This window comes from Rhinoderma darwinii, chromosome 1, assembly GCF_050947455.1.
Source record: "Rhinoderma darwinii isolate aRhiDar2 chromosome 1, aRhiDar2.hap1, whole genome shotgun sequence".
NCBI classification, from domain to species: Eukaryota; Metazoa; Chordata; class Amphibia; order Anura; family Rhinodermatidae; genus Rhinoderma; species Rhinoderma darwinii.
The window spans coordinates 195,383,452-195,455,540 of NC_134687.1; the positions used below are offsets into that span (position 1 = coordinate 195,383,452).

General features: G+C 43.4%; 1 long non-coding RNA gene across 1 annotated transcript; it reads right to left on the reverse strand.

Moving 5' to 3' along the window:
• Window positions 1-4,226: 4,226 nt before the first annotated feature.
• On the reverse strand, window positions 4,227-51,363 carry LOC142738814 (uncharacterized). Its single transcript, XR_012880599.1, has 4 exons — window positions 51,113-51,363; window positions 47,770-47,911; window positions 46,166-46,261; window positions 4,227-5,622 (listed from the first exon to the last, which is right to left on the reverse strand). It is a non-coding gene; the product is annotated as an uncharacterized LOC142738814 (long non-coding RNA).
• Between the last annotated feature and the right edge of the window lie 20,726 nt (window positions 51,364-72,089).

A 72,089-nucleotide genomic window follows, 5' to 3' on the forward strand; every position in this document is an offset into this window, starting at 1 on the left:
AAGTTCAATGTGTTCCATTAAACCATGCATTTGATGGAGGACGGGCCCTGGTCTTGTATTGATTGGAATTTGGGTGAAAGGCTATATTAGTGGCGTCCTGACTTGACTCCCTGTCACAGTGGACCGGTTGTCTATCCTTCGCATGTGTCTGTTGTTATTTCATCGACTCTGCGCTCTTTTTTAGCAAGGTGAACATTGTCCAGGGGTTTAATTATTGCGGTTGCTGAGCATGTGACCAGGACTAAAAGGGTAAGGTGGCTCACCTTCTTCAGGCCCACGGGCCCCATGCGGGCACTGCTTAGGTTACGATGGTGGAGCAGAGAACAATTCGCTCCCTGCCCCACCACTAACTCTTGTAATCCACAGGCTGTTTTAGATCTATGGCCTACTAGAGGTTAATGAGGACACTGAGGACGTCAGTCAGACTGCATTGCACCACCTGCGCGGGTTAGCAGGCCGCATACACAGCAGCTTGTTGTGGTAATAGGGTCAGGTAAGTTTACATTGCATCTATTTTTATGGGCGCAAAAGTGGGCACTATTAATAAAGGAGGGGCCTAACTACCATATGGGGTCACCTATCACCTACTATATCGGGGCCATAACTACCTAACTTATATATGGGGCCCCTATTTACTACATTGGGACACCTATCTAATATATGGGTGCACCTATCTAATATATGGGGGCACCTTTCTACTATATGGGGGAGCCTAACTACTATACTGGGGTCACCTATCTACTATATGGGGCACCTAACTACTATATTAGGGTCATCTATCTCCCAATATGAGGGGCCTAACTACTATATGGAGGCCAATCTACTATATATGTGCCTAAATACTATAAGGGTGCATCTATGTACCAAATGGGAAGTGTAATATATGGGGGCACCTAACTACTATATGGGGCACAAAAGAGGAGAACTACTATATGAGGGCACAAAAGAGGAGAACTACTATATGGGGACACAAAAGAGGACTTCTACTGTGTGGAGGGCCCAAAGCGGGGCATCATGTTTGCTGGCACTATTACTGTTTTTAAGGGCACTATTACTGTGTGGTGCACTAAGAGGAGCACCATTACAGTGCAGGGCCCAAAGGAAGGACTATTAATATTTGAGAATAGGTAGGGAAGGTTCTGGAAAATCATTGAGCCAGAGATATATGTGCTGTCAATTCTGCGCAGACTAGTCTTGGCTGGAAGATGTCGTCTTGGCGGTCTGAGCCAGATGAAGAAAAAAAGGGAAAGTGAACCGAATCTAATCTCTAATTAAGCTAAACAGCAGTATTTAATGTCAAGCAGCAGCTGCAAAAGCAAATAGGATTTTAGGGTTCATAAAAAGAGAGATAAAAATCTGTGATTTAAATGTAATATTACCCCTCTATAAATCCCTGGTAAGGCCACATCTTGAATATGGAATTCAGTTTTGGAAACTGAACATTGTAAGAACAGGAGAGGGTTCAAAGGCGGCCAATGAGATTACTAAATGGGATCGGAGGTGTCCCTTACAATGAAAGGCTAGAGAAATTTGGCTTGTTCAGCTTGGAAAAAAAATGCCTTATTAACATGTATAAGTATATGTGCGGTCAATACAAAGAACTAGCACATAATCTGTCCTTTCCATGAACTCTACAAAAGACCAGGGGACATTCACTATGTGTGGAAGAAAGACGTTTCAGACATCAATATAGGAAAGGGTTCTTTACAATTTGAGTAGTCAAACTATGGAATGCCCTATCCCAAGAGGTAGTAATGGCAGATACTATGTCAGCAAAAGTGCTAGATGTTTATTTTCTGATGAATGCCATCGAGGCTTATGATTAATCAAAAAAATGAATGACGTGTAATAGATTGAGAAAGGTTGAACTTGATAGACCTGTGTCTTTTTTCAACCTATGTAACTATTTATTCTGCGAATACGTCACCTGTAAGTTACTGAATGTAACTGTATTATAGTCACTAATATGGTCTGCAGAGTGCCTGAATAGGACTGGTATTTACCACTATATGGTCACTATGTGGCGGTAATATTGGTCTTTGTATAGTGGATTTTATTCACTAACAGTATGGTAGTATTATTCAGTCACTATATGGTGGTAATATGTGGTCATGTTGTAGAGATATTATTCGGTAACAGTATGGTAGTATTAATCAGTCACTATGTGGTGGCAATATGTGGTTATGGTGTGGCTGTATTATTTAGTAACAGTATGCTGGTATTATTACATCACTATGTGGTGGTAATATGTGGCTTTTGTGCAGAGAAATGATTCCGTAACAGTATGGTGTTATTATTGAGTCAGTATGTAGCGGTAATATGTGGTCATGATCTGGAGGTATTATTCAGTAACAGTATGGTGGTACTATTCATTTACTACATGGTAGTAATATGTAGTCATCATATGGCGGTATTGTTTGTCCTTTGTATAGTGGTATAATTGTTAATATTCGCCATGGTATACTGGATTTTGCTTAGTCACAGTATGGTGATATATGTTCCTTGGATAGTCGTATTATGTGGTAATGTTATGGCTGTATAATTTAGAGGTTTATTATCATACATACAAAATTGCCTTATAGCATTGTTGTCTTTGAGACTCGCAACGCCACAGGGCATCAGGGAAACAAGCGGGAGGGGGCCAGATGCAAAATTTGCCCTGGGGCCCAATGGACTCCAAACCGTAATTGCCATATACTTTTCAATTGGATCAGATGGCCCGACTGTTAGCTGTATAATGTGAGTAGGCATAATCCTAGTCTACATCTCTCTGATTAAATTCCTAAACTAGGATGAAATGCGTCAACCAATAAGAAGCCATGCGGCGGCTGTAATTGACGTCATCATGCCGAGTGTGACACAATTCCACGCTGTAAGTTTTTTTACTCTGGTATACATTCGGGATACTTCCTGCATGGACCCAGGGTAATTAGGACATTAGAACTCGGGTGACCGATCAAGGCTAGAAGTATGGGCCCCTTGAAGAAATCCTTGATGGCTGTAACTAAGATAAGTAATAGCTATATGACTCCCATTCCAAAGAGGCCATCTATTCATATAATTTTCATATAATAGCGATTGCTGCAATTATCCATGCACAAACTTTTCTTGCAGTACATATACATGAAAGCACCATCAAACTTTGTATAGTGGAAAGATTATAAGATGGATGACTGACATTTAGTCCAATAAGTTGGTGTGAGTATGTTCCTTTTAGCTACTTCTGAGTGAATTTGACACAAGCATTACCCTTGGGAGCATTTTAGAATACATTTAAGCTATTTGTAACATGTATTTTTGATCACACCTGGCCAGGATAATTTGATTGTGGGTTTTATACTAATGTATTTTCGTAATGCAGTATTTTTTTTACTACAAAAAGGGCAATTGCCTGCATTTGTTAGTTTTTAAAGTAACTAATTAATAAATGTACTGTTATCCTTAACAAGTGCTGTTTATTTCCTGGAAGCCTTCTCTCTTTTTCAAGTCATGAGTATTTTTTAATGGCACCATTTTTGGGTACATATCATTTATTGAGTAACTTTTGTTAATTAGTTTTTTTGGCGGGACAGCAATTTCTCCATTGTATTTTGGGATTTTCATGATGCTGTTCATCTTGTGGAATGAATAACATGCTAACTTTATTCTAAGAGTTATAACTGGACCGATACCAAATAAATATATATATTTATGTTTCACTACTTTTCCACAATATAAAGCACTTTTTACGAGAAAAAACTTTTTTGCCACAGTCATAGAGCCATTATTATTTTATTTTACCTTTGACCAGGCCTTCAAAGCCGTTCTGAGATAAGATGCCAAGTTTACTGGAGAGAGACATGATATTCTAGAAAATATAAAGCTTGTAAATAGAATGATTTGTTATGTGGCCAGTAACTTGTAAGCCGGTTCCTTGATGGCAGTAAGCCAGAAAAGACCTTTAAAAGGTCTTTTTTAAAAAGCCAATCTTTAGCTCTTCTGTCTAACTCTTGCAAGAATCTCCACAGCCATGTCTTTCTTATTATTAACTTCTCTCTCTCAAAATTGTTATTGTAACTTTACTTCTTAATAAAAAAAACAGTACTATTTCCCTAAATGCTATACAATACACACAATTCATCAATGTAGCAAAAAGGATAAATATTTTATTAATTTTACACAAATATTTGTACAAACCATTTTAAAAACACCCGAATAAAACACATTGTGCAAAAAATTTCACACAAAACAGGACAGTTTGTTAACATAAGTCAGGACAAAAATGGTGGTGATATCATAGTATCTAGATACAAAAAATAAATTATGCTAAGTGTCAATTATAATATCTGTACTGTATACCAAAATACGTAATTATATCTAGACAGAAGCAAATCCTTATCTGAGCCATATTAACTGCCTTCACACTGACCAGCACCCCAATGCGCGTTTCACACCTGGCTTTGTCAGGGGGTGCTGAAGCAATGTGTGGTAGGAGTTTAAATAGTGGTAATGCATCTGTATCCCTAATTACAAAGTATAATCTCATCTCTGGTTCTATTATGGTGCATGTGTCAGGCCGGTCGGTACCCCAGTAACGACACTTCTGTCGTTCGGAAGTTGGTACTGCGCAAAAGCGCAACACCCTGTCCCATAATGCGCCAGGAGCAACATCACGGAAGACTGCCTGCTATGTTCATGAGCACAAAGCACATGAGCTGGCCGTAGCCATATTTGATATTGGCAATTATATTGATAAGACATCTCTGGCATGATAAAGGACATCTCTATATATATTTTAAACAAAAACATCATAAGACCTGTATTAAGAATCCTTAAATTGAAATAATACAGAAAGGATAAAGCAAAAAACAATGACTTATTCTGAATACATATTAAGCATTGGGATAGTTCCATGTATAGCGGCACTTGCTGTTGAAAAAAAAAATGTCACAAAAACAAGGTTATCAAATAGTGTAATCACTTTATCACTCAAAAATGAGTTTATAAACAATCATAAAAATACCACTGATGGTCAACACCCAAAATATACAAAATACAAAACATATGCTGGATATGTACAGGCTATACACAGATGCATGCCTATACATACCACATGTACATAGACAACATCCCCCACTTATACTGAACACACATACAATAGTGTAAAAACGTGCAAGTGTTTACACACCTAAAAATTATGTCTGTAACGTGAAAAAATGGTGTTATATGAAAAATCAATAGTATTCCCCATGGATATGAATACAGTTATGAGAGTATGTGACAAGTGAAGGAGGCCGTGAAAATTACATCCATTATGGATCACGACCAAAGCCAAAAAGTGAAATTGTTAATCAGTGAAAAAGATGGGAAAAACCCAAACAACTAAAATCTGGAGATATGCACATCCCTAGTGCTGATAGTATCTCACAGCACAAAGTAAACCAGACCTACATCCGCTATACTTCTATACCTATACTATTAAATATTCTCAAAACTATTAATTTACTCTAAATAAAAAATATTTTAGAAAAAAACGATAAAAATGTCCATCCATATGTCCAACATCCACAAAGACCACATCCATATTCTCTATGGCCGAAGATGTATTCATGGTGATCTAGAGAAGAAGGACTGTAATTCACTCTGAAAATATAGAAGTAACAACAAATCAAAATCCATTACGACTACTACACACACAAGGATCCTACACATTAGAGATTGGCACATATTTGTTATTTTATATTTGTTATTTTAAAACGGAGCAAAACTTACCATTTCACCTCTACTTCCAAGTGAGACTTTGACAATACACCTAAATTTGAGGAGCCTCCAATTACCTTGATGATGTTATTTAACCCCTTCCTGCCGCAGCCATTTTTCAGATTTTCTGTTTAGTTTTCTCCTCCCTACCTTTCAAAAGCCATAACTTTTTATTTTTCCGTCAAAATAGTACTTTGAGGGTTTGATTTTTGCGGGACGAGTTGTCGTTTTTCGTAGCACCATTTATTTTGTCATATAATGTACTAGGAAACGGCAAAAAAAATATTTGTTGGGTAGAAAATAAAAAAACAGCGATTCCTCCATTGTTTTTTGCGCTTCATTGTTACGGAATTCACTGTACAATTAAAACAACATGTTAACTTTATTCTGTGGGTCAATTCAATTACGGCGATACCAAATATATATAGATTTTTCTATATTTTACTACTTTTACAAGTAAAAACCTAAGTGTGAAAAATAAAATGTATTTTGTGTCGCCAAATTCTGAGAGCCATAAGTTTTTTATTTTTCTGTCGATTAAGTGGTATGAGTGCTTATGTTTTGCGAGATAAGCTGTAGTTTTTAATTATACCATTTTGGGGTACATGCGATGTTTTGATCACTTTTTACTTCATTTTTTGCGGGAGATGAGGTGACCAAAAAATAGAGATTCTGGCATTTACAATTTTTTTTTTTACGGCGTTCACTGAGCGGTTTAAATAATGATATATTATAATAGTTCAGACTTTTATGGATGCAGCGATACCAATTATGTTTATTTATTAATTTTTTTACTGTGGGAAAAGTTTTTTTTTTTTAACTTTTCATTTTTATTTTTTTTACATAAAAAAAACCACTTTATTTTACTAATTTTTACTTTTTTTATTAGTCCTCCTAGGGGACTTCAACCAGCAATCGTTAGATCGCTTGCACTATATACTGCAATACTAATGTATTGCAGTATGTCGTGATTTTGACAGGCTTCTACTAAGCCCTGCCAGGGCTTAATAGGAGCACAAAGATGGCGGACCTGGGGGCCTTCATTAGGCCCCTAGGCAGCCATAGCAACCATTGCCACCTCGCAATTGCATTGCGGGGGGCACGATGAGCTTTTAGAGGGGATCGCCCCCTCTTTCTAACGGTTTAAATGCTGTGGTCGCTATTGACCGCGGCATTTAATGAGTTAAATGAGCAGGATCGCGCTCAAGCGCGATCTCGCTCGTTACTCTGAAGTGTCGGCTGTAACATACAGCCAACACCGACATCGTATGGAGGGGGTTCACTCCATGAGCCCGTTCCATACTTCTCCTACCCAACTTTGGCATATAGATACGTCAAATGTCGTGAAGGGTTTAAAAGGACGAGTCATCAATGTGAGTTTCATTGGTTTTTCTGGGTCATCTGTCTTCATAACTCCTTTTTTGTCCCTCACATGTTCCAAGATTCTTACACGCAATTCTCTCGATGTAAGGCCCACATATATCAGTCGGCAAGGGCATACCTCATAACAGATCACAGCAGTTGATCGACAAGTGATGTGATAATATATCTTATATTCTTTTGAACCTGAGGAGTGAATCAAATTTTGAGATCTTAACATTAAGGACCAGGCTCCACAATCTCCACTTTGGATTAAAGCTATATCCTGAGGTAGGGGCTACATAATGGCTCTTCACCAACATGTCTCTGAGGTTCTGTGATCTATGTGGCATGATAGATGGAAATTCTGATAGAACAGGACTTATATCTATATCAGTATGTAGAATTGGCCAGAACCTATTGAAAATGGTCTTCATTTCCCGCCATTGTGCATGATCATTCCTTGGGGTACTTTTCACTCTTTTATAGCCCTGCTCAATATATCTTGGTTTATAAACTCTGGCATGAAATCTCCTTGTTAGATCAAGTGCTTGATTTTCAAAAGTGGGCTCAGTAGAGCAGATCCAGCGTGCCCTCAAAAATTGCCCTGTTTGGACCTCTCTCAGTATCTGTGGAGGATGAGATGATTTGACATTGAGGAGAGAGTTGACAGATGTCTCTTTTCTAAAATTGTCAGTACCAATTAACCCGTCTGAGGCTTTTACAAATCTGATGTCCGGAAACTCAATATCTGTTCAACTAACTTTAGAAGTCAAGTGGATATTGAGCTGATTGACATTCAGATCTGCAAGAAAAAAAAATCCTAATTTGCTAATTCTCCATGCCACAAGAACAAGATATCATCTATGAAGCGCATCCAAACCAGGATGCCGCCATCATCTGATTCAGAGAACTGTAAGTTCTGTTCCCAAAAGACCAAACACAGGTTGACACATGAGGTTGCACAAGTTGCCCCCATTGCCACACCTCTCTTCTGCAAGAAATAATGATCCTTGAATAGGAAGAGATTATGATGTAACACAAATTCTAATGAAAGAATCAGTAGTTGAATCAAATCAGGTTCCAGGTTTGTTCCATTTAAATAGAACCGAGTTGCTCAATACCATGCCTGTGTCCTATTGCAGTATAAAGTGACTCCACGTCATATGTCACAAAGGAGTCGTCTTGTCCCATGGAAATTCGCTCCAATCTATTGAGAACTTCCGTTAGGTCACGAATATAAGAAGGAAGTTCGACCACTAGTGGTTTTAAGTAGAAATCGATAAATTGGCAAACTGGCTCACACAAACTCCATTTCCCCAAAACTATAAGTCTTCCTAGGGGATCTGCCATATTTTTTAAATTTGGGAAGCAAGTATAGTGTTGATATTACTGACTTCTCCACCACCAGACCTTCTAGTGTAGATTTTGGAATAATATTTAATTCAAATACTCCCCACAAAATCCTATCTAGCTGTATTTTAAGATTCATAAGGGGAAAACTATCCAGTTTCTGACAGCATAACCTATAGTTTAACTGTCGGAACACTTCCTGCTCATATTTGTCTGTAGGCCATGCCACCACATTACCACCTCTGTCTGCTGGCTTAATCACTACCATTTTAAAGAGACTCTGTCACCACATTATAAGTGCCATATCTCCTACATAAGGAGATTGGCGCTATAATGTAGGTGACAGCAGTGCTTTTTATTTAATAAAACGATATATTTTCACCACTTTATTAGCGATTTTAGATTTATGCTAATGAGTTGCTTAATGCCTAAGTGGGCGTATTTTTACTTTAGACCAAGTGGGCGTTGTACAGAGGAGTGTATGACGCTGACCAGTCAGCGTCATGCACTCCTCTCCATTCATTTAGGCAGCGCATAGGGATGCTTTTAGATCGCTATGTGCTGTCTTATACTTACACATTAACAATACTGAAGTGTTTAGACAGTGAATAGACATTCCACGGGATGTCTATTCACAATCTCTGCACTTCGTTACTGTTTTTGTGGTAGTTACAGCAGAACAAAGCGTAATCCCACGAGATTACGCGGTAAATGACAGGTTACAGCGAGATTACGCTTTGCTCTGCTGTAACTACCACAAAAACAGTAACGAAGTGCACTGATTATGAATAGACATCCCGTGGATTGTCTATTCATTGGCTAAACACTTCAGTATCGTTAATGTGTTAGTATAATACAGCACATAGCGATCTAAAAGGATCCCTATGCGCTGCCTAAATGAATGGAGAGGAATGCATGACGCTGATTGGTCAGCGTCATACACTCCTCTGTACAACACACACTTGGTCTAAAGAAAAATACGCCCACTTGGGCATTAAGCAACTCATTAGCATAAATCTAAAATCGCTAATAAAGTAGTGAAAGCAGATCGTTTTATTAAATAAAAAGCACTGCTGTCACCTACATTATAGCGCCGATCTCCTTATGTAGGAGATACGGCACTTATAATGTGGTGACAGAGCCTCTTTAAGATCACATAAATCCTGTAAAGCCTCTCTTTGCACCTTATTCAGATTATCATGGGTGCGATATGATGGTACTTTCCTCAATTCATTCGTAACCAGTGTCACAAAAGTGTCCACTGCAGGACACAAAGACAAAGGTGGAAACATGGTGGAACGTCTTTTGATGTCAGAAGGGAACTTTTGTTCACCAGTCTGTTTCTTTTTCAAATATTGCTTCCTTTGTAAATTGTAATCTCAATTCATGTTGTAGTGGTTCAATTTCTCTCTCTAATTCCTCCAAAATCTGTTTATTGAACCCAATGTGTAAATAAACCATTGTTTTGGAACAAATCTTACAAGCTTCTTCCCATCTCTGTCTGAATACTTCATCCTCTACAGGGAATGAGGGGGCAATCCGTACCCTCAAACCTCTGAGGATAATGTCTTTATTCAGATAGTGTTCAAGAGATGCTTTATTCCACCATGTCCTGGTCTGTTTTTGTAACAAAACTTTAATATGTACTTGAATATCTGTACTCTGATTTGAGGAGGTGCCAACTTCTGAATATGTATCATTTTTAAAAACATCGGACAACTTAGTGACCGAATTCTGGTCACGACTGCGGTGATCAATAACTGGACCTGTATTCACCAAAACACAAAAGACATTATTGAACCAAAACCAAGAACACTATAAATATTTAATGAGGTCTATCAAATCGATCATAATCCTTGCATATGGGAACGAAAACCATACAAAAAAAACTATACTATTTCCCTAAATGCTATACAATAAGCAAAATTAATCAATGTAGCAAAAAAGATAAATATTTTATTAATCTTTCACAAATAGTGTTTACGTAAGGCAGGACAAAAATGGTGATGATATCATAGTATCTAAATACAATAAATAAATTATGCAAATCCCTATCTGAGTTTTTACCATAAAAGTTAACCTCACCCACCAGATGCCATATTAACTGTCTTCATACTGACCAGCACCCCAACGCGCATTTCGCACTTGGATTCGTCAGGGGGTGCCTCATCAATGTGCGGTAGAAGTTTAAATAGTGGTAATGCAGATGTATCCCTAATTACAAAGTATAATCTTGCCTCCGGTTCTATTATGGCGCATGCGAGAGGCTGGTCGGTTTATTACTTCTTAATAAAACTTTTATTTAATTTGACTCTGAGACAAGAGAGTTTGCTCAAGATTTCCTTATCACAAACAACTTATTGATTGGTTTTTATTCAGCTTTTTGGGGGGAGAATGGATAAAAACCAACAATTCTGCTTTTTTTAATTATTATTTTTTACGCCGTTCACTGTGTAGTATAAATAATTTGCTATCCTTTTTCTACATGTCATTATTATTGTGACCATGTGTAGTTTTGTTCTTTACTTTTTCTATATACTTTTGCCTAAAAAAGCACTTAAAGAGGCTCTGTCACCAGATTATAAGTGGCCTATCTTCTACATAATGTGATCGGCGCAGTAATATAGATTACAGCAGTTTTTTTTATTTAGAAAAACTATCAATTTTGACTGAGTTATGACTTATTTTACATTTATGCTAATGACTTTCTTAATAGACAACTGGGCGTGTTTTTACTTTTTGACCAGGAGGGCATTGTGAAGAGAAGTGTATGACGCTGACCAAACAGCGTCATACACTTCCCTCCATTCATTTACTCAGCACATAGTGATCCTGCATTGTTCACTATGTGCAGTCACATACTCAAACATTAACATTACTGAAGTGCCTTGAGAGTTAATAGACATTACCTCCAGCCAGGATGCGATGTCTATTCACAATCCCGACACTTCGGTAACGTTTGTGTGGGAGGTAATGACAGCAAGCGTGATTTACAGCGTGATCTCGCGAGATCAGACTTGCTGTCATTAACTCCCACACAAACGTTACCGAAGTGTCGGGATTGTGAATAGACATCACATCCGGGCTGGAAGCGATGTCTATTAATTCTCAAGACACTTCAGTAACGTTAATGTGTGTGTATGTGACTACACATAGTGAACAACACAGGATCACTATGTATTTCTAAATAAAAAACACTGCTGTATTCTACATTACAGCGCCAATCATATTATGTAGAAGATAGGCCACTTATAATGTGGTGACAGAGCCTCTTTAAATAAGGTTTTATAGGGAAAAAAATTTTATATTTTTTATTTTGCACAAATTTTCTTTAAAATCACACTTTAGGACAATATTACAATGTTTGATCACTAATATGATACACTGTATACCTCCCAAGTTTCACAAAGAGAGACAACCCTGCGGCACGTGTAGTGCGTCGCGGCAATTTTATATTTTAAGCCACGCCTCTAATGTTCCTGTAGCTTCCCACATACAGTAAAATGTCCGCACAGCTGCCCCATATAGTATAACTCGTATATAAAACACGTTACATGGGTTTGATAGCAAAAGGAATAAGTATTTATAATTGTGCTCTTTGAGAACCATGTTGTTCATTACAGGCTTGTCTTAATTCAGGGTTTTGCCTTCTTAACACCTTGTTTTGGGAATTGGTTTCTTGTTGTTCCTGGAGTTCCTCTGCACTCATAGTTGCTCTTCTTAGTCTCTGAGCCAAATATATATATGATGATTATCAGCATTGTCCCTTTTATAAGTGAGCGTGATCACACGTAGCAGCTAAGGGAGAATCTGGATAATCAATATAGATTATTGGATAACTATGCCTGCAATTCTCTTATGTAAAAGAAATGTGGTTTGGTATTTTTTGGAGATAATTGAATTGCATGCACAGTAATTCGTTAATTATTCCTAAAAATAAGAAAATCGTGAATCAAATAAAAAATCGTCCTTTGGGTTGAGAAAAATCTAGATTTTTTTTTTTTACAAAATCACCCAGCCCTACACACAGTGATAACTCGGAGTACAGATAACGTAGTAGTGTTACCTGCAGTCCTATGTAACACCACAGATAAGACGAAGTTATAACTCTCTGAGTACAGATAATGTAGTTATGTTACCAGCAGTCCTATATAACACCACAGATAACACAGTGATAACTCTCTGAGTACAGATAATGTAGACGTTACCTGCAGTCCTATGTAATACCACAGATAACACAGTGATAACTCTTCTGAGTACAGATACTGTAGTAGATATTACCTGCAGTCCTATGTAACACCACAGATAACACAGTGATAACTCTGAGTACAGATAATGTAGTAGTGTTGCCTGCAGTCCAATGTAACACCACAGATAACACAGTGATAATGCTCTTAGTACATATAATGTAGATGGTACCTGCAGTCCTAAGTAACACCACAGATAACACACAATGATAACTCTGAGTACAGATAATGTAGTAGATGAACACACAGAACTATATACACACAGATACAGTGGCGTAGCTAAAGGCTCATGGGCCCTGGAGCAAGAATTCAGCTTGGGCAGCACCAGACCCCTGTGCACGCCTATGCCCAGCCGCCTTGCCTGACAGACCCCATGAATGCCTCCACAGTATAATACTCCCCATAGCTGACCCACAGTATAATGCCCCATAGCTGCCCACACACAGTATAATGCCCCCAATTGCTGCCCACACACAGTATAATGCCCCCCATAGCTGCCCAAATGGTATAATGCCCCTATAGATGCCCCCACGTTGTATAATGCCCCCATAGCTGCCCCCACAGTATATTGCCACCCATAGCTGCCCCATATAGTATAATGCCCCATATAGTATAATGCACTCCATACAATATAATGCCCCATACTGTGCCCCTATAGCTGCCACATACAGTATAATTCCCCCCATAGCTGCACCATGCACTATAATGTCCCATACAGTATAATGCCCCCATAGCTGCCCCATACTGTATAATGCCCCCCATACAGTATAATGCCCCCCATAGCTTCCCCATACACTATAATGTCCTATACAGTATAATGTCCCCCATAGCTGCCACATACAGTATCTGATAACTCTCTGAGTACAGATAATGTAGATGTTACCTGCAGTCCCATGTAATACCACAGATAACACAGTGAGAACTCTCTGAGTACAGATAATGTAATAGATGTTACCTTCAGTCCTATGTAACACCATAGATAACACAGTGAGAACTCTCTGAGTACAGATAATGTAGTAGTGTTGCCTGCAGTCCTTAGTAACACCACAGATAACACACAGTGATAACTCTGAGTACAGATAATGTAGTAGATGTACACACAGAAATATATACACATACAGATACAGGGGCGTAGCTAAAGGCTCATGGGCCCCGGTACAAGAATTCAGCTTAGGCCGACCTACCCCTTCCCAACAGCACCAGACTCCTGCGCATGCCTATGCCCAACAGACCCCATGAATGCCTCCACAGTATAATTCTCCCCATAGCTGACCCACAGTATAATGCTCCATAGCTGCCCACACACAGTATAATGCCCCTCATAGCTGCCCACACACATCACACAGTATAATGCCCCCCACAGCTGCCCACACAGTATAATGCCCCTATAATATAGTATAATGCTCCCTCAGCAGCTACCATATGAGCTCTCCCTCCCATACCAAGTACAATGCCCCCATATGTATGTACCTAATAGAAAAATAATAACATAATTACTTATCTATCCCCGTTCCCACAATGGGTGGAGAATCCTTCTCCTCCGGTCTGTGCTGTGAGTGACTCGGCATAGACAGGCGCAATGACGTCACTGCATCACGCCTGCCTGCGCCGAGCTGCTCACGGCACAGTGAATGCTAGAGCAAGTCTCCAGCATTGCACTGAACTGTATTTGAGGATGCAAATACAGTTGGAAGCGCGGTCAGCGCTGTGTGGCCTGGGGGACCTGGTCGCAACTGCGACTGTTGTGACCCCTGTAGCTACGCCACTGTAAAGATACATATATAGGCACTTAGACACACAAGTACACACAAACAAAGACACACATACTGGAACTTATGCACACACAGAGACACACGCACAAACAACAGACAGACTGAGCACTCACATCTCCTTCCTCACAGGATTCTTGCAGGTCGGGCTGTGGACGGAGCTAACTGTGCCTCGGACACCATGTCCTTACTAAATATATATATGATGCCCCTATAGCTTCCCCCATACAGTATAATGATGCCCCAATAGCTACCCCTAGACATTATAATGCCCCCTTAGCTGCCCCTAGTGCCAGGGCCCACATACAAAGTGCCAGTGCCCTTGTAGATAGTGCCACAGTACCCATGTAGATATTGCCCATATAGATAGCGCCACAGTGTCCCCAGTAAATAGTGCTCCTATATAATGCCACAGTGTCCATGTAAATAGTGCCACAACCCCCCCCAAAGGTAGTGCCACCCCCCCCCCCCCCCTGTAGACAGCACCATTGGGACTCCCAGAGCATAGGCCAGGGATTCCGCTCACTGCTTCAGCATTGGGTTTAACTGTATCTGTGTCCTGAGGACAAAGATGCAGTTGACAGTGGAACATACCCCCGACCGCCTCGGGACAGCGGGACACTGCCCCGGGGCAGCGGGACACCGCCCCGGGACAGCGGGACACTGCCCAGAATCCGGGACTGTCCCGCTGAATCCGAGAAGTTTGGGAGGTATGACATTGTAATACTTGTATTGTAATACAATGTATTATGCATGTCAGTGTTACATTGACAAGGGGCCTAATACGCATGTAGCCATGGCAAGCCTGTATTTGTTAGGATCCCTCTCTCTCTGTCTAACCACTCAGATACCATAGTCGCTAGTTACTGTATATTACAACTGACAATCGCTGCTGATGGCATAGACACAACTCTTGTGCCCACACCATACCTGCATTGTACATTTGCGGCATGGTGCGGGAAGTACTTCTCACCTATGCTGTAAATGTACGGCATGGTGCGGGAAGGGGTTAAAATACTGAAATATCAGTTATAAAAACAGTAGAAAAAAAGGAAAGTCTAACTAAAGTTTAAAACAATATTTTGGGTGCTGATGTATTTGTCATGTTATATAGACATTATTGCACCATGCACATATATCCATATATCCACAGTATGAGCAATGCATTTTTTATGAATATATTTGTTTTATTTTGGTTGCTAGCATGGTGGAAAGTTAAAATCACACATTAAAAAGTATGACATAAATTACAAAAACAATTTGTTTGACAGACAGCCTTTTAAATCATAGATCAGATTTGAAAGTATCTAACATAGAAAGAAACATGTTAACAGTATTTCAAGAAATATCACCTTTAATTACTTTTATTATACATCTCATACACACCTGCAAATATGGTACCGCTTACTAATTGGGCTCTAAAGTAAAAACACAATCACAGAGCAGACTACTTCTGGTAAATGTCTATTCTACATCACACAAAAATTATTTTGAACTTCTTAAAAACTAATTTCAGCTTAATTAATTTGATTAAAAATGGTTGAGATGAAAACTTCACATATGAATGTTATATTAATGCCCTGCTATAAATGGCTTCCTTGACCGTTTATGAAACAAAGAGCCTCATCACTGCATGAAGAATCTGAATTGGACGTACACCCATAATTGTAGCAAGATTGTGAATGCATCATTTAATTGCATAGAAAATTACCATAACTAAGGCAAAGACTCAAACCGAATGAAAATCTCAACATATTTAAGGCTAAAAATGCAAATGCAGAATCTATTGTAAAATATTTCCATGTATTTTTTTAAATTAAATCAATGTTCCTCTTCTCTGTACAGCATACATATAATATTTGTTACATAAATATTTTCCACCATAAACATTTCTGGCATATTTAACCCCTTTGGGACAAATCCATTTTTTGCTTTTTCGTTTTTTACTCCCCACATTCCAAGAGCCATAATTTTTTTTATTTTTCCTTCAATGGAGCGGTGTAAGGGCTTATTTTTTTGCGGGAGGAGTTGTAGTTTTGTAGCGTTCATGGCCGCGGGCCATCGGGTTTACTCACCTCCTGACACCCGCAGCCATGGATCAGTGAGCACTGGCTCGCATCTTCTTCATAGGAGACGCCAACTACACATTATTTCCTGAACTATAAGAAGGACCCTGCCTTTCTGATCCTTGCCTGAGCGTTGTTAGTGTATCCCATGTCTGTCTTGCAAATGGTCCCTTAGTGTTTTCCTGTTCCAGTTGTTACCCGTGCCCTGTTACCTGTTCCTGTATCCCGTGCTGTGTTCTTGTTCCTGTGCCTACCAGTGTTGGAGTCGTGTCTACTGCACCTGCTGTCATTTGCCACATCCTGTATCATCTGCCACGTTCTGTGTCATCTGCCACGACCAGTGCCATCTTCCACGTCCAGTGTGATCCGCCACGTCTGGCGCAACGTGCTGCACCTGCTGTCATCTGCCACGTCTGGCGTAACCTGCTGCCCCCACCTCCATCCGTGCCAAAGCCTCGGCCACTGTCTGGACTATTCAGGTAGCCTAGTGCGAGAGTTTGTATTGCTGGGGTCCTCTGTTGTTTGGCCAGCTGCCTCCCCGCTACGGCGGTGCGGCCTAGTGGGTCCACATGCCCACAGACCGTGACAGTAACATATTATGTACTGGGAAACTCGAAACAAATTCTTTGTGGGGTGGAATTGGAAAAAGCTGAAATTTCTTCATTTTTTGGGGCTTTTGTTTTTATGGATTTCACCGTGCGATAAAAACAACAACTTAACTTTATTCTGCGGCTCAATATGTTTACGGTGATACCTAATTTATATATATATATTTTTTTTTAAATGTACTACTTTTACAACAAAAAAGTATTTGTTAAAAATGTATTTGTTTTGTTTCACCATAAAGAGAGACATATTTTTTTTATTTTTTTTGTCGATATGGGCAGTGTGAGGGCTTATTTCTTTGTGGGCTGAGGTACAGTTTTTATTGGTACCATTTATGGGGTAAATACAACTTTTAAATCACTTTTTTTTTTTAAATTGCGGCGCTAAGGTCACTAGAGTTATGCCTAGTTCCCCTACATTTTTCCTTGTATAACGCTATCTATTTGCCTTGCTACTAAGTGTGTGTGTGTGTGTGTGTGTGTGTGCGTGTGTGTGTGTGTGTGTGTGTGTGCGCGGTAATTTTACGACACAAGTGTATATTACAGATAGGTTTACTACCAACACAAATCATGCTCAGTTATTAAACACGAAATACACAACACAGTAAATATATATATATATATATATATTCACGGTATAGTATCAGTATACCTCAATACACATAATAACTTAACATGTATTAAGTATACTAATACTACATGTGGCACAGTATTAGTACAATATATTACAAAACTATCCTAATACCCACCCACGTACCTAAACATACATATACAATACTATGCACTCACGCTTGCGTCTATGTTCCACCCCCACCTGACTCTAACTGTACCTGTAACTAAGGGGTTAATATTATACACAAAAAGGGGTGTAAGGAAAGAGAGTTGTAGCTGTATGGCAGTGAAAGGGTTACAGTAGGGAGGTTTTGGTAGTGTAGGGTTAATACAGCTGCTGCTGTATTTGTGTGTAATGTGCAGAGCTAGGGGAGGTTTAAGGGTTAAATCAATGTGCAGGTAGTGTAGGTTTAATTTGCAGGGCTATGGGAGGTAAATATGATACCAGGGGTTAAATGTATGGGGAGCAGGGTCAAATAATGACCAGGGGAAATACTCGTATAAGGGGAGAGAAAGAGTTAAGTGCTGCTGCACATGGAGAGGGGGAGGATAATTAGCGTGATCTGGAGGGAGCAGGAGGTCCTTCATAGGTGGTGGTAGGGAAGCAATAGAGAAAGAAGTGTAGTACTCTGGATCATTTAAACCCTCCGATGCCCTTCTATATGACATCACATACTCATGCACGTTCAGGGGGGGGCAGGCCATGGGAACCTTCTGTGTCAAGGGATACAATACAGGATGTGTCCACTGTTCATGGCTTCCCCCTCCCCCGGAGGGTAGGAGGCAAGAGAAACAAAGGAAATATTTTGCTCCTCCCAGATTGTAAACAATACAATGCAGCCAGCTGGAGCCGACCGTCATATCTCATTACCTGGGGAATTATCCCATGGACATATGTGTGAATACACACCTATGTCTGGAGGGATTATATATATATAATCATGTCCTATCTTTTCACGCATCACTCCATAGACTCAACTGTGGTGGATGCGTGACATCGCGTCCCGCAGCGCTGAGCACGGATGCACCTCGGACGTGAAAAACTGTACTTTTTCACGTCCGAGATGCGCAGCGTTCGTGTGAATAAGGCCTTAATGTGACCCATAATCTGTACAATTCCATTGAAAAATAAACTAAAATCTTTTAGGGTAGAAGAATAAAGGTAAAAAACAAAAATAATGTTGTTGCATTAATATGCACACCCTTAAACTAATATTTTGTTGAATTACACTTTGACGTTATTACAGAATTCAGTCTTTTTGGGTAGAAGTCTATAAGCATGTCACATCTTGACTTGGCAATTGTTGCCCACTCTTCTTGCAAAAGCCTCCAAATCTGTCAGATTGCGAGGGCATCTCCTGTGTAGGGGCCCTCTTCAGGTCCTGACACAGATTTTCAATGGGATTGAGGTCTGGGCTCTGGATGGGCCATTCCAAAATTTGATCTTCTTCTGGTGAAGCCATTCTTTTGTTAATTTTGAGGTATGCATTGGGTCGTGTCGTGCTGAAAGTTGAAATTCCTCTACTAGTTGTACTTCCTATTTATACTTGGCACTGTGTGTAGTAATTAGTAGTTTGAGAAAGGTTCTGTGACGAACCGAAACGTCGCTCACTTGAGGTGAATAAATCCACCCTGTTTCAACTACTCTGTAGTCCTGGTGCCATCACTTTGCTCTATGGTATGGCATATATATATATATATATATATATATATATATATATATATATATATATATATACACTACCGTTCAAAAGTTTAGGGTCACTTAGAAATTTCCTTATTTTTGCAAGAAAACCACAGTTTTTTTCAATGAAGATAACATTAAATTAATCAGAAATACACTCTATATATTGTTAATGTGCTAAATAACTATTCTAGCTGCAAACGTCTGGTTTTTAATGCAATATCTACATAGATGTATATTCCAGCAACCATCACTCCAGTGTTCTAATGGTACATTGTGTTTGCTAACTGTGTTAGAAGGCTAATGGATGATTAGAAAACACTTGAAAACCCTTGTGCAATTATGTTAGCACCGCTGTAAACAGTTTTGCTGTTTAGAGGAGCTATAAAACTGACCTTCCTTTGAGCTAGTTGAGAATCTGGAGCATTACATTTGTGGGTTCGATTAAACTCTCAAAATGGCTAGAAAAAGAGAGCTTTCATGTGAAACTCGACAGTCTATTCTTGTTCTTAGAAATGAAGGCTATTCCATGCGAGAAATTGCCAAGAAACTGAAGATTTCCTATAACGGTGTGTACTACTCCCTTCAGAGGACAGCACAAACAGGCTCTAACCAGAGTAGAAAGAGAAGTGGGAGGCCCCGCTGCACAACTGAGCAACAAGACAAGTACATTAGAGTCTCTAGTTTGAGAAATAGACTCCTCACAGGTCCTCAACTGGCAGCTTCATTAAATAGTACCCACAAAACGCCAGTGTCAACGTCTACAGTGCAGAGGCGACTCCAGGATGCTGGCCTTCAGGGCAGAGTGGCAAAAAAAAAGCCATATCTGTGACTGACTAATAAAAGGAAAAGATTAATATGGGCAAAAGCACTCAGACATTGGACAGAGGAAGATTGGAAAAAAGTGTTATGGACAGACGAATCGAAGTTTGAGGTATTTGAATCACACAGAAGAACATTTGTGAGACGCAGAACAACTGAAAAGATGCTGGAAGAGTGCCTGACGCCATCTGTCAAGCATGGTGGAGGTAATGTGATGGTCTGGGGTTGCTTTGGTGCTGGTAAAGTGGGAGATTTGTACAAGGTAAAAGGGATTTTGAATAAGGAAGGCTATCACTCCATTTTGCAACGCCATGCCATACCCTGTGGACAGCACTTGATTGGAGCCAATTTCATCCTACAACAGGACAATGACCTATAGCACACCTCCAAATTATGCAAGAACTATTTAGGGAAGAAGCAGGCAGCTGGTATTCTATCTGTAATGGAGTGGCCAGCGCAGTCACCAGAACTCAACCCCATAGAACTGTTGTGGGAGCAGCTTGACCGTATGGTACACAAGAAGTGCCCATCAAGCCAATCCAACTTGTGGGAGGGCCTTGGGGTGAAGCATGGGGTGAAATTTCTCCCGATTACATCAGCAAATTAACAGCTTGAATGCCAAAGGTCTGCAATGCTGTAATTGCAAATGGAGCATTCTTTGACGAAAGCAAAGTTTGAAGGAGAAAATTATTATTTCAAATAAAAATCATTATTTCTAACCTTGTCAATGTCTTGACTATATTTTCTAGTCATTTTGCAACTCGTTTGATAAATATAAGTGTGAGTTTTCATGGAAAACACAAAATTGTCTGGGTGACCCCAAACTTTTGAACGGTAGTGTATATATATATATATATATATATATATATAAAACACTTTCCTTTACAGTTAACCCCTTCCCGCTCCTGGACGTACTATTAGGTCATGGTAGCTATATAGTTCGCGCTCCATGACCTAATAGTACGTCTCGGGAGTAACGGCCATTTTGGCCGTCCTCCCGACACATACAGGAGCTGTGACAGCTGCTCCTATAGAGGGGACCGATCGCGGTGTCCCCGCTGATTAACCCCTTAAAAGCCGCGTTCAATAGAGATCGCAGCTTTTTAGGGGTTAAGCTACCATCGCCGGCGCCCACTACACGATAGCGGCCGGCGATGGTGACTATGGCAACCGGACACCAAACAATGGCATCCGGCTATGCCATCGACGGAAGCCTAGTGGGTCCTGACATAGTCAGGATCCACTATGCTTGCTGTCAGTGAGTATCTGACAGCTCTAATACACTGCACTACGCATGTAGTGCAGTGTATTAGAATAGCGATCAGGGCCTCCTGCCCTCAAGTCCCCTAGTGGGACAAAGTAATAAAGTTAAAAAAAGATGTGTAAAAATAAGAAAATAAAAGTTTTAAAAGTAATAAAAGTAAAAATCCCCCTTTTTCCCTTATCAGTCCTTTATTTTTAATAAAAAACGATAAATAAACAAATAAACTATACATAATTGATATCACCGCGTCCGTAACGACCTGAACTACAAAATTATTTTGTTATTTATCCCGCACGGTAAACACCGTAAAAGAAAATAATAATAAACCGTACCACAATTACAATTGTTTGGTCACTTCACCTCCCAAAAAATGGAATAAAAAGAGATCAAAAAGTCGCATGTACCTAAAAATGTTAATGATTCAAACTAAAGTTTGTTACGCAAAAAAATAAGTCCTCGCACGGCTTGATTGATGGAAAAATAAAAAAGTTCTAGCTCTTTGAATATGGTAACACAAAAAGTGAATTATTTTTTACAAAACTTATTTTATTGTGCAAACGCCATAAGACATAAAAAAAACTATAAGTATCTGGTATCGCCGTAATCGTATCGCCCCGCAGAATAAAGTGAATACGTCATTTATAGCGCACGTGAACGCTGTAAAAAAATAGAATAAAAAAACAATAGTAGAATTGCTGTTTTTTAGTCACCACGCCACCTAAAAATATAATATAAACTGATCAAAAAGCCGCATGCACCCCAAGAAAACTACAATGAATTCCTCAAGAGGTCTAGTTTCTAAATTGGGGTCAGTTTTAGGGGGTTTCCAGTGTTTTGGCACCACAAGACCTCTTCAAACCGGACATGGTGCCTAATAAAAAGGAGGCCTCAAAATCCACGAGGTGCTCCTTTGCTTCGGAGGCCGGTGCTTCAGTCCATTAGCGCACTAGGGCCACTTGTGGGATATTTCTCAAAACTGCAGAATCTGGGCAATAAGTATTGAGTTGCGTTTCTCTGGTAAAACCTTTTGAGAGAATTTATACCCCCACAAGTGTTTTGCAGATATTAATACGCAGTGGATGATGCAAAGTGATAATTGCAATTTTCCCACTGACATGCCGTTTTACCGCAGAATATGTTATGCCCAGCTTGTGCCACTGGAGAATCTTACCCCATAAATTGTTAAGTGGGTTCTCCCGGGTATGGCGATGCCATATACATGGAAGTAATCTGCAGTTTTGGCAGACTATAGGCATTAGAAAGGAAGGAGCGCCATTTGGAGCGTGGATTTTGCTTGGTAGTAGTTTTGTGTGAGTATTACAGGTATTTCAGTTTATAATGTGGGGGCATATGTAATCTGTGTGGAGTACTTCAGGGTATAATAAGAGGGTATAATAATGGGGTAAATAATAAAACTATCCATAGATGTGTGGTACGCTGGGAAGCAATCCGTTATTCACAGGCCAGTGTCGCACTGATAAATGGTGTCCTTCCTTATCCTACTTTTGTAACGCTCTGCACTTTTTGGGGACTTTTGCTCCTTTGTAGTTTTGGAAATTTTCCTGGGAAAGTGGTGCCCTGGTATAATCTGGGCGCCCTTCCTTCCAGCAGATGTGCTATGTCCCTTCCCTTCCTAGTTCCTAAATACTAGGGCCCTGAAACTGAAGGAATGTTCCCCTCCGGCCTGCACATAGGGATCTTTTTTCATCACTGCATTACCAGTGCTATAACTTTTTTATTTTTCAGTTGATGGACCTGTGTGAGGGCTTGGTTTTTTGAGAGACAACCGGTAGATTTTATTGGTACCGTTTCACTTTTTGATCACTTTTTATTTCATATTTTGGAAGAAGAAATGACCAAAACAAGCAACTTTGGAATTGTTTTTTATTGGGTTTTTTTGGGCATTCACCGTTCACCATAAATTACATGTTAACTTTATTCTGCGGGTTGATACGATTATGGCGATACCAAATTAATATATATTTTTTACAGCTTTTGCACAATAACATCACTTTTGAAAAAAAACATTTGTTTTCTGTGTTGCCATATTCTAAGACCCATAACTGTTTTATTTTTGCGTGGACAAAGCTGTGTCAGGGATTATTTTTTGCGGAGCAGGCTGTCATTTTTATTGGTACCATTTTGGAGTAAATGTGACTTTTTGATCACTTTTTATTCCATTTCTTGGGAGGAGATATGACCTAAAAACAGCGGTTCTGGCGTTGTTTTTCTTATTTTTTTTACGGCGTTCAACGTGCAGGAAAAATTACATAATAGTTTTATAGTTTGGGTCGTTACTAACACAGCGATACCAATTATGTATAGCTTTTTTCAATAATAAAAGACTTAATATGGGAAAAAAAGATATTCGTTTTTTTTTTAACTTGTAAGTTTTATTTTTTTGACAACATTTTTATTAACTTTTTTTTTGTCCCACTAGGGGACTTAAAGGGCCGAAGCCCTGATTGCTATTCTAATAGACTGTACTACATACGAGACCATTATTAGGCCTTCGTTTGCCATACCAACCATCGTCGCCCCAGCGACTGGCTGGTCCTCGTAGACTTACTGTCAGTGTCACTGTGACGTCACACTGACAGTTGGAATACATTACACTACCTAGGTAGTGTAATGTATTCTAGCAGCGATCAGAGCTGCAGGTAATAAAAATAAAGTGTAAAAAGTAAAAAAAAAGTTAATAAACAAAAAAATAAAGTGTGAAAAGTAAAAAAAAGTTTATAAAAATGTTTCATAAAAGTGTAAAAATAAGTTTTTGTTTTCCTATAATAAGTCATTTATTGTAGGAAAAAAATGAAACCGTTAAAAAAAAGTACATATATTTGGTATCACCGTGTTTGTAACGACCCTAACTATGAAACTATAATGTTATTTTTTCCGAACGGTGAACGCCGCAAACAAAATAAACGGAAAACTATGTCAGCATCGCTATTTTTTGGTCACCAACCCTCCCAAGATATAGAATAAAAAGTGATCAAAAAGTCGCATTTACCCCAAAAAAGTACCAATAAAATCTACAACCCGTCTCGCAAAAAACAAGACCTCCCACAGCTTTTTTGATGAAAAAATTAAAAAGTTACGGCTCAGAATAGGATGTCTAAGAAAATAAATTATTTTATAGAAACATAATTTTACTGTGCAAACGCTGCACAACTTAAAAAAAACTATACACATATGGTATCGCCGTAATCGTACCGACCCACAAAACTTATTTCATTGCGCACGGTGAACGCTGTAAGAAATAAAGAATTTAAAGCGCCAAAATCGCTGTTTTTTGGTCACAATGCTCACTATACCCCTAGAAAAATTCCTAGAGGGGTGTAGTTTCCAAAATAGGGTCACTTTTGGGGGGTTTCCACTGTTTTGGTCCCTCCGAGGCGTTGCAAACCCGACATGGCACTGAAAACCAATCCAGTAAAACCTGCACTCCAAAATCCAAAAGGCGCTCCTTCCCTCCTGAGCCCTGCTGTGGGTCCAAACATCAGTTTATGACCACATATGGGGTATTTCCGTAATCGGGAGAAATTGCTTTACAGATGTTGGGGTGCTTTTTCTCCTTTATGCCTTGTAAAAATGAAAAAATTCTATGTTTCCACAGAAAAATAGGTGATTTTCATCTTCACAGACTAATTCCACTAAATTCTGCAAAAAAACTGTGGGCTCAAAATGCTAACTATACCCCTAGAAAAATTCCTTGAGGGGTGTAGTTTCCAAAATGTGGTCACTTTTGGGGGGTTTCGACTGTTTAGGTACCACAAGACCTCTTCAAACCTGACATGGTGCCTAAAATATATTCCTAAAAAAAGGAGGCCCCAAAATCCACTAGGTGCTCCTTTGCTTCTGAGACCTGTGTTTCAGTCCATTAGGACACTAAGGCCACATGTGGGATATTTCTAAAAACTGCAGAATCTGGGCAATAAATATTGAGTTGCATTTCTCTGGAAAAACCTTCTGTGTTACAGATTTTTTTTTTATTACAAATGAATTTCGGCAAAAAAAATGAAATTTGTACATTTCACCTCTATTTTGCCTTAATTCGTGTGAAACGCCTAAATACTTTCTGAATGTGGATTTGAATACCTTGAGGGAAGCAGTTTTCAAAATGGGGTGATTTATGGGGACTTTCTAATATAGAAGGCCCTCAAAAGCCACTTCAGAACTGAACTGGTCCCTGAAAAAATGGCTTATTGAAATTTTCTTGAAAATATGAGAAATTGCTGCTAAAGTTCTAAGCCTTGTAACGTCCTCGAAAAATAAAAGGATGTGAAAAAAAACGATGCAAACATAAAGTAGACATATGGGGGATGTTAACTAGTAACTATTTCGTGTAGTATTACTATCTGTTTTACAAGCAAATACATTTAAATTTAGAAAAATGCAAATATTTGCTAAAATTTGAAGTTTTTCACAAATAAATATTGAATTTATGGACCAAATTTTTTCACTAACATAAAGTACAATATGTCACCAGAAAACAATCTCAGAATCGCTTGGATAGGCAAAAGCATTCCGGAGTTATTACCACTTAAAGTGACACATGTCAGATTTGAAAAAATTATCTGTGTCCACAAGGCCAAAACAGGCTGTGTCCTAAAGGGGTTAACAAAAAAAGTAAACAAATTTACGGTAAACTGCAGCTAATAACCGCTATTAAAACAGCGAAATCAGCAAAAAAAAGGATTATGAAGATCACAGGTAATTACCGGTAATCTAGGGTGATTACGTATAATCTAGGGGTGATGTAAAGGATCTGCCAGGCACAGCTTCTGGGTTAACTTCCATAGGTAATCAGTCTTCACCTGAGTCTATTTCTCTGAGACTGACTCCAGCTTCCACCACTCAGGCTGGCAGGCTTAGGAGTGGGAGAGCCTATCGCAGCCTGGCCAGACTCAGCTAGCTCCCGCCCTCTGTCTATTTATACCTGCCTTTCCTGTTCCTCCTTGCTTGTGATTCTTTCCGTGTGGTTTCCTGGCCCAGCTACAGCTCCTGACAATTTGATCCTGCTCCATTCTGACCCTGGCTTTCTGACTACTCTTCTGCTCTGCGTTTGGTACCTCGTGCTCTCCTGGTTTGACTTGGCTCGTTCACCACTCTGTTGCTCACGGTGTTTCCGTGGGCAACTGCCCCTTTCCCTTTGCTTTATATTCCCTTGTATGTTTGTCTCGTGCGCTTACTGAGCGTAGGGACCGCCGCCCAGTTGTACCCCGTCGCCTTGGGTGGGTCGTTGCAGGCGGGCAGGGACAGAGTGGCGGGTAGATTAGGGCTCACTTGTCCGTTTCCCTACCCCTATCATTACATAATCATAAGCCCATATACCTAGTCTACCCTGGTCCCTGACACTACTATGGACCCCCTTGAGACCCTGGCTCAGCAAATGCAGGGTCTCTCCCTACAGGTCCAGGCCCTGGCTCAGAAGGTCAACCAGCCTGATGCTACCTTGGTAGTTCCCCTCACCTCAACTCCTGAACCCCACCTCAAGTTGCCCGACCGGTTCTCAGGGGACCGGAGGGCTTTTCTCTCCTTTCGGGAGAGTTGCAGGCTTTACTTTCGCTTAAAGCCCCACTCCTCAGGTTCTGAGAGCCAGCGAGTGGGTATAATTATGTCCCGGCTCCAGGACGGGCCCCAAGAATGGGACTTCTCCTTGGCTCCTGACGCCCCTGAACATTCCTCCGTTGATCTTTTCTTTTCTGCTCTCGGACTCATTTATGACGAGACTGACAAGACTGCCTTTGCCGAGAGTCAGCTGGTGACCTTACGTCAGGGTAAGAGACCTGTTGAGGAGTATTGTTCTGACTTTAGGAAGTGGTGCGTAGCTTCTCGGTGGAATAACCCTGCCTTAAGGTGCCAGTTTAGGTTGGGCCTGTCGAATGCCCTGAAAGACCTGCTAGTTAGCTTTCCCTCTTCTGACTCCCTAGACCAGGTTATGGCTTTAGCGATACGACTTGACCGACGTCTCAGGGAACGACAACGCGAACGTTTATGTGTTTTCTCCTCCGACTACCCCATGATGCCTCCCGAGGTTCCGTTGCTTAGTTCTTCCCCGGAAGACTCAGAGGTACCTATGCAACTCGGGGCCTTCGTGTCCCCCCAACAACGTAGAGATTTCCGTAGGAAGAATGGTCTCTGCTTCTACTGTGGGGATGACAAGCATCAAGTGAACAACTGTCCTAAGCGTAAGAATGCAGCCGGAGAACTTCCGCGCCTAAGTGATCATCGGGGAGGTCACTTGGGCGCACAGGTATTTCCCGTAAATATGAAACGTAATAAGATCTTGCTTCCCTTTCAGGTCTCTTTTGGTGGTAGGTCTGCTACCGGCAGTGCCTTCGTGGATTCAGGGTCCTCTGCTAATATCATGTCTGTGGAATTTGCTATGTCTCTTGCTATGCCTTTGATTGATTTGCCTAAACCTGTCCCGGTAGTGGGTATCGACTCCACTCCTCTTGCTAATGGTTATTTTACACAGCATACCCCTGTTTTTTAACTCCTTGTTGGTTCCATGCATTTGGAGCAGTGCTCTGTACTGTTGATGCAGGGATTATCGTCCGATTTGGTTTTAGGCCTTCCCTGGTTGCAGTTGCATAATCCCACGTTTGACTGCAATACTGGGGAGCTAACCAAATGGGGTAATGAATGTTTGACGTCATGTTTTTCTGTTAATTCTATTTCTCCCCCTGAGGAGGTGAACACGCTACCTGAGTTTGTTCAGGACTTCGCTGATGTTTTCTCTAAGGAGGCCTCCGAAGTGTTACCTCCTCATAGAGAATACGATTGCGCTATCGAATTGGTACCAGGAGCTAAGCTTCCTAAGGGTAGGATATTTAATCTTTCTTGTCCCGAACGTGAAGCCATGAGAGAGTATATCCAGGAATGCCTGGCCAAGGGTTACATTCGCCCCTCTACTTCTCCGGTAGGTGCTGGCTTCTTCTTCGTAGGGAAGAAGGATGGTGGTCTTAGGCCATGCATTGACTACCCTAACCTGAATAAGGTCACTGTAAGGAACGAGTATCCCCTTCCTTTGATTCCTGATCTCTTTAATCAGGTTCAGGGGGCCCAATGGTTCTCTAAGCTTGATCAACGGGGGGCGTATAACCTTATCCGTATCAAAGAGGGGGATGAGTGGAAGACTGAGTTTAACACGCCCGAAGGTCATTTTGAATACCTCGTCATGCCCTTTGGGTTGTGTAATGCGCCGGCGGTCTTCCAGAATTTCATAAATGAGATTTTGAGAGATTACCTGGGGATATTTCTTGTAGTGTACCTTGATGACATACTGGTGTTTTCCAAGGACTGGCCCTCCCACATTGAGCATGTCAGGAAGGTGCTCCAGGTCCTTCGGGAAAACAAACTGTTTGCAAAAACCGAAAAATGTGTGTTTGGGGTCCAGGAGATACCATTTTTGGGTCAAATCCTCACTCCTCATGAATTCTGCATGGACCCCGCCAAGGTTCAGGCTGTGGTGGAATGGGTCCAACCTGCCTCCCTGAAGGCGTTACAGTGTTTTTTGGGGTTCGCTAATTATTACAGGAGATTCATTGCTAACTTCTTGGTCATCGCTAAGCCTCTTACGGACCTCACTCGCAAAGGTGCTGATCTCCTCCACTGGTCTCCAGAGGCTGTCCAGGCTTTTGAGGTCCTTAAGAAGTGCTTTATCTCAGCCCCGGTGCTGGTTCAGCCCAACCAAATGGAGCCATTTATCGTGGAAGTTGACGCATCCGAGGTGGGAGTGGGGGCTGTCTTGTCCCAGGGTACCAGGTCCCTCACCCATCTCCGCCCCTGTGCCTACTTCTCCAGGAAGTTTTCGCCCACTGAGAGTAAATATGATATTAGCAACTGCGAACTCTTAGCCATTAAATGGGCATTTGAAGAGTGGCGCCACTTCCTGGAGGGGGCTAGGCACCAGGTAACGGTCCTTACCGACCACAAGAATCTGGTTTTCCTAGAATCTGCCCGGAGGCTAAACCCGAGAAAAGCTCGATGGGCGCTATTTTTAACAGATTCAACTTTTTGGTTACCTATAGGGCTGGGTCTAAAAATAAGGCCGATGCACTGTCGCGTAGCTTCATGGCCAGCCCTCCTTCGGAGGAAGATCCTGCTTGTATTTTGCCTCCCGGTATAATCATTTCTTCTATTGATTCTGATTTAGTCTCTGAAATTGCAGCTGATCAAGGTTCAGCTCCCGGGAACCTTCCTGAGGGCAAACTGTTTGTTCCCTTGCAATACCGGCTAAGGGTACTTAGGGAAAATCATGACTCCGCACTATCTGGTCATCCAGGCATCCTGGGTACCAAACACCTCATTGCCAGAAACTATTGGTGGCCTGGGTTGCCTAAAGACGTTAAGGCCTACGTCGCCGCTTGTGAGGTTTGTGCTAGGTCCAAGACTCCCAGGTCCCGACCAGCAGGCTTACTACGTTCGTTGCCCATTCCCCAGAGACCTTGGACACATATCTCCATGGATTTTATCACCGATTTGCCTCCATCCCAAGGCAAGTCGGTGGTGTGGGTGGTAGTAGACCGCTTCAGCAAGATGTGCCACTTTGTGCCCCTCAAGAAACTACCCAACGCCAAGACGTTAGCTACCTTGTTTGTCAAACACATCCTGCGTCTCCATGGGGTCCCTGTCAATATTGTTTCGGACAGAGGGGTACAATTTGTTTCTTTGTTTTGGAGAGCCTTCTGTAAGAAGTTGGAGATTGATCTGTCCTTCTCCTCTGCTTTCCATCCTGAAACCAATGGCCAAACTGAGAGGACTAATCAATCTCTAGAACAATATTTAAGGTGTTTTATCTCTGACTGTCAATATGATTGGGTCTCATTCATTACCCTCGCTGAATTTTCCCTTAATAACCGGGTCAGTAACTCGTCAGGGGTCTCCCCCTTTTTCTGTAATTTTGAGTTTAATCCACGGTTCTCCTCCGTTTCACCTGGTAGTTCCAACAATCCCGAGGTAGAGATCGTTCATCGGGAACTGTGCACAGTCTGGGCCCAGGTTCAGAAGAACCTAGAGGCGTCCCAGAGCGTACAAAAAACTCAGGCTGATAGAAAACGTTCTGCTAACCCCTTGTTTATGGTCGGGGATCTGGTGTGGTTATCATCTAGGAACTTGCGTCTTAAGGTCCCGTCCAAGAAGTTTGCTCCCCGGTTTATTGGGCCATATAAGGTCATTGAAGTCCTCAATCCTGTCTCCTTCCGGCTGGAGTTACCCCCATCTTTTCGTATACACGACGTGTTTCATGCCTCCCTCCTTAAACGCTGCTCCCCGTCCTTGGCTCCCTCGAGGAAACCTCCTGTTCCCGTTCTCACCCCTGAGGGGGTGGAATTCGAGGTGGCCAAGATTGTGAACAGCAAGATGGTCCAAGGCTCCCTCCAGTACCTGGTCCATTGGAGAGGATACGGGCCTGAGGAGAGGACTTGGGTACCCGCCCGGGATGTTCACGCTGGGGTATTGGTCAGGAAGTTCCACCTTCGTTTCCCCAGTAAACCAGGTCCACTTAGAAAGGGTCCGGTGGCCCCTCATAAAAGGGGGGGTACTGTAAAGGATCTGCCAGGCACAGCTTCGGGGTTAACTTCCATAGGTAATCAGTCTTCACCTGAGTCTATTTCTCTGAGACTGACTCCAGCTTCCACCACTCAGGCTGGCAGGCTTAGGAGTGGGAGAGCCTATCGCAGCCTGGCCAGACTCAGCTAGCTCCCGCCCTCTGTCTATTTATACCTGCCTTTCCTGTTCCTCCTTGCTTGTGATTCTTTCCGTGTGGTTTCCTGGCCCAGCTACAGCTCCTGACAATTTGATCCTGCTCCATTCTGACCCTGGCTTTCTGACTACTCTTCTGCTCTGCGTTTGGTACCTCGTGCTCTCCTGGTTTGACTTGGCTCGTTCACCACTCTGTTGCTCACGGTGTTTCCGTGGGCAACTGCCCCTTTCCCTTTGCTTTATATTCCCTTGTATGTTTGTCTCGTGCGCTTACTGAGCGTAGGGACCGCCGCCCAGTTGTACCCCATCGCCTAGGGCGGGTCGTTGCAGGCGGGCAGGGACAGAGTGGCGGGTAGATTAGGGCTCACTTGTCCGTTTCCCTACCCCTATCATTACAGGTGATTGTTGTTAATATGGGAACACAGTCGAATATGGGGTGTATTTCACAGTATAATACAGCAGAAGATTTGTACGTAGTATCTCTCTGTCCTCTCACAAATCAACTACAGTGAGGGAAAATCCTGTGTTGTATTTTGTAAAAATAGGACTATGGTCACTGACACTGTGATAGGTATATCACCGTGACCATATGATCAGGTACCAATTATAACGATCCCTGATCAGTTACTATTTACAGGCAGAATACCTGCCTGCAATGTCCGTGGCTGCGGGCTGTCAGCTCCAACCTTCCCCTGACAGCTGCAGCCACAGGTCGGCAAGCGCTGGTCCCAGCCTCCTCCTCAGGAGACGCCAGCGCTCGCGTCCACTCACCTCAGCCGGATCCCATAGGGTGCGCGCGCACGCTCGTGCCCGCTCTTAAAGGGGTAGCGCACGCACCGGACCTCGTTGATGAACTTTGACCCGTGAGTACCCTGGAATTTAAAAGGGGTCCAGCCCCCTAGTTCTAGCGTTGTTGTGTTCCCTAGTTTGTCTATGTGATGGCCTCCTAGTGTGTTTTCTGTTCCAGTCCCTGTTCCAGTCCCTGTCCCTGTACCTATACCTGTTTCCAGTTACTGTTCCTAGCTAAACATACATCCCTGGTCTAGCACTGAGCTGTGCCAAAGTCGTGCTTTGCTGCATCCACGTCTGACCTGCTTCACCTCGCCTTACGTCCACCTGCTACCTAGTCCCAGCCGAGCCTGCCCTGCTGCTGTCTGAGCTGCCCCAGGTACCTATAGACATATAGACATTCACCTGCTCCCTGTTGGCCAGCTGCCTTACCGCCAAGGCAGTACGGCCCAGTGGGTCCACAGACCCTTCGTGACACTGCCTTTCACTGACAGCGCATGTGTGCGCCATTTTGTTTTTTTCCCCGGGGGGTGGGGGGGCACGATCGGTGGCAGCAGGGGCCTAATAATTAGTTTTTTTTATCTCCTCTCACCAAACATGCATGGTGAGAGGAGATGAAAAACTCATATACACTGCAGCATGCATTGTAACGGCAATCACCAGTATTCGTTGAATACCGGCGATCATCGGTTTGGGGACTGCAAACCGTGGTCCCCTGTCACTGCTCCAAGCCCTCAACTACCTCCGGTAGCTGAGAGCACGGAGCTATCCCTCCTCACGGCGCCTCTAATTTATTCCGAAGATATGCCGTAAAGGAATAAAGCCCGTTAGTGGCCGCCGTAAAAACACTTATGGGCAGTCACTAACAGGTTAACTAGAAACTTGACAGCCAAGCCAAACAGATTGCCGTTGCGGCGGTCAGACGCATCGCACTTAGTGGGACCTTACCCTTACAGAAACCAGCAGAGAGAACGAAAATAACCTGCAACATCCATGTTATACACAATTCTGGCCGCACTACATTTCATATACTTCTCCAGTAGCATAAGGAATGATTTATATTTTGCTTTTTTAACAATAGATGCCTTTTTAATGTACAGTAAATAGTGTGTTTTGTACTCTAGGCATCTGTACTTACTATAAAGTGCACCTAGAAAAACATTCCTCTTCAGTTATCTACTCTTACTGTATTAGATAAAGTGTACCTGGTAAGTTCATTTTACAATCTCATTTTCATTCATGATGTAATAGAATGATGGAAAACAATGTGACCTCACACAGTGATTTGGATGATTGATCCTGATGCCACAGTACCTGCCGTAGGCTTGCATAAGGTTCTATGCTACAAACACAATGGTGACATCTCTGTTGATTTTGTTAATTGCATTCAAAGTTTGGGTTCAATGATGTCAACTCCTAAGTGATGTTCCTGGTGGTTTGCTCATATTCCTTCAGGAATGGCTCAAGCAAGCTGCCAACATAAACGTTTTGTGGAAAATCTCCTTAGGGTACCTCATCAATAAAGGAAAACTTATACTATACCAAAATAATGACACATTCAGTTATTTGCTTAACAGAAAATAAATGAAAATGTCAATTCATTCATGCATTATGGAAGACTAATATAATCTTAAAGGTTATGTAAACCTTTGAGGGGCATTTATTTTTCTTTTATAAACAGATCAGTCAGTTTGTTTACTGTAACTTTTTAATTAGTCTTTATTAAAAATTTGTTTTACTTTATTATATACAGCTGCTCTGTATTCTGTATACAGAGCAGCTGTATCTTTCGCTATGACCTGAATCCGTCAGGTTCTCGGACCTGATGGGTTCAGTGTCAGCAGGTCCTGCGTGTCTCTGACATGTGGGATCCACCTTTTAGAAATGACATCTAAGTTATGAACTTAGATGTGATAGATTACAGGTGGATCCTGCAGATCAGAGTCACACAGGACCCACTGTCACTGAAACCATCAGTCCCGCGGACCTGACGGGAACAGGATTTAGCGCTACATAGAGATGCTCTGTCTACAGAATACAGAGCAGCTGTATCTAAAAAAGTAAAATACTTTTAATAAAGACTAATTGTAAAGTTGCACCAATCACATTGATTGACCTCTTAATTAAAAAAGGAATGCCCATCAAAGGTTTACATAGCCTTTAGTGATTTTACATTCATTAGGGAAGTTTGTTCACATTGATAAAATACAATATTTACAATTAACCCCTTCCCCCTGTGGCCACATTTGACCTTCCTGACAGAGCCTTATTTTTCAAATCTGACATTTGGTCAATACATTAAGTATTTATTTGTGAAAAACAAAATTTTTTGGCGAAAAATTGCCTTCGGTACTGGAAGGCTTTTAGGCCCCGCCTCCGAGCGGAGCACAGAAGGCTTCCGTAGCTGGCAGACCGGGAGGCCAGTACTAGGCCTCCGGTTGCCATTGCAGCCACCTGCAACCCAGCAATCATGTTGCTGGGGTGACGGTGGTTAAAAAACCCTCAGATGCTGCGATCTCTATTGAGCGCAGCATCTGAGGGGTAAATCGCCCGGATCGGAGGAACATACAGCTGGCACCCGGCGGGGATGGTGCGGGATCAGCTCCTGAGCCAGAACTATCACCGTGATATAACTGTACTGCGGTTTGCGGGAACCACTGCCCGACAGCGCCGTATATATACGGCGGATGTCGGGGAGGGGTTAAAACTAATATTTACATATTGCTTAGAACTTCCTTAGAGATAAAATGTATTTAATTACTAACATTTAATTAATGAAATACATTCTACAACATATTTGCAAATTAAGAGATAAGTTCTATGATATGCAAAATGGTTTGACTAATTAGTATGATAAAGTTGAACAATATCAAAGGGCTATATTTGAGGTTCATTAAAAGTAATCTTTCAATTAGTTATAATGAATCTAAAAAGAAAACATGCATTACTCACAAACATTGTTTTGAACAATTAAGTACTTCAATACACATGGTTCTATAATAATAATAATTATAATAATAATAATAAAAAAAAGGCTAGCACGTAAATAATGTTCAAAAATAGAACAAGTGGTAGTTAATAAGTACTTTAAGACTGTGGGAGGGATAATTATGAGATCGCAATTGGCAATTTGTCATTAAGTCTTAATGTCAAAGCATTAGATTGATTAACAGATATTGTCATTATATACCCAATATGTTATAGATTGTAACTATGTTACAACTGGGGGCTCAATCCCCAGGTAAAAAGGGGAAGTAGTAATGGCCTAGAAATGCCTATGTGACCACTATGGCCTTATACCTATATTTTCTATATATTTAACGCTATTGCATTGCTGTTCTTGTGGCTGTATTCATATTTCCTACTAGGTGACCCTTGTAAAGTGGTGAAATCAGCCATTGTCTGACAAAGATGGGAGATATGCTACGACATTCTACAGTGGAGAAAAAGGTGGTTGATCCGGCCACCAAAGACAATGTGTACATATTGCATCTTGTTGAATTTATTGACTGTTTTTTATAAGGAAAGGCAAGGAAATTGGCGTATTCATGTACTAAATTTATGGAGCTGGGATGTATGACCCAGACTCTATTTTTAGCTGCATTTGTAGCTTTGTAACATGGTGATGACAGACGCATGAGCGTGCATGCATCATCACGCCTGGGGGTGGCACTTGTACTATAAAACAGGTCAGCCCACCAAGCCATATTCAGAATTGGGAGGAAATTTGCATGATCTGAGCTCTGCAAACTTTTTTTTCAAAAAGAGGTGTTATTGCAAAAGTGAAAAGCATTTAACCCCTTAACGCTCCATGACCTACTATTAGGTCATGCTAACTGTAGCGTTCGCGCTCAGTGACCTAATAGTAGGTCATGGAGTAAACACGGCGCCGTTCGCGCGGGGCGCGTTCATGAGCTGTGATAGCTGCTGTTTCCGACAGCAGACTATCACTGCTCAATGTGCCGGGACCGATCGCGGAGCTCCCCCGCCGATTAACCCCTCAGAAGCCGCGTTCAATAGCGATCGCGGCTTCTTAGGAGTTAATCCGCCATCGCCGGCCTGCTACGCGATAGCGGCCAGCGATGGTGACTATGGCAACCGGACACCAAACAATGGCGTCCGGCTATGCCATAGACGGAAGCCTAGTGGGTCCTGACAACGTCAGGACCCACTATGCTTGCTGTCAGTGAGTAGCTGACAGTTCTAATACACTGCACTACGCATGTAGTGCAGTGTATTAGAATAGCGATCAGGGCCTCCTGCCCTCAAGTCCCCTAGTGGGACAAAGTAATAAAGTTAAAAAAAAGTTAAAAAAAGATGTGTAAAAATAAGAAAATAAGAGTTTTAAAAGTAATAAAAGTAAAAGTCCCACTTTTTACCTTATCAGTCCTTTATTATTAATAAAAATATATAAACAAACAAATAAACTATACATAATTGGTATCGCCGCGTCCGTAACGGCCTGAACTCCAAAATTATTTTGTTATGTATCCCGCACGGTGAACGCCGTAAAAAAAAATATTAATAAACCGTACCACAATCACAATTGTTTGGTCACTTCACCTCCCAAAAAATGGAATAAAAAGAGATCAAAAAGTCGCATGTACCGAAAAATGGTACTGATCGAAACTAGAGTTCGTTACGCAAAAAATAAGTCCTCGCACGGCTGTATTGATTGAAAAAAATAAAAACGTTCTGGCTCTTAGAATAAGGTAACACAAAAAGTGAATGATTGTTTACAAAACGTATTTTATTGTGCAAACGCCATAAGACATAAAAAAAAACTATAAACATCTGGTATCGCCGTAATCGTATCGCCACGCAGAATAAAGTGAATATGTCATTTATAGCGCACGGTGAACGCTGTAAAAAAAATAGAATAAAAAAACAATAGTAGATTTGCTGTTTATTAGTCACCACGCACCTAAAAATAGAATAAAAACTGATCAAAAAGCCGCATGCACCCCAAGAAAACGACAATGGATTCCTCAAGGGGTCTAGTTTCCAAAATGGGGTCACTTTTGGGGGGTTTCCAATGTTTTGGCACCACAAGACCTCTTCAAACCGGACATGGTGCCTAATAAAAAAGAGGGCTCAAAATCCACTAGGTGCTCCTTTGCTTCGGAGGCCGGTGCTTCAGTCCATTACCGCCCGAGGGCCACATGTGGGATATTTCTCTAAACTGCAGAATCTGGGCAATAAGTATTAAGTTGCGTTTCTCTAGTAAAACCTTTTGTGTTATAGAAAAAAATGGTATAAAGAGGATTTTCTGACAAAAAAAAATATTTAAATTTCACCTCTACTTTGCTCTAAGTTTCTGTGAAACACCTAAAGGGTTCATAAACTTTCTAAATGCTGTTGTGAATACTTTGAGGGGTCTAGTTTCTAAAATAGGGTGTTTGATAGGGGTTTATAATATATGGGCCCCTCAAAGCAACTTCAGAACTGAACTGGAACCTAAAAAAATAAATAAATGAGGCAATACTTCGCTTCTCACATTATACTGATAATGAGCTGTGCCCACCCCGAGATGACCCCAGTTTTGACCGTTTGTATAAACGGAGACCCCTATTAGACCGTTTCAGTGCCCGGTTTTCCCAAGCATACACCCCCGAGAAGTGTATTTCTATTGATGAGTCCCAGGTACATTTTAAAGGGAGGGTTCAATTCCGCCAGTACCTGCCGGGTAAGAGGACAAGGTATGGCGTGAAGATGTATAAGCTGTGAGAGTGCATCAGGGTATACCTACAGGTTTAGGATATATGAAGGAAAGGCCACCCCCAAACCAGACTGCATCCTGGACTACAATAGGTACATGGGAGGGATGGACTTGTCAAATCAAGTCCTGAAGCCCTACAATGCCATGCGGTGTGGTATAAGAAGCTGGCCGTGCACATCATACAGATGGCTTTGTACAATGCGTACGTGCTACGTCGATGTGCAGGCCAGAGGGGAACTTTCCTGGAATTTTAAGATCTAATCTTTAGGGACCAGGAAAGGGGGGCACCCAGTACTTCTGGAAGCGAGGCCACACGCATCGTACCAGGGCAACACTGTCCAGGAGAAGTTCCCCAAACCGGTGGAAAGGGAAAGAGTCAAAAGAGGTGCAGAGTCTGCTATAAGAGGGGGATAAGGGAGGACACATTATACCAATGTGACACGTGTCCCGAAAAACCAGGGCTCTGTATAAAAGATTGTTTTAAAATGTATCATACATCCCTTGATTTTTAATTTACCCTGATGCACTCCGCACAGCTTACCCCCCTCATCTTTCACTTCTGAGCCCTGCTGTGTGCCCAGGCAGCTGATAACAGCCACATGTAGGGTATTGCCGTACCCAGGAGAACCCACATTACAATTTAAGGGGTGTATACCTCCGGTGGCGCATGCTGGGCACACTATATCGGACACTGACATGCCATATATATATATCAAATTGCAAATCTCACTCTGCACCATCTGCTGCGTATTTTCTTTTACACAGTACCTGTGGGGTCAAAATGCTCACTACACCTCTAGATGAATGTCTTAAGGGGTGTAGTTTTTAAAATGGGGTCACTTCTCGGGGGTTTCAACTCTACTGGTACCTCAGGGGCTTCTGCATACATGACTTAGCACCAGAAAAGCTCCAGTAGGCCAAATGGTGGTCCTTTCCTTCTGAGCCCTCCCATGGGCCCAAACGGCAGTTTATCACCACAAATGGGGTATTGCCGCACTAAGGACAAATTGGGCAACAAAATTGGATATGTTGTTCCTTGTGAAAATAAGAAATTTTGATCAAAAATGACATCTTATTGGAAAAAATATCATTTTCTTCATTTCACAGCCCAATTCAAATAGGTGCTGTGAAAAAACTGTGCGGTCAAAATGATAACAAAAACCATAAATGAATTCCTTGAGGGGTGTAGTTTCCAAAATGGGGTCACTTCTGGTGGGTTTCCATTGCTTTGATACCTCTGGGGCTCTGCAAATGCGACATGGCACCCGAAAACCAATCCAGCAAAATCTGGACTCCAACAAACACATAGCGCTCCTTTCCGTCTGAGCCCTCCCATGGGCCCAAACGGCAGTTTATCACCACAAATGGGGTATTGCCGCACTAAGGACAAATTGGGCAACAAAATGGGGTATGTTGTTCCCTGTGAAAATAAGAAATTTTGATCAAAAATGACATCTTATTGGAAATTATATAATTTTTTTCATTTCACAGCCCAATTCAAATAGGTGCTGTGAAAAAACTGTGCGGTCAAAATGATAACAAAAACCATAAATTAATTCCTTGAGGGGTGTAGTTTCCAAAATGGGGTCACTTCTGGTGGGTTTCCATTGCTTTGATACCTCTGGGGCTCTGCAAATTCGACATGGCACCCGAAAACCAATCCAGCAAAATCTGGACTCCAACAAACACATAGTGCTCCTTTCCTTCTGAGCCCTCCCATGGGCCCAAACGGCAGTTTATCACCACAAATGGGGTATTGCCGCACTAAGGACAAATTGGGCAACAAAATGGGGTAGGTTGTTCCCTGTGAAAATAAGACATTTTGATCAAAAATGACATCTTATTGGAAAAAATATCATTTTTTTCATTTCACAGCCCAATTCAAATAGGTGCTGTGAAAAAACTGTGCGGTCAAAATCATAACAAAAACCATAAATGAATTCCTTGAGGGGTGTAATTTCCAAAATGGGGTCACTTCTGGTGGGTTTCCATTGTTTTGATACCTCAACGCCTCTTCAAACCTGGCATGCTGCCTAAAATATATTCTAATAAAAAAGAGGCCTCAAAATGCACTAGGTGCTTCTTTGCTACTGGGGCTTGTGTTTTAGTCCACGAGCGCACTAGAGCCACATGTGGGACATTTCGAAAAACTGCAGAATCTGGACAATACATATTTAGTAGTGTTTCTCTGGTAAAACCTTCAGTGTTACACGAAAAAAATTGAATAAATTTGAAATTCAGCAGAAAAAATGAAATTTGAAAATTTCATTTCCACTTTGCTTTAATTCCTGTGAAATGCCTGAAGGGTTAAAAAACTTTCTATATGCTGTTTTGAATACTTTGAGGGGTCTAGTTTTTAAAATGGGGTGTTTTATGGGGGTTTCTAATACATAGGCGCCTCAAATCCACTTCAGAACTGAACTGGTACCTTCAAAAAAAGGCTTTTGAAATTTTCTTAAGAATATGAGAAATTGCTGTTTATGTTCTAAGCCTTGTAACGTCCAAGAAAAATAAAATAATGTTCAAAAAACGATGCCAATCTAAAGTAGACATATGGGAAATGTGAACTAGTAACTATTTTGGGTGGTATAACCGTCTGTTTTTCAAGCAGATGCATTTAAATTCTGAAAAATGCTATTTTTTGTAAATTTTCTCTAAATTTTGCAATTTTTCACAAATAAAGACTGAATATATCGACCAAATTTTACCACGAACATGAAGCCCAAAGTGTCACGAGAAAACAATCTCAGAATCGCTTGGATAGGTTTAAGCATTCCGACGTTATTACCACATAAAGTGAAATATGTCAGATTTGAAAAATGGCCTCTGAGCCTTAAGGCCCAAACTAGGCTGCGTCCTTAAGGGGTTAAAGCTGTGGAGGTGGAAAGAGTAAGAGAGTTTGACTGCTTTGGAGCTGGAACTGAGGTGCCTGAGTGGACTAGTAATGGACCGATCTAGTCAGTATCCATCGCTGGGCTTGAGGTAGTGAAAGATCCTAAAGAGCGAGCAGGGGTGGTGTGTGAGGCTAAACCTTACGAATAGCTAGGCTGGGTGGTAAAGGATCCGTGAAAGAGACGTGACCCAAGACAGTCAGTGAGAAGTAAACCGGCAGTTGCCAACAGAAGTGCAAGAATAAAGGGAAAGTTGGTCTGTGTGGAAGCTTAGAGGGCCCTGCTTTGAAGCAGCCACCAGCTCTAGGGCACTAGGCCCAAAGTACGCAGTAGAAGCCACCATCCTAAGATGTACTAGGCCCGAACACACAGCCTATATGTTGAGAAGGGGTGCCCTTGATCATGTGTCTGCCGGACACATCAGAACAAGACAGTTATCTTGCATCCCTGTACTGTAGCTATGTCTGTACCTTTCAGCAGTGAGAATAATTGTAAATAATATAACTAAGTTGTGGCCCCCAGAGAAAGAAGTACTGTTAATATAGTGTTTGACCGTATGCACATTCTGCTCTGGTCGAAATTGTCAATATTTAAAAAATGCAAGTAAAGTTTTTAAAGTTTGGCACTCCTGCTTTGTTTCATCTTTTTCTATAACATTTCTGCAGGGTACCAAGGTATCATCTTGCCCCACCCTAGAACACCATACAACTAGATTCTTGCTACATTACTATTAGCCTATACACAAAGATATCTAAGTGACAACCGCCAGGAACAGATACTATATTGAAGCCCAATTGGCATAAAAATAGTTGCTGGTCAAACAGAAGCAAGTCTAGTTGATGCTGTTTTTTGCTTTGTAGGTGAATACATTACATTACAATTTCAAATTACTCTAAAACAAATATTTCCAGTAAATGTATAGGTGTTCCCAGAGGCGGACACAGACTGCACAGGACCCCTGTGCAAAGAATGTGCCTGGGGCCCCCATAACCTAACCACACCCGCTCGCATATAAAACTATACGAATCTATATTGTACATTTTATTACTAGTTTAAAACACAAGTAACAAACACAAATAATGCACATAATGTTACTGAATAATACCACCATACAGTTACTGAATAATACCGCCACACCATAACCACATAATGACTGAATAATACCCCCATACTGTTACCGAATAATACCGCCACACCATAACCACATAGTGACTGACTAATACTCCCATACTATTACTGAATAATACCACCACACAATTACCACATACTGACTGAATAATACCCCAGTACTGTTACTAAATAATACCTCCACACCATAGCCAAATAGTGACTGAATAATACCCCCGTACTGTTACTGAATAATACCACCACACCATAACCACATAATGACTGACTAATACTCCCATACTATTACTGAATAATACCACCACACCATTACCACATAGTGACTGACTAAAACCCCCATACCGTTACTGAATAATACCGGCACACCATTACCACATAGTGACTGAATAATACCCCCGTACTGTTACTGAATAATACCAGCACACCATAACCACACGGTGACTGACTAAAACCCCAATACCGTTACTGAATAATACCGGCACACCATTACCACATAGTGACTGAATAATACCCCCGTACTGTTACTGAATAATACCAGCACACCATAACCACACGGTGACTGACTAAAACCCCAATACCGTTACTGAATAATACCGGCACACTATAACCAAATAGTGACTGAATAATACCCCCATACTGTTACTGAATAATACCATAACTACATAATGACTTAATAATACCCTTTATACTGTTACTGAAAAATACCGCCACACCATAAACACATAGAGACTGAATAATACCCCCATACTGTTACTGAATAATACCTCCACACCACAACCACATAGTGACTGAATAAAACCCCCATACTGTTACTGAATAATACCGCCACACCATAACCACATAGTGACTGACTAATACTCCCATACTATTACTGAATAATACCGCCACACCATTACCACATACTGATTGAATAATACCCCTGTACTGTTATTAAATAATACCTCCATACCATAACCACATAGTGACTGAATAATACCCCCGTACTGTTACTGAATAATACCACCACACCATAACCACATAGTGACTGACTAAAACCCCCATACCGTTACTGAATAATACCACCACACCATTACCACATAGTGACTAAATAATACCCCCATATTGTTACTGAATAATACCACCACACCATAACCACATAGTGACTGAATAATACCCCCATACTGTTACTGATTTATACCTCTACACCATAACTACATAGTGACTGAATAATACCCCCATGCTGTTACTGAATAATACCTCCATACCATAATCACATAGTGACTGAATTATTCCCCCATACTGTTACTGAATAAAACCGCCACACCATAACCACATAATGACTGAATAATACCCCCATACTGTTACCGAATAATACCGCCACACCATAACTACATAGTGACTGACTAATACTCCCATACTATTACTGAATAATACCACCACACCATTACCACATACTGACTGAATAATACCCCAGTACTGTTACTAAATAATACCTCCACACCATAGCCACATAGTGACTGAATAATACCCCCGCACAGTTACTAAATAATACCACCACACCATAACCACATGGTGACTGACTAAAACCCCCATACCGTTACTGAATAATACCGGCACACCATTACCACATAGTGACAGAATAATACCCCCGTACTGTTACTGAATAATACCAGCACACCATAACCACACGGTGACTGACTAAAACCCCAATACCGTTACTGAATAATACCGGCACACCATAACCACATAGTGACTGAATAATACCCCCATACTGTGACTGAATAATACCACCACACCATAACTACATAATGACTTAATAATACCCTTTATACTGTTACTGAATAATACCGCCACACCATAAACACATAGAGACTGAATAATACCCCCATACTGTTACTGAATAATACCTCCACACCACAACCACATAATGACTGAATAATACCCCCATACTGTTACCGAATAATACCGCCACACCATAACCACATAGTGACTGACTAATACTCCCATACTATTACTGAATAATACCGCCACACCATTACCACATACTGATTGAATAATACCCCAGTACTGTTATTAAATAATACCTCCACACCATAACCACATAGTGACTGAATAATACCCCCGTACTGTTACTGAATAATACCACCACACCATAACCACATAGTGACTGACTAAAACCCCCATACCGTTACTGAATAATACCACCACACCATTACCACATAGTGACTAAATAATACCCCCATATTGTTACTAAATACCACCACACCATTACCACATAGTGACTGAATAATACCCCCATACTGTTACTGATTTATACCTCCATACCATAATCACATAGTGACTGAATAATTCCCCATACTGTTACTGAATTAAACCGCCACACCATAACCACATAATGACTGAATAATACCCCCATACTGTTACCGAATAATACCGCCACACCATAACCACATAGTGACTGACTAATACTCCCATACTATTACTGAATAATACCACCACACCATTACCACATACTGACTGAATAATACCCCAGTACTGTTACTAAATAATACCTCCACACCATAGCCACATAGTGACTGAATAATACTCCCGCACTGTTACTGAATAATACCACCACACCATAACCACATGGTGACTGACTAAAACGCCCATACCGTTACTGAATAATACCGGCACACCATCACCACATAGGGACTGAATAATACCCCCGCACTGTTACTGAATAATACCACCACACCATAACCACATGGTGACTGACTAAAATGCCCATACCGTTACTGAATAATACCGGCACACCATAACCACATAGTGACTGAATAATACCCCCATACTGTGACTGAATAATACCACCACACCATAACTACATAATGACTTAATAATACCCTTTATACTGTTACTGAATGATACCGCCACACCATAAACACATAGAGACTGAATAATACCCCCATACTGTTACTGAATAATACCTCCACACCACAACCACATAGTGACTAAATAATACCCCCATATTGTTACAAAATAATACCACCACATCATAACCACATAGTGACTTAATAATACCCCCATACTGTTACTGATTTATACCCCTACACCATAACTACATAGTGACTGAATAATACCCACATGCTGTTACTGAATAATACCTCCATACCATAATCACATAGTGACTGAATAATTTCCCCATACTGTTACTGAATAAAACCGCCACACCATCCATAACCACATAGGGACAGAATAATACCCCTATACTGTTACTGAATAATACCGCCACACTATAACCACATAGTGACAGAATAATACCCCTATACTGTGAATAATACCTCCACACCATAACCATATAGTGGCGGAATAAAACCCCCATACTGTTACTGAATAATACCACCACACCATAACCACATACTGACTGAATAATACCCCCGTACTGTTACTAAATAATACCTCCACACCATAACCACATAGTGACTGAATAATACCCCCGTACTGTTACTGAATAATACCACCACACCATAACCACATAGTGACCGACTAAAACCCCCATACCGTTACTGAATAATACCACCACACCTTTACCACATAGTGACTAAATAATACCCCCATGTTGTTACTAAATAATACCACCACACCATAACCACATAGTGACTGAATAATATCCCCATGCAGTTACTGAATAATGCCGACACACAATAACCACATTGTGATTGAATAATACACCCATACTGTTACCGAATAATACCGCTACACCATAACGGCATAGTGACTGACTAATACTCCCATACTATTACTGAATAATACCGCCACACCATTACCACAGATTAACTGAATAATTCCCCACACTGTTACTAAATAATACCTTCACACCATAACCACAGTGACTGAAAATACCCCTGTACTGTTACTGACTAATACCACCCCACCATAACCACAGAGTGACTGACTAAAATCCCCATTCTGTTTCTGAATAATACCGCCACATCATTACCACATAGTGACTGAATAATACCCCCATACTATTACTGAATAATACCATGACACCATAACCACATAGTGACTGACTAATACCCCCATACAGTTACTGAATAATAACCCCACACTATAAACACATAGTGACTGAATAATAACGCCATACTGTTACTGAATAATACTGCCACACTATAACCACATAGTGACTGAATAGTACTCCCATACTATTACAGAATAATATCGCCATACCATAATAACATAGTGACTGACTAATACCCTTATACTGTTACTGAATAATACCTCCACACCATAACCACATAGTGACTGAATAATACCCCCGTACTGTTACTGAATAAAAACCCCTATACAAGGACCAATATTACCACCATATAGTGACCATGTAGATGCCAGTTATTCACAGAAGCTCTGCTGACCATATAAGTGATTACAGCACATTTATATCTAGTGACTCACAGGTGATATTTCCTCTGATCAGAGTCGTTCACTTTCCCTTTTCTTCTGCATCCGGCCCAGGCGACTGTGATGACTTATTCCAGCCACGACTCGTCTCTGCAGAATTTGACACACAAAAATGTTGGTTTCTTGCTTTTCTAGCACCCTCCCTACCTATACTACATTCTCTAAACAAACTAGTAATCCACAGTGCCTCAGATGGTAATAATGATCCCTTATTGCTCGACACAATAAAAGTGCCCAATTAGTAACCGTGCCCCCACAGTAATAATACCCCTTTGATTCCTTCTTGTATATAGCACCACAGCATCCCCTATAGATAGTGCCACACAGCCCTCCCCCTTTGTAGATAGTGCCACACAGCCCCCTTCTTGTATATAGTGCCGCCCAGCCCCCCCTTGTACATAGTGACACACAGCTCCCCCCCTTGTATATAGTGATACACAGTTCCCCCTCCCCTTGTATATAGTGTCACAAAGCCCCCCCCCACCTTGTATATAGAGTCACACAGCCAACCGTCCCCATGTATATAGTGCCACACAGCCCCCTCCCCTTGTATATAGTGTCATACAGCCACCCTCCCCATGTATATAGTGCTACACAGCCCCCCTCCCCTTGTATATAGTGCCACACAGCTCCCCACTCCCCTTGTATATAGTGGCACACAGCTCCCCCTTCCCTTGTATATAGTGACACACATCTCCCCCCTCCCCTTGTATATAGTGACACACAGCTCCCCCTCCTCTTGAATATAGTGATACACAGTTCCCTCCTCCAATTTTGTAGTGTGACACAGCTCCCGCCTCCCCTTGTATATAGTGCCACCCTGCTCCCCCCCCCCCCTGTATATTGTCACATAGCCACCCCCAACAAAACAATAATTATACTTACCTTTCCTGTGACGGACGGTGCACTGCATAGAGATGCATGCGCAGACCAGCGTGATGAGGTGACATCATCACGCTGGCCTGCGCAGGGAGTGTTCCCAGGGCCTTATAGGCTGCAGGCCTAACATGGCCTGCAGCCTATAGTATTCAATTGTATCTGGGTACTGAGGACACAGATACAATTGAATGTGGCTGTCGCTAGCACCGGGTCCCCCTTTGGTGCTAGCGACAGCACCGGGCATGAGGGGGCCCGTGCTGCCTGGACCATAAATGTTATAGGCCGGGCGGCGTGGGCCTCCTTATGCCTCAGGCATGGGGACCCTGAGAGGATGGGGCCCTGTGCCGAACTATGCGCACAGCGTTTAGGGCAGCTGAGCAGCTGAGCGGGCCCCCACATCCTCTGGGTACCTGTGCAGCTAAACCAACTGCACTGGCAAAATGTCCATCCCTGGGTGTTTCTTAAAGCACTTCTGCTCATCTAATCTGTGTTTTTAACTTTATGGTTACCTGTAGGACTTTATATAAAGTCCCTATGGGTGTGTTGTTACTACTGAAGAACCTCAGACTAAAGTTCAGTGTCAATTAAAGGCAGGAGGAGGCCCTAAATAGGAAGTGTATGTTAGTTTCCTCCTATTACATTGCTAATAATCTACTTAAAGTTGTTTTTCTAGATTGCTAGAAGTAATATAAAAATAACACACTCTCAACTACGCATACCTTTTAAACTTTGTGCCAGTCCACTTCTGCAGGCTTACGGTCCGCCACTACCAGTCCTCTGTTTCGCTTCCATTGCATATTGCACATTACATGATGTCATGGCTTTTTAATCAAAAGAGCACCGGTGGAGGGTTTTTGAGCCCTGGGGTAGAGGAACAGGAAGGAATTCATAAGGTAAATATACGTGAAAGAAATTATTATTTTTAGATTGCTAGTAGCATTATGTGGTTTTCAAAAATGTATTTTACCCTTTAAGGACTCGGCCAATTGTGGCCTTGGGGACAGAACAATTTTTTTATGTTTCCCTCATTGCATCCCGATGTTCGTAACATTTTAATTTTTTGTTCGCCGTGGCTGTATAAGACTTTGTTTTTTGCGGGACAAGTTGTACTTTATGTAGGTGCCAATTTTTGGTAAATATACATTATCGTTTAATTTATATAAATTTAAATTTGTAGCACAAATTCAGAAAAAAGCAGTTCCTCTGCAGTTTTCATTTAATTTATTTTACCCCATAGACCGATCATCATAAATAATGTTATACATTTGTTGTACAGGTTGTTACGGTCTTGTTTTGGGACTTATACTTTGTAAAGTTTATTAATTGTAAAAAATTTGCATTTCTGTGTATTTTTTTACAGATTTTTTTATTAATTTAACTTTTTTTTTTAATCCCATATGGGTTTTTTAATTTAAAGTTTTTTAACTTTAATGTACTGGCATATATCTCATTGTATACAGGCAGTTGTTAGGACATTCCTCAGTATGCCCTAACAACAGGAAATATAGTCAGACAGCCCTGGGGTCCTTCAATGGACCCTCGGCTGTCTGTCCATATATGGCATGTCCTTCGATCTCGTCACAGGGATTCAAAAAGTTAATTTTCCATTTGAATGCCGCGGTCAGCGTTGATCGCGGCATTCAAGGGGTTAACGGCGAAGAGAAGAGGTTTTGCTTCTCTCTGCCGTTTGAGCTGTGCTGCGTCTGTGTATTACAGCAGTTGTCCCGCTCATAATCGCACAAGCACACTGTGTGTCACACAGGACGAGAATGCTTGTCCTAATGTGGCAAGCACTCGCTGCTCAAGACTAGAGATGAGCGAACTTATGAAAAGTTCGGTTCGGCAAGTTCGCCGAATTTCGTGCAAAAGTTCGATTTGGACCGAACTAGTTCTGACCGAACCTGTAATACAAGAAAGCCCCTAAAAATCGTGTATAACACTGTTTTAAAGCCCTAGAAGCCCTGTATAACACTCTTAGGTCACCCATGAGTGTATCCAAGTACTTTTGAGCTGTCTTTAATGCAAAGTTGGTGTCAAAGTTACGCCAACATGTATGGCTCTAGGAAAACGGATGGGACACGGAGATAACTAACAGAAACCACTGCACTTGTGCATGTTGTATGCTTAATGCATTGTTAAAAAAGGTACAAAAATTAACCATTTTAGGCGGCTGATGCCTGCCAGGGTTCATACATATAAAAGAAGAAGCAATGGCTTTTGACAAGCCCTCCAAAAATTGACCCTTTTTATTGGCAGATGCCTGCCGGGGTTCTTCCATACATGGATGTAAAAGCATTAAAGCAACAAGCAATGGCTTTTCACAAGCCCTCCAAAAATTGACCCTTTTTATTGGCAGATGCCTGCCGGGGTTCTTCCATACATGGATGTAAAAGCAACAAGCAATGGCTTTTCACAAGCCCTCCAAAAATTGACCCTTTTTATAGGCAGATGCCTGCCGGGGTTCTTCCATACATGGATGTAAAAGCAACAAGCAATGGCTATTCACAAGCTCTCCAAAAATTGACCCTTTTTATTGGCAAGGGTGAGCAGTAGCAGCACATTAAAAGACACTGGACGACAGTCACAGGACAAAGCCCTGTGGTGGGGCAGGCCTGCTTGTAGCAGACGGGCGGCAGTGGAGGTGTATTGGTGGTAGTAGTCGAGGTAGCCAACACAGACAGCAAGGGTGCAAGCAGTAGTAGCAGTAGTAGCAGCACATTAAAAAAAGAGACTGGACAGTCACAGGACAAAGCCCTGTGGTGGGGTAGGCCTGCTTGTAGCAGACGGGCGGCAGTGTAGGTGTATTGGTGGTAGTAGAGGTACTAGCCAACACAGACAGCAAGGGTGCAAGCAGTAGTAGCAGTAGTAGCAGCACATTAAAAAAAGAGACTGGACAGTCACAGGAGGACAAAGCCCTGTGGTGGGGCAGGCCTCAGGCCTGCTTGTAGCAGACGGCAGTGTAGGTGTATTGGTGGTAGTAGAGGTAGCCAACACAGACAGCAAGGGTGCAAGCAGTAGTAGCAGTAGTAGCAGCACATTAAAAGATACTGGACGACAGTCACAGGACAAAGCCCTGTGGTGGGGCAGGCCTGCTTGTAGCAGACGGGCGGCAGTGGAGGTGTATTGGTGGTAGTAGAGGTAGCCAACACAGACAGCAAGGGTGGTAGTAGTAGTAGTAGTAGTAGTAGTAGCACATTAAAAAAAGAGACTGGACAGTCACAGGAGGACAAAGCCCTGTGGTGGGGCAGGCCTGCTTGTAGCAGACGGGCGGCAGTGGAGGTGTATTGGTGGTAGTAGTCGAGGTAGCCAACACAGACAGCAAGGGTGCAAGCAGTAGTAGCAGCACATTAAAAAAAGAGACTGGACAGTCACAGGAGGACATAGCCCTGTGGTGGGGCAGGCCTCAGGCCTGCTTGTAGCAGACGGCAGTGGAGGTGTATTGGTGGTAGTAGAGATAGACTAGCCAACACAGACAGCAGGGGTGGTAGACTGGTAGTAGCAGCAGCACATTAAAAAAAGAGACTGGACGACAGTCACAGGACATAGCCCTGTGGTGGGGTAGGCCTGCTTGTAGCAGACGGGCGGCAGTGTAGGTGTATTGGTGGTAGTAGAGGTACTAGCCAACACAGACAGCAAGGGTGCAAGCAGTAGTAGCAGTAGTAGTGTGGTGGCCCGTGGGTGGCGGGGAATGCAGGAACCCAAAATGGTGGATACTGGGCTCTCTGTCTTGTGTCACGGTGGTATTTTGCCTTGCAGGCCTTCCCACCTCCCAGGGACACACACACACAGTGATGAGGGGGTTGCACAAGATGATGATGAAGACTGTTGTTTCCCCCGGGGCACTCCCTTGGTGGCTGACTCCTGTCTGGTGTTATTTGGGGTGCCCTTGGTGTAGAGTGCAAATAGAAGACAGGAGACGGTGGTGGCAGTTAATCAGGAGAGCTTGCAGCACACTTTTACTTTTCAAGATGGAGATAGTACAATACAAATATGTCATCCAAATTCAGCTCAATCAGTGTAGCCCAATGCTAAATGCAGGAGTGCTATTATCTCTCTACTCACAGTCTCTCTTTCTGGACTCTTCTGGCTCCTTGAGCTGTTATTCCAATGAATCTCTTTAGGCCTGTCTTTCTCTGTAATCCGCAAATGGCTGAACTCAGGAGCACCTTCACTGTGCTTCCTGCTGCATCCACTCCTAGCTCACCACCGCCCTCACTCACTCTAACCACTCCCTAATTAACTCCTCCCAGCTTCTGTTACATTATAGAAAAACACTCCGCATAGGCTGAAACACAATGTCATAACATTTCTGAACCTGTAGATGGCAGCATAACACAACACATGAAGACAAACATAGTTTTCATAGTAGTGCTCCTGTGGGACACTACAGTAGCAGCACATTAAAAAAAAGAGACTGGACAGTCACAGGAGGACAAAGCCCTGTAGTGGGGCAGGCCTCAGGCCTGCTTGTAGCAGACGGCAGTGTAGGTGTATTGGTGGTAGTAGAGGTACTAGCCAACACAGACAGCAAGGGTGCAAGCAGTAGTAGCAGTAGTAGCAGCACATTAAAAAAAAGAGACTGGACAGTCACAGGAGGACAAAGCCCTGTAGTGGGGCAGGCCTCAGGCCTGCTTGTAGCAGACGGCAGTGTAGGTGTATTGGTGGTAGTAGAGGTACTAGCCAACACAGACAGCAAGGGTGCAAGCAGTAGTAGCAGTAGTAGCAGCACATTAAAAAAAGAGACTGGAGAGTCACAGGACAAAGCCCTCTGGTGGGGCAGGCCTGCTTGTAGAAGACGGCACTGGGGTGGATTGGTGGTAGAAGTAGTAGCAGCTGCAGCACCAACAGCGGCACATAAAAAAAAGAGTGGACAGGACAGAATCCCGTAGTAGCAGGCGGCAGTAGCAGGCGGCAGCGGCAGCAGCAGCAGCAATGTCAGATCTAATCAGTGGCATCAGGCACAGGGGTTTTAAAATCCTCACCGATCCACGCTTGATTCATTTTCAGAAACGTGAGATTTTCCAAGCTGTTGGCGGACAATCTTGTTCGCTTAGGGGTGACGAAGCCCCCTGCTGCGCTGAATACCCTTTCTGACGCTACACTGGAGGGTGGACAAGACAGTACACCCATGGCAAACTGGGCCAGTTCTTGCCAATGATCCAATCTGCTGACCCAGAAGTCCATGGGGTCTGGGATCAGCATTTCTGACCGAGAAAGGGCACAGTCCAGGTACGAGTGAAAATGGTTGTTTAGGTGCTGCACCTGGAGATGGTGAACATCCCTTTGGTGACTAGTACTACGATGTGTGTCAGGTCGGGGTATTGGATGTAAAAATGTTGTCATCATATTTTCCAAACTGAATTGGCTGCTGCCGCTGCTGCCACGGCTGCCGCCTATTGCAGAGGTAGCTCTGCCAGAGGCGGTGGAACGATGAGACAGTGGGGAGCGGAGAGTGGCCCCCCGGTCAGACATGCTTGCAGCGGGTGTTTGCTGTTTGAAAGCCGTGACAAGCTGGCTGCATAGCTTCTCTCTATAATAAGCCAATTTTGCCTCCCTCTCGGAAGGCGCAAAAAACTCCCCCATTCTGGCTTTATACCGAGGGTCTAAAAGTGTGGCTATCCAGTAGTCATCTCTTTGCTTCATGCTAACAATACGACAGTCAGCGCGCAAGTAACGAAGCATACAGCTCGCCATCCTGGCCAGCGTTTCAGAGGGCCCGGTTGGTTCCATCTCCGCCCCATACTGCCATGGTTGTCCATCATCAAGGTCGTCGTCAGACTCGTCATCACCACCATCACTGTCATGTTGTGCGGCTGCCTCGTCCCCTATCCCTTCCTGTGATTCCATCTCCAAATCCTGCTCCTCTTCAGGTCCTGTTTCCTCATCCTCCTCCTCCTCCTCCTCCTCCTCAACATCCATAGCCAGATGTGATCCTTCCTCCATCCTTTGCTGAATCATCGCTGTGAGCGCTTGCTCCATAATGAATATCAGCGGCATAACATCGTTCATTCCGCTAGCGTCACGGCTCACAAATCGTGTGGCCTCTTCAAAGGGCCTCAAAACGCGACATGCGTCTCTAACCAGCTGCCAGTGCCTGAGCTCGAAATTACACTGGCTCCAAACGCTGCCCGTCTGCTGCATCAGGAAATCATTCACGGCTTTCCGCTGTTCGTACAGACGGTCCAACATGTGCAGGGTGGAATTCCATCGTGTTGGAACGTCGCAAATCAGGCTGTGTTCTGGGAGATTGTTTTGACGCTGCAAGTCCAGGAGGGCGTGCTTAAATGCATACGAACGTCTAAAGCGAACGCAAACCCTCCTGGACATGGCCAGCACACCCTTCAAACCAACATATGACTTTAAGAAGCGTGTTATGACCAGATTGATCACATGTGCCATGCAAGGAGCGTGTGTCAGGTGACCTAGACGCAGAGCAGCCACAACGTTCTTGCCGTTATCAGAGACAACATTGCCCAGTGTGAGTTTCAGAGGAGACAGCCAACGTGCGATTTCCTCCTTGATGCACAGCAGCAGCTCCTGCCCTGTGTGGCTTTTCTCGCCCAGGCTCAGCAGGTGTAAGACAGCGTTGTGGCGCTTCACCTTGCACCTATGAAAAGAGGAGGGAGGAGGAGTGGAAGATACGCTGTGTCCTGTCGGGGACGGGAAGACCTCCAAGGAGGAAGTCAAGGAGGAGGAGGAGGAGTAGGAGGAGAAGGATGGTAGGCGCCTGGTGTCCGGAGTTGAACTAGAAACATACAAGCGTGGAGGTGGTAATGCCTGGCATTGCTGCATCGGACTGCAAAATATTGACCCAGTGGGCCGTGAAAGACATGTACTGTCCCTGCCCATAGTTGCTGCTCCACGTATCGACGGTGGCATGTACCCTGCTGCACACGGATAATTGCAAGGACTTGGACACCTTTTCCTCCACATGCTTGTGCAAGGCAGGGACAGCTGTTTTGGAGAAGTAATGTCGGCTAGGTATTCGCCACCTAGGCTGAGCGCACGCCATCAATTGCTTGAAGCCGGCGGAGTCGACCAGGTGGTACGGCAGCGACTGCACCACCAACAACTTAGCCAGGTGTGAATTAAGCCGCACGACAAGTGGATGACTGGGTATATATTGTTGCTTATTGGACAACGATTCCGTAATGGATAACTGACGGGACATAGGAGGAGCACTAGATGACAGTGATGATGATGATGACAACGACATGGTGGATAAGGCCTGGCTACTACTTAGATGACATGGACTCGGAGCAGCAGCAGCAGCTTCATTAGATGTACATGATGGTGGGGCATGTTGATTGTCCCACATGGCCTTGTGATGCCGTTCCATGTGTTTACGTAGAGCAGTAGTTCCTACATTGCTGCCCTGCCCACGCCTTACTTTATGCTTGCAGATACGGCACTGTGCCATGTTTTCCTCCTCCGGGAAGGTACAGAAAAATTGCCACACGGCAGAGTACCGTAAAGAGGTAGTACCACGTCCACCACCACCACCACCACCACCACAACCACCCGAACTTGCCCCTTGTCTGGCAGGCTTTTTTCGGGAGCCTACACCAGCATCTGTGTCGCCGTCACCGGCTCCTGAGCTGACCCTACCGCTGCAACGTTTTGCAGATTGACTACTGCCCCTACCTCGGCTTGGCTGTTTATCACATCCAGTGCCGCCACTACTACCCTCCTCCTCTGACGCCGTCATCACCTCGTCACCTGGTTCCCACGTCCTGTCTAAAACAACATCATCATCATAGCCTTCCTCATCATCCCCGCCACTTCTGTCACTGTGTTGTGAATGTGATGTGACATCATGGCGGGCTCCATGCCCCCCCTCATTACTGCGTCTGCCACCACGGCTACCACCACCAACACCCCCACTACCGCAGCTATGCGTCTCGATCACCGCTTCCACCTCCACCACCGCCGCAACACACTCCGTTGGCTGACTCGCGGAAAACAAATCATCATCATCATCACTATGTTGTTCAGTATCTTCCTTCGCACCCGAGGAGATGTCTCTTAGGACTCTCAGGAAAGATGGCTTCCCGCTAGGAAGGGGGAGCGAAGACATAGATGATGGAATGGAAACGCTAGAAATACCTATATTACTACTGTCACCGTGCCAAGGAACTGTAGAGGATCTGGAATCCAACTAAACCTGGCTTGAAGCCAGATCGTCAGAGTCTTCCTGCTGAGATGACCGCGAGCCAGCAAACCAGTCCACAATGGCCGTATTGTCTAAAGTAACCCGCCCACCGGAGGATATGGACAAGTCTGGCTTGCTGATACTACTACGAGCAGGCACATGGCAGCTGCTACTAGTGGAACTGGGCACATGTCTTGTGCCACAAATGCTGCTACTGGGTCTGGCACCAACAGATCCAACATTTGGACTGGAAGAGGAGACGGCATGGGTGTTTCTTCCTCTACCCCGTCCTTTCACAACCTTTTTTTTCCCAGACATTTCAGAGCCCCTTCTAAAAGCGTATTCACACACGGACACTGGCTTGGCAAATGGCAATGAATGAGAATTTCAATCAGCCTCGCGGCAGTGCACTCAGGGAATGCTGGGCCTTGTAGTACTTCTAGGCTGCCTGTATGGCAAGTTGGATTGTTATTCCTGTTAATAACGGCCAGGGATGAGCCCCTTTTAAAAGCGTATTCACACACGGACACTGGCTTGGCAAATGGCAATGAATGAGAATTTCAATCAGCCTCGCTGCAGTGCACTCAGGGAATGCTGGGCCTTGTAGTACTACTAGGCTGCCTGTATGGCAAGTTGGATTGTTATTCCTGTTAATAACGGCCAGGGATGAGCCCCTTTTAAAAGCGTATTCACACACGGACACTGGCTTGGCAAATGGCAATGAATGAGAATTTCAATCAGCCTCGCGGCAGTGCACTCAGGGAATGCTGGGCCTTGTAGTACTTCAAGGCTGCCTGTATGGCAAGTTGGATTGTTACTCCAGGGATGAGCCCCTTTTAAAAGCGTATTCACACACGGACACTGGCTTGGCAAATGGCAATGAATGAGAATTTCAATCAGCCTCGCTGCAGTGCACTCAGGGAATGCTGGGCCTTGTAGTACTACTACTACCACTACTACAAAGGCTGCCTGTATTGCAAGTTGGATACAATGGGGATGAGCCCCTTCTAAAAGCGTATTCACACTCGGACACTGGCTTGGCAAATGGCAATGAATGAGAATTTCAATCAGCCTCGCTGCAGTGCACTCAGGGAATGCTGGGCCTTGTAGTACTACTAGGCTGCCTGTATGGAAAGTTGGATTGTTATCCTGTTAATAACGGCCAGGGATGAGCCCCTTTTAAAAGCGTATTCACACACGGACACTGGCTTGGCAAATGGCAATGAATGAGAATTTCAATCAGCCTCGCGGCAGTGCACTCAGGGAATGCTGGGCCTTGTAGTACTTCTAGGCTGCCTGTATGGCAAGTTGGATTGTTATTCCTGTTAATAACGCCCAGGGATGAGCCCCTTTTAAAAGCGTATTCACACACGGACACTGGCTTGGCAAATGGCAATGAATGAGAATTTCAATCAGCCTCGCTGCAGTGCACTCAGGGAATGCTGGGCCTTGTAGTACTACTACTACCACTACTACAAAGGCTGCCTGTATTGCAAGTTGGATGCAATGGGGATGAGCCCCTTTTAAAAGCGTATTCACACACGGACACTGGCTTGGCAAATGGCAATGAATGAGAATTTCAATCAGCCTCGCTGCAGTGCACTCAGGGAATGCTGGGCCTTGTAGTACTACTAGGCTGCCTGTATGACAAGTTGGATTGTTATCCTGTTAATAACGGCCAGGGATGAGCCCCTTTTAAAAGCGTATTCACACACGGACACTGGCTTGGCAAATGGCAATGAATGAGAATTTCAATCAGCCTCGCGGCAGTGCACTCAGGGAATGCTGGGCCTTGTAGTACTTCTAGGCTGCCTGTATGGCAAGTTGGATTGTTATTCCAGGGATGAGCCCCTTTTAAAAGCGTATTCACACACGGACACTGGCTTGGCAAATGGCAATGAATGAGAATTTCAATCAGCCTCGCTGCAGTGCACTCAGGGAATGCTGGGCCTTGTAGTACTACTAGGCTGCCTGTATGGCAAGTTGGATTGTTAGGCGGGATTCACACGACCGGGTCGTTCCCGAGCCCGAGTGTCGGCCGGTAAAATCGGCCATTTTGCCCGGCCGGTTTGCATAAGGTTATGCATCCGTGCCGGGCCGGGCAGATCCGGACAGTGACATCAGCGGCAGCTCCTGAAGGGGAATCCCCATGTGTTCGGGGATTCCGCTTCCGGAGTTTCCCCTGATGTCACTGCCCAGATATGGACAGAGACATCAAGCGCTCTGTCCAGGAGCGGAATCCCCGAAAACACGGGGATTCCGCTCCTTCAAGGAGCTAAAGTGCGGCTAGCACATAGCAGAGCGGGGAGATACCTCCCTGCTCTGCTATAGTGGCGTCGCTACAGTAGTAGCAGCCGCAGCAGCAGCTGCTGCTGCTGCTGCTACTACTACTAGCGGCGCCATCGAAGGTGTCGCCGAGCCAGGGTGCTTTTAACAAGCAGGGGAAGGGAGCCAGCGCAGCGCTCCCTTCCACCTGCTGTACACCCCGGCCCTGCAACACAGTGTACAGCGATGCCATTCGTCAGAATGGCATCAACTCCTCCTCCTCACATGCACTCTGCGCTGTGAGGAGGAGGAGATAGAGCGCAAGCACCGGGAAACCCGGCCATCACTCGGAACACATTCCGGTGATGGCCGTGTAATACCCGGCCCCATAGACTTCTATGGGAGCCGGGCGGCCGGGTGCCCGGGCAAAGATAGAGCATGTCCTATTTTTTGACGGCCGGATTTTCCGGCCGTCAAAAAATCGGTCGTGTGAATAGCCCCATTAGGGGTCTATCATTCCTAATGCAGCCGGGTGCCGGCCGATTTATGAACGGCCGGCACCCGGCCGGGAAACCCTGCCGTGTGAATGAGGCCTTATTCCTGTTAATAACGGCCAGGGATGAGCCCCTTTTAAAAGCGTATTCACACACGGACACTGGCTTGGCAAATGGCAATGAATGAGAATTTCAATCAGCCTCGCTGCAGTGCACTCAGGGAATGCTGGGCCTTGTAGTACTACTAGGCTGCCTGTATGGCAAGTTGGATTGTTATCCTGTTAATAACGGCCAGGGATGAGCCCCTTTTAAAAGCGTATTCACACACGGACACTGGCTTGGCAAATGGCAATGTATGAGAATTTCAATCAGCCTCGCTGCAGTGCACTCAGGGAATGCTGGGCCTTGTAGTACTACTACTACCACTACTACAAAGGCTGCCTGTATTGCAAGTTGGATGCAATGGGGATGAGCCCCTTCTAAAAGCGTATTCACACACGGACACTGGCTTGGCAAATGGCAATGAATGAGAATTTCAATCAGCCTCGCTGCAGTGCACTCAGAGAATGCTGGGCCTTGTAGTACTTCTAGGCTGCCTGTATGGCAAGTTGGATTGTTATTCCAGGGATGAGCCCCTTATAAAAGCGTATTCACACACTGGCTGAGTAGTGAGTAGTGGATGAGCCCCTTCGATTTCTGAATTCCTGCCTTTTAGATTCCTAAAGCTTTCCCTTACTGCACAGAGATGCTATCCCTACAGCACCTGTTTGTAAAATGGCCGCTGAGCTCCGTGCATAGACTTTTATTGCAGGCTTGAGCCCGCCCCTATGCTGCCTCCCGATTGGCTGGGAGAGCCGTTTGCAAGGCATTATGGGGTAGCCTGATGTCAGGTGATCTTCTGTAATCCTCCATTTTAGATGTAACATGTGGCAGGCGCCAAAATTTAGCCGGGTTCGGTCAAAACGGGTTCGGCCGAACCCGGTAAAGTTCGGATTCGCTGCGAACCGAACTTTTCCTGAAGTTCGGACCGAAACCGGGTTCGGTTGTCCCGGTTCGCTCATCTCTACTCAAGACGAGCATTCTCGTCCTGTGTCGGCAACCAGTTAAAGCTATAATATACACAATGTTAAGCCCTAACATTAAAATCTCTGACAGGTGAAGTGAATAACATTTATTATCTAATTTCTATGGCACCTGTCAAGGGTTGGGATATTTTAGGCAGGGAAAATAGGAAAGCATAAGAATCTGGGTGACTTTGAAAAAGGCTGAATTGTGACGGCTAGAGACGACTGGGTCAAAGCATCGCCAAGGTCCAAGGAAGCAAAACCGGTGAACCGGCGAAGGGTCAAGGGCGCCCAAAGCTAATTGAAGTGTATGAGGAGCTAATGCTAACACGTTTGGTATGATCCCAAAGAAGAGCTACAGTAGCACAAATTGCTAAAAAAGTTAATGCTGCCTAGAATAAAAAGGTGTCAGAATACACAGTGCATCGCAGGTTGCTGTGTTTAGGGTTGCTTAGCCACAGACCAGTCAGAATGCACATGCTTATGCCTGGTCCACCACTGAAACACCTACACTGGGCATGTAAGTGTCAGAACTGGGTCATGGAGCATGGAAGAACGTGTCCTGGTCTGATGAATCACATTTTTATTTATTATGCGGATGTGAGTGTGCGTGATATACCTAAAGAAGAGATGGCACCAGTATGGAAAGAAGGCAAGCCGGCTTAGGCAGTGTGATTCTATGGGCAATGTTCTGCTGGGAAACCTTGGGTATTGGCATTCATGTGGATGTTACTTTGACACGTACCACCTACTTAACCAGTTCCGGACCGCCCAAAGACTATATCCAGAACGTTTTGCAGAGTTAGATGGTTTGCCGCTCACCAGCGGCATTTAGCGGTGTGATACAACTGTCTCTAGACAGCTGTATCACGGAGCTTCAACTGGAGACCACTCAGCGTGGCCTCCGGTCATGTGATCATTGTGACAACGTGTCACAACGTTCACATTACTCCTCCCAGCGGCGCTTACGTGCCAACTGTGAGGAGTTCTGTTATACAGCTGTCTAGAGACAGCTGTATCACGGAGATGTCACCCGGAGATTCGGTCATGTGATCGCTGTGACAGCCTGTCACAGCAATCACATCGCTTCTGCCAGCGGCGCTTGCGCACCGACGGTAAGGAGCTCCATGATGCAGCTGTCTAGAGACAACTGTATCACAGAGCTTCATCCAAAGACCACTCAGCATTAGAAAATAACAAACTGGGGCGTGGCCTAGCAGCAGATGTAAGAGGACGTGGCTGGAGCTCCTGCTGTATCCATCCTGAAAGTACTGATTATCCCTGATTTACCCGGTAATATTCACCGACCTGGAGGCTGGGAAGCTGGAGGAGTCGATACCGCTTAACACAGCTGCCATGACCCGTTCTAAGAAACAAAAAACGCCGCCGGCGAGTCCGGGGCCGAGAAGACAAGATGGCGCCGAGGAGACTGAATGCAGGAGCAGGCACATGCGGTCTGAAACAGCAGACAGGCTGGAGAGATTTGCAAGAACCCCTCGTGTGAGCGGATCTGCAGCAGGCAAGACGCCGGTGGCTAGTAGTGGGTAGGCAGACAGCATGGCCTCGGGCTCCAGGTACTCCGTGCTGGGAGAGGACACGGTGAGTGAGGAGGAGGAAGAGCTGGGGAGTCAGCGGCGGGACAGGCGTTTTGAGGAAGATGGAGGCAGAACGCATAGCAGGAGAGACCAGGTGAAGGAGCCTTCCCTCACAGATATACTCGCTGCGGTAAAGCAGAACTCCTCGATCTTATCTATGCTGACTGGGCAGATGGGAAGCCTGAAGGAGGATATTCTGCTGTTAAGAAATGATTTACAGAAAGTGGCAGAGAGAACCACAGTTATTGAAGGGAGAGTGTCTGAAGTGGAAGATGTTCTGCCGGAGCTCAGGCGTGATATGCAGTCTCAGTCCTTGGCGGTGGTAGCCCTGCAGGCTAAGGCAGATGATTTGGAAAATCGGCTACGCAGAAACAATGTGCGGTTGGTAGGAGTGCCGGAAAAAACGGAGGGCAATAATTCGGATGAGTTTTTTGAAAAATGGCTGCTGGAGCAGTTTGGCCGGGAAGAGCTGTCTTTTTTATATGCTGTTGAAAGAGCGCACAGAGTACCTACCAGGCCGGGACCACCGGGGAGACCCCCGAGACCGGTCTTAGTGAAGCTGTTACACTACAAGGACAGAGATAAGATCCTGAGGAAGGCAAGGGAACGGCAGGATATCTCCATCAATGGCGCCAAAATATCCTTTTATCCGGACTTCTCTGCGGAGGTACAGAAGAAGAGGCTGCAATATTGGGATGTAAAGAAGCGTCTGAGGAACTTGTCCATACCATATTCCATGATGTATCCGGCTAAATTGCGGGTGGTTGCATTTGGGACTGCTTCATTCTTTGAGAACCCCAGAGAGGCTGCCAGATGGCTGTATGGCAATGAGGCACGGCTGCGGAGACCGGTTGGAGAAGAAGATGCGTAAAAGCCCGCCTGGGCGGTGAAGTCTGGAGCCATGTTGGCGTTTACGGGACTGTAGCACATTATATGTTCTTATGCAGTTCTCCGGTGTGTGAACACCCATGTTTGAAACACAGCAGGGTGGTATCCTTTTAACAGAGTGGCCGCACTTGATGGCAATGTTATTGTGGGATTGTTACTGGGTACCTAATGTATCTGTAAATTCTGCTGAAAGGTGTGGGATTGTTTATTACATACAAATAGCAGTGGGAGCCAGCACTCACTGGAAGTGGTGAGAAAGTTAAATGGTTCAAAGGGAGATGCCAATAGGGCATGTTAAAAGTTCGCACTACGGTGCGCTTCTGCTGGATAGGAGAGACAGTACATGTCGCTCTGACCCTTTTCGGAGGGGAGGTTTTGTTGGGGGGGGGGAGGGGAGGAGGGAGGGAACGCACAGCCTAATATCTTGACTGGAGCAGGATGGAATAGTAACAGATCTCTCAAAGATATGGCGCCTGATGGGATCGGTTAAATGTCTATCCTGGAATGTCCGGGGAATACGGGAAGTTAAGAAACGACAGGCAATCTTTAACTGGGTTAAACAGAAAAATGCCCTGATAGTGGGCCTGCAAGAAACGCATCTGACTAGAGAATCTGTGTCCTTATTGCAGAGAGTGTGGATCGCACATGGGTTTCACTCCTTTCATACGACTTATTCTAGGGGGGTGAGTTTGCTGATACACAGGAGTCTTCCCTTTGTCTGTCATGCGTCTTTTTCGGATGAGGAGGGGAGGTATGTGGGAGTGCACTGTACTATATATCATTGGGAGTGCATTCTAGTAGTGCTGTATATCCCTCCGCCTTATTTTAGCATTGTACTGAAACGAGTTGTGGAGAAACGCTCCAGGTGGCCTGAGGTACCGCTAATTGTGATGGGGGATTTTAATGCAGTGATGTCTGAAGGGTTGGATAGGTTTAATAGGGGAGGGGGAGGGCAAAGGGGTGAGCTGACTGCCTTTGGAAGATTAATGGAAGAATTGGGCTTACGGGATATTTGGAGAGATAAACATCCAGGGGTGAGGCAGTACTTGTGTGCATCGTCCACATTTCAGTCTCTTTCACGAATAGACATGGTAGCATGCTCAGCTTCAGCAGTGCCGTACATAGCACAAATTGAATATCTACAGAGGGCGTTGTCAGTTCACTCTCCGATGGTGGTGACGCTGGAAGTGGGTGTAAGGCCCACCAGGAACCCCGGGAATTGGAAGTTGTATGCGTACTGGCTAAGATTGTTGGATGGCGGGGAAATACGGGACTTGATAAAAGAATATTTCAATTTTAATACTGAGTCAGTGCCGCGAGGGGTGCTATGGGACGCCATGAAAGCATGGTTGAGAGGAGTATTCATTCAACATATTAAGCGAATAAAAACTAAATCTAGGCAACTGGGAGAAAGTTTAGAGGAGCGGGTGACAGAAACAGAAGGGAGACATGTAGAAGAGGGGTCCGAGGAGACATTCAGACATTGGGTGGAGGCACAGACGCTGTTAAAGAATCACCAACTAGCAATGGCGGATAATAAACGATTATTCCTTAAACAGAAATATTATGAAGAAGGGGAAACGGCGGGGAGACTACTCGCTAGGATGGCAAAGCCGCATGGAAGTAATAATTTCATTCATGGCCTTAGGGGTGAGGGGGAGAGGGTGGAGACAGACACGGGGCAAATCTTGCAAATATTTCAGCGGTTCTATACTGACCTATACACATCCAAAGTGCATTACGACACACAGCAATTGGACGAGTATCTGGGAAACATTAATTTGCCTACCCTGGGCCGGGAGGACCGTGAAAGCTTGGAGGCACCTATTTCACTGGAGGAGTTGGAACAAGCGATAAGGGATATGGCAAATGAGAAAGCTCCGGGTCCAGATGGGTTACCAGGGGAAATCTATAAGGAATATGGGACGGAATTAGCGCCACAATACTTGAGTACTTTGCAGGATAGCTTTGACAGAGGTAAATTACCAGACTCCCTATATGAGGCGACGATAGTGGTTCTCACGAAAGAGGGGAAAGATAGTAAATTACCGGAGTCCTACAGACCAATATCCTTGCTGACATCGGATGTTAAGATTTTGGCAAAGATATTGGCGCTGCGGCTGAATAGGGTGGTACAGCTTGTTGTGCATGAAGACCAAGCGGGGTTCATGCCCTCCAAATCGACGGCTGTCAACCTCAGGCGGCTGTTTTTAAATCTTCAGGCGACACCGGATGATCAAGGAGGAAGGGCGGTGCTAACGTTAGACGCCGCAAAAGCGTTTGATTGTGTAGAATGGGGGTACCTATGGCGGGTAATAGAAAAGATGGGATTCGGCCCTAACTTCGTGAAGTGGGTACAGCTGTTGTATGTGGCCCCTACAGCTCGCATACGGGTGAATGGTGCAATGTCCGAGAGATTTTCACTGGCCCGGGGTACGCGCCAGGGATGCCCACTGTCACCATTGCTGTTCGCCTTGGCGGTAGAGCCATTGGCGTGCCTCATAAGACAGGAGGAGCGCATAAGAGGCTTGCAATATGGGGAAATGGAGGAAAAAATGGAGGAAATGCATTGCTAAGCACTGGCTGGACGCGGAGCCACCAGGGATGAGGGAAATTGTAGGAATGTTGAATTATAATATCCTGATGGAGCATAAGATATTTTCTAAAAGGGGCACGGAAAAAAAATTTGAGAAACAATGGAGCAGATGGCTGGCCTGTCCTGAGGTGCTGTCACCTGAACTGAGCAGACTAAGGGCGAGAGTAGTCTGAGGAACTGGAGGTGACAGAGTCTGGAGCAAAGAAGGGGTGGTGGGGAACCTTGATAAGAGAAATGTACTCTGACCAGGAATGGTATTAGAAACAAAGGCCGGAGATATGGAGGGAAGCTGTGCGGGGAGGGGGGAAAGGGGGGATGTTGGGGTTTTTCTGATATGCAGTAACTATTGTATACGATGTTGGAAAATTGAAATGTGAATGTCAATGTGTTATTTTATTTCTGTGTACGTATCAATAAAATTGGATTGAAAATAACAAACTATTCAAGTTGTATCTTCTTCCTCTCTGGCAGGCTGCCAGAGAGGGAGAAAAGTAAGGGTGTATTCACACTGTGCGGGTTTGCTGCGTTTTTCGCAAAATCGCTATAGAAACGCGTGCGGTTTTCGGCCGCGTGAGACAAACGAGGTGTCCTGTACAACGGTATATAATTTAAAGAAATGGGAAGAAGGAAAAAGGCTGGCACTGCCAAAACCGCACAATCGGAATGGGAGTGTAAAAGAATGGCTTTTCTTTCTATTTGGATAAATGCAGGAAAATTTCCACGGAGTTGCTCATCGAAAGTGTAGCACAACCAGCTAAATATATTGTAGAAGAATGATCGAGGCACTCACCGAAGCTGGCAAAACAATTTCTTTATTACAAAAAGATCTCGACCAGGGCCTTGAGAAAGCGTGTACGCACGTGAAACGGCCGTAGGCAATTCCACATCCTGACCGAGATCTTTTTGTAATAAAGAAATTGTTTTGCCAGCTTCGGTGAGTACCTCGATCACTCTTCTACAATGTATATAATTTAAAGCGTAACTAAACATTTCATAAACTTCTGACATGTCAGTAGTTTGGATTGGTGGGGGTCTGAGTACGGAGACCCCCACCAATCGCTAGAAATAAGCGGCAGAAGTGCTCGTGTGAGCACTCAGCCGCTTCGTGTCTGTTCGGCTTTTTCCGGAAATAAATGTATCGTGTACGGACTCAATAGAAAGTCTATGAGCCCGTACTCCGATACATCGGCTTTCCGGAAAAGGCCGAACAGACATGAAGCGGATGAGCGTTCACACGAGCGCTTCAGCTGCTTCGTTCTAGCGACTGGTGGGGGTCTCCGTGCTTGGACCCCCACCAATCTAAACTTCTGACATGTCACTATGACATGTCAAAAGTTTGTCAAACGTTTAGCTACATTTTAAATGACCTCTCCTGAATTCTCGAAAACAAAAAAGAGACCCTGGTAGTTGGCGGTCACATTATCAATACATAGCAACTGGATGCCAACTGGCAAAAAAACCCTCTTTCCCAACTACCATGAACAGATAAATTCTAAATCTTTATTGGGATATGTAAGCAAATAGAGAAACCACATAAATAGATTAACCCCTTCCCGCTCCTTGACGTACTATTACGTCATGGCAGCTGTATCGTTCGCGCTCCATGCCGTAATAGTACGTCTCGGGAGTAACGGCCGTTTCGGCCGTCCTCCCGACACATACAGGAGCTGTGACGCTGCTGTCTTGTTCAGCAGCTGTCACAGCTCCTACAGCGGGGACCGATCGCTGTGTCCCCGCTGATTAACCCCTTAAAAGCCGCGTTCTATAGAGATCGCGGCTTTTTAGGGGTTAAGCTGCCATCGCCGGCCTGCTACACGATAGCGGCCGGCGATGGTGACTATGGCAACCGGACACCAAACAATGGCGTCCGGCTATGCCATAGACGGAAGCCTAGTGGGTCCTGACAACGTCAGGACCCACTATGCTTGCTGTCAGTGAGTAGCTGACAGTTCTAATACACTGCACTACGCATGTAGTGCAGTGTATTAGAATAGCGATCAGAGCCTCCTGCCCTCATGTCCCCTAGTGGGACAAAGTAATAAAGTGAAAAAAAAGTTAAAAAAAGATGTGTAAAAATTAGAAAATAAAAGATTTAAAAGTAATAAAAGTAAAAATCCCACCTTTTCCCTTATCAGTCCTTTATTATTAATAAAAATATATAAACAAACAAATAAACTATACATAATTGGTATCGCCGCGTCCGTAACGGCCTGAACTACAAAATTATTTCATTATTTATCCCGCACGGTGAACGCCGTAAAATAAAATAATAATAAACCGAACCACAATCACAATTCTTTGGTCACTTCACCTCCCAAAAAATGGAATAAAAAGAGATCAAAAAGTCGCATGTACCTAAAAATGGTACTGATCAAAACTACAGTTCGTTACGCAAAAAATAAGTCCTCGCACAGCTTTATTGATTGAAAAATAAAAACGTTATGGCTCTTAGAATAAGGTAACACAAAAAGTGAATGATTGTTTACAAAACGTATTTTATTGTGCAAACGCCATAAGACATAAAAAAAAACTATAAACATCTGGTATCGCCGTAATCGTATCGCCCCGCAGAAAAAAGTGAATATGTCATTTATAGCGCACGGTGAACGCTGTAAAAAAAAACGAAAAAAAAACAATAGTAGAATTGCTGTTTTTTAGTCACCACGCCACCTAAAAATAGAATAAAAACTGATCAAAAAGCCGCATGCACCCCAAGAAAACTACAATGGATTCCTCAAGGGGTCTAGTTTCCAAAATGGGGTCACTTTTGGGGGGTTCCCAATGTTTTGGCACCACAAGACCTCTTCAAACCGGACATGGTGCCTAATAAAAAAGAGGCCTCAAAATCCACTGGGTGCTCCTTTGCTTCGGAGGCCGGTGCTTCAGTCCATTACCGCCCAAGGGCCACATGTGGGATATTTCTCTAAACTGCAGAATCTGGGCAATACGTATTAAGTTGCGTTTCTGTGATAAATCCTTTTGTGTTATAAAAAAAAAATGGTATAAAGAGGATTTTCTGACAACAAAAAAAATGTAAATTTCACCTCTACTTTGCTCTAAATTTTTGTGAAACACCTAAAGGGTTCATAAACTTTCTACATGCTGTTGTGAATACTTTGAGGGGTCTAGTTTCTAAAATGGGGTATTTGATAGGGGTTTCTAATATATGGGCCCCTCAAAGCAAATTCAGAACTGAACTGGAACCTAAAAAAATAAATAAATGAGGCAATACTTCGCTTCTTACATTATACTGATAATGAGCCGTGCCCACCCCGAGATTACCCCAGTTTTGACCGTTTGTCTAAACGGAGACCCCTATTAGACCGTTCCAGTGCCCGGTTTTCCCAAGCATACACCCCCGAGAAGTGTATTTCTATTGATGAGTCCCTGGTACATTTTAAAGGGAGGGTTCAATTCCGCGAGTACCTGCCGGGTAAGAGGGCAAGGTATGGCGTGAAGATGTATAAGCTGTGAGAGTGCATCAGGGTATACCTACAGGTTTAGGATATATGAAGGAAAGGCCACCCCCAAACCAGACTGCATCCTGGACTACAATAGGTACATGGGAGTGATGGACTTGTAAGATCAAGCCCTGAAGCCCTACAGCGCCATGCGGTGTGGTATAAGAAGCTGGCCGGGAACATCATATAGATGGCTTTGTACAATGCGTACGTGCTACGTCGATGTGCAGGCCAGACGGGAACTTTCCTGGAATTTCAAGAGGTGATTATCAAGAACCTAATCTTTAGGGACCAAGAAGGGGGGGCACCCAGTACTTCTGGAAGCGAGCCCACACGCATCGTACCAGGGCAACACTTTCCAGGGGAAGTTCCCCAAACTGGCAAGAAGGGAAAAAGTCAAAAGAGGTGCAAAGTCGGCTATAAGAGGGGGATAAGGGAGGACACAATATATCAATGTGACACGTGTCCCGAATAACCAGAGCTCTGTATGAAAGTGTTTTAAAATTTATCATACATCCCTTGGTTTATAATTTACCCCAATTTTACTTACCCTGATGCACTCCGCACAGCTTATCCCCCCTCGTCTTTCCCCTCTGGGCCCTGCTGTGTGTCCAGGCAGCTGATAACAGCCACATGTAGGGTATTGCCATACCCGGGAGAACCCACATTACAGTTTATGGGGTGTAGGTCTCCGGTCAAAATGGTCACTACACCTCTAGATGAATGCCTTAAGGGTGTAGTTTTTAAAACGGGGTCACTTCTTGCGGGTTTCAACTGTACTGGTACCTCAGGGGCTTCTGCATACATGACTTCGCACTAGAAAATCCCGAGTAGGCCAAATGGTGGTCCTTTCCTTCTGAGCCCTCCCATGGGCCCAAACGGCAGTTTATCACAACAAATGGGGTATTGCGGCACTCAGAACAAATTGCGTAACAGAATGGGGTATTTTGTTTCTTGTGAAAATAAGAAATTTTCAGCCAAAACTACATATTATTTGACAAAAATAATTTTGTTTTCATTCCCAGCCCAATTCAAATAAGTTCTGTGAAGAAACTATGGGGTCTAAATGGTCACATTACCCATAAATGAATTCCTTGAGGGGTGTAGTTTCCACAATGGGGTCACTTCTGGTGGGTTTCCATTGCTTTGATACCTCTGGGGCTCTGCAAATGTGACATGGCACCCGAAAACCAATCCAACAAAATCTGTACTCCAAAGAACACACAGCGCTCCTTCCCTTCTGAGGCCTCCCATGGGCCCAAACGGCAGTTTATCACCACAAATGGGGTATTGCCGCACTCAGGACAAATTGGGCAACAAAATTGAAAATTATTTCTTGTGAAAATAAGAATTTTTGAGCTAAAATGACATATTATTGGAAAAAATATATATTTTTTAAATTCCCAGCCCAATTCAAATAAGTTCTGTGAAGAAACTATGGGGTCTAAATGGTCACATTACCCATAAATGAATTCCTTGAGGGGTGTAGTTTCCAAAATGGGGTCACTTCTGGTGGGTTTCCATTGCTTTGATACCTCTGGGGCTCTGCAAATGCGACATGGCACACGAAAACCAAACCAGCAAAATCTGTACTCCAAAGAACACACAGCGCTCCTTCCCTTCTGAGGCCTCCCATGGGCCCAAACGCCAGTTTATTGCCACAAATGGGGTATTGATGCACTCAGGAGAAATTGGGCAACAAAATTGAGTATTTTGTTCCCTGTGAAAATAAGAAATTTTGGTAAAAAATTACATCTTATTGGAAAAAATGACATTTTTTTAATGTCACAGCCCAATTGAAATAGGTGCTGTGAAAAAACTGTGCGGTCAAAATGCTAACAACAACCATAAATGAATTCCTTGAGGGGTGTAGTTTCCAAAATGGGGTCACTTTTGGTGGGTTTCCATTGCTTTGATACCTCTGAGGCTCTGCAAATGCGACATGGCACCCGAAAACCAATCCAACAAAATCTGGACTCCAACAAACATATAGCGCTCCTTTCCTTCTGAGCCCTCCCATGGGCCCAAACGGCAGTTTATCACCACAAATGGGGTACTGCCACACTAAGGACAAATTGGGCAACAAAATGGGGTATTTTGTTCCCTGTGAAAATAAGAAATTTTGATCACAAATGACATTTTATTGGAAAAAATGACATTTTTTTCAATTCAGAGCCCAATTCAAATACGTGCTGTGAAAAAAATGTGCGGTCAAAATGGTAACAACAACCCTAAATGAATTCCTTCAGGGGTGTAGTTTACAAAATGGGGTCACTATTGGGGGATTCCTACTGTTTTGACACCTCAACACCTCTTCAAACCTGGCATGCTGCCTAAAATATATTCTAATAAAAAAGAGGACTCAAAATGCACTAGGTGCTTCTTTGCTTCTAGGGCTTGTCTTTTAGTCCACGAGCGCAGTAGGGCCACATGTGGGACATTTCTAAAAACTGCAGAATCTGGAAAATACATATTTAGTAGTGTTTCTCTGGTAAAACCTTCTGTTTTACAGAAAAAAAAATGAATAAAATTGAAATTCAGCAAGAAAAATGAAATTTGCAAATTTCACCTCCACTTTGCTTTAATTCCTGTGAAATGCCTGAAGGGTTAAAAAACTTTATAACTGCTGTTTGGAATACTTTGAGGGGTCTAGTTTTTAAAATGGGGTGTTTTATCAGGGTTTCTAATACATAGGCCCCACAAAGCCACTTCAGAACTCAAGAGGTACCTTAAAAAAAAGGCTTTTGAAATTTTCTTAAAAATATGAGAAATTGCTGTTTATGTTCTAAGCCTTGTGACGTCCAAGAAAAATAAAAGAATGTTCAAAAAACGATGCCAATCTAAAGTAGACATATGGGAAATGTGAACTAGTAACTATTTTGGGTGGTATAACCGTCTGTTTTACAAGCAGATGCATTTAAATTCTGAAAAATGCAATTTTTTCAAAATTTTCTCTAAATTTTGCAATTTTTCACCAATAAACACTGAATATATCGATCAAATTTTACCATGAACATGAAGCCCAATGTGTCACGAGAAAACAATCTCAGAATCGCTTGGGTAGGTTTAAGCATTCCGACGTTATTACCACATAAAGTGAAATATGTCAGATTTGAAAAATGGGCTCTGAGCCTTAAGGCCAAAACTAGGCTGCGTCCTTAAGGGGTTAAAATAAATCATGCACGCTGCTAGAATAGGATCTACATAGAGCAATGCTTAATGGATGTCTGTAGTAGGCACTTTAGGCGAGAGTGCATAGAAAACCAGCGGCTGCAAAACGCTGTAACCACACTAAATGCTAAGTATCAGTGAATCTAGCAACGAAGCATATCATTTTAATTATAGTCTCTAAGTGGATGAGAAATCTGTCAGAAAAAAAATCTCTGCCTATCTCTCTAAAGGACAGGTTGTGTAAGCAGGTTGTGTCTGCAACATCACTAAGGGTTTCCAAAGAGCAAATACCTAAATCAGGGTCTTGGGGGCAGATGTATTTTATGGGAGAATTAAAAAGGCTAGAGCAACGAGCAACAACATCCACCGCACTGGTACTTAGCCAGGAGGGGACGGTAAATTGCCAGTTGCAAGAGAGGCATTAAGGTCTTGATAGACTCTGATTGTGCCTCTAGTGATCATGCTGATTACATCCAATTTTCCTAGGAGCTATGCTAGAAATCCACAAAAAATAACTGGCCCTTAACCCTAGAAGCGTCTTTTCAATCTCTAGGTGTATTGAGGTAGGAAATGGCGAAATAAAGTCTAGCTAGCAAGAGATATGATTCGCCCTATAATATCTGTAAATCTCAGGTAATGCAAAACCGCCTTGTGTCTTTTTCCTAGTCAGGAGAGAATAAGCTAACCTGGGATGTTTGCCCTTCTACAAGAATGCAGTAAACGAACTGCGAAGCTGGTCAAAAAAGAGTTTAGGCAGAGCAATGGGAACCGATTGTATAAAATATAAGATTTTGGGCAAGATATAGGTCTTTAATATGTTTTTCCTGCCTACCCAGGACGTGAACGGCAGGGTCAAAAGACATATATTCTTTTGTATGTACAATTGAAAACATGCAATACCACTTGTACCTGTAATGATGGGGGTAGGGAAACGGACAAGTGAGCCCTAATCTACCCGCCACTCTGTCCCTGCCTACTTGCAACGACCCGCCCTAGGCGACGGGGTACAACTGGGCGGCGGTCCCTACGCTCAGTAAGTGCACGAGACAAACAGACAAGGGTACACAAGCTAAGGGAAAAGGGGCAGTTGCCCACGGCAACACCGTGAGCAACAAGAGTGGTGAACGAGCCGAGTCAAACCAGGAGAGAACGAGGTACCAAACGCAGAGCAGGAGAGTAGTCAGTAAGCCAGGGTCAGTATGGAGCAGGATCAAATAGTTAGAAGCTGTAGCTGGGCCAGGAAACCACACGAGAAGAATCACAAGCAAAGGAGGAACAGGAAAGGCAGGTATAAATAGACAGAGGGCGGGAGCTAGCTCCGTCTGGCCAAGCTGTGATAGGTTCTCCCACTCC